Source organism: Papio anubis, chromosome 10 (assembly GCF_008728515.1).
Source record: "Papio anubis isolate 15944 chromosome 10, Panubis1.0, whole genome shotgun sequence".
Classification (NCBI taxonomy): Eukaryota; Metazoa; Chordata; class Mammalia; order Primates; family Cercopithecidae; genus Papio; species Papio anubis.
Genome location: NC_044985.1, coordinates 6950225 through 7022313, shown reverse-complemented (window position 1 = coordinate 7022313; position 72089 = coordinate 6950225). Strand labels below are relative to the sequence as shown.

At 35.2% G+C, this 72089-nt stretch overlaps 1 long non-coding RNA gene across 1 annotated transcript; it reads right to left on the bottom strand.

Annotated features, from left to right (window-relative positions):
• Positions 1–32087: 32087 nt before the first annotated feature.
• On the bottom strand, positions 32088–69349 carry LOC116269137. The gene is made up of 4 exons (XR_004176456.1): positions 66723–69349; positions 41175–41250; positions 39364–39444; positions 32088–32798 (listed from the first exon to the last, which is right to left on the bottom strand). It is a non-coding gene; the product is annotated as an uncharacterized LOC116269137 (long non-coding RNA).
• Between the last annotated feature and the right edge of the window lie 2740 nt (positions 69350–72089).

The following is a 72089-nucleotide window of genomic DNA, read 5'->3' as shown; positions in this document are numbered from 1 at the left end:
ACATACCTAAGAATTTTTAAATGTTTTGAAAGACTAGTTCTTAAACCACTAGAACATGAAAATCATCCAGTATTTTTCTTGAAATAGCAATACTTTGTATCTTACATCAGTTCAAGCTCTTACAGCAAAATACCACAGACTGGGTGGCTTAAACAATAAATATTTATTCCTCATGGATCTGGAGTTTGGGATGTCCAAGATCAAGGTGCAGCATATTATGTGTCTGGTGAGAGGCTGCTTCCCAGGTTCCAGATGGTCGTCTCACTGTGTCTTCAGTGATAGGAAGTGGAGATGGGAGGACGGAGGGCATCAGGGTAGGGAGAGACGAGACATTCTTGTGTCTCTTCTTGTGAAAACTCTATTCCCATCATGAGGGCTACGCCCTCAGTATCTCATCTAATTCTAATTACCTCCGAAAGACCTACCTCCTAATATCATTACATTGGGGCGTGGGGTGTCAACATAGGAATATTCCTGGGGACATACACTTTCAGTCTGTAATACCTGGTCATTCCTGGGCCACTTCTTCCTCATACTAAGAAGCCATAATTTTTCAGTGGGTTTCTCCAGGATGTTTTCATTAATCACTTTTGCATGCTATTCTTTGTGCTTGGAAGACTCCCCTCCTGCAATGACAGCACTTTTGCTAAAGGACCTCCCCAGACTATGAGTTAAAAATATCCTCACTTTTAGGGCCAGTAGCCTTTGTTCAAAAGTGTTATATGTCATGAAACTACACATTTACAGCCAATGGATTTTTGACAGTAGTGCCAAAACCATATAGTGGCAAAATAAGTGTCTCTTCAATAAATGTACTGGGAAAATGAGATATCCATATGCCTAAGAATGAAACTAGACCTCTCTTGCTCACCGCACACCAAAATCAATTCAAAATGGATTAGTGATTGAAAGGTAATAGTGAATACTCTGAAGCTACTAGAGGAAACATAGGGAAAACACTCGAGGACATTGGTCTGGGGAAAGATACTTCTGACTAAGACCTCAATAACACAGGCACAAAAAGCAAATGTAGAAAAATGGAATTGCATCAAACGAAAAAGCTTCTGCACAGTAAAGGAAACAACTACAGAGTGAAGAGATGAGCTACAGAATGGGATAAAATATTTGCAAACCATACATCTGACAAAGGAATAATATCCAGAAAATATTCAATTCAATATCTAATAAACCAAATAATCCAACTGAAAAATGGGCAAATGATTGGAAAGAACATTTTTCAAAAGAAGGCATACACATGGCCAATAGATATATTTTTAAAATGCCCAACATCACTAATCATCAAAAAAACTTTAAAGCAGAACCACATTGAGATATCACCTCACCCCAGTTAAAATGGCTATTATTAAAACTCAAGATAGATTAAAGACTTAAATGTAAAACCGAAAATCATAAAAGTCCTAGAAGAAAATCTGGGCAATACAATTCAGGATATAGGCATGGGCAAAGACTTCACGTCTAACACACCAAAAGCAATGGCAACAAAAGCTAAAATTGACAAATGGGATCTAACTAAACTAAAGAGCTTCTGCACAGCAAAAGAAACTATCATCAGAGTGAACAGGCAACCTACAGAATGGGAGAAAATGTTTGCAATCTATCCATCTGACAAAGGGCTAATATCCAGAATCTATAAAGAATGTAAATAAATTTACAAGAAAAAAACAACCCCAACAAAAAGTGAGCAAAGGATATGAACAGACACTTCTCAAAATAAGACATTTATGCAGTCAACAAACATATGAAAAATGTTCATCATCACTGGTTATTAGAGAAATGCAAATCAAAACCACAATGAGATAACCATCTCACGACAGTTAGAATGGTGATCATTAAAAAGTCAGGAAAAAATAGATGCTGGAGAGGATGTGGAGAAATAGGAACGCTTTTATACTGTTGGTGGGAGTGTAAATTAGTTCAACCATTGTGGAAGACAGTGTGGCAATTCCTCAAGGATCTAGAACTAGAAATACTATTTGACCCAGTGATCCCATTACTAGGTATATACCCAAAGGATTATAAATCAGGCTACTCTAAAAACTCATGCACACGTATGTGTACTGCAGCACTATTCACAATAAGAAAGACTTGGAACCAACCCAAATGTCCACCAATGAGGGACTGGATAAAGAAAATGTGGCACATATACACCATGGAATATCATGCAGCCATAAAAAAGGATGAGTTTATGTCCTTTGTGGGGACATGGATGAAGCTGGAAACCATCATTCTCAGCAAACTAACACAGGAACAGAAAATCAAACACTGCATGTTCTCACTCAAAAGTGGAAGCTGAACAATGACAACACATGGACACAGGGAGGGGAGCAACACACACCCAGGACTGTTGGAGGGTGCGGGCCTCGGGCAGAGATAGCATTAGGAGAAACACCTAATGTAGGTGATGGGTTGATGGGTGCAGCAAACCACCATGGCATTTGTATACTGATGTAATAAAACTACTTGTTCTGTACATGTACTCCAGAACTTAAAGTATAATAAAGTAAATAAATAAATGAATGAATAAATAAATAGACAAAAAGTAACAAATACTGGTGAGGAAAAGGAGAAAAGGGAGCTCTCATACACTGTTGGTGGCAATGTAAATTAGTAGAGCCATTATGAAAAACAATACAAAGATTCCTCAAAAAATGAAAATAGAAATACCGTATTATCCAGCAATCTCGTTACTGAGTATATATCATAAAGACGGGAAATAAGTATGCCAAAGAGATATCGGCATTCCTTTGTTTATTGCAGCGCTATTCACAATAGCCAAGATATGAAATTAAACTAAGGGTCCATCAACAAATGAATGGATAAAGAAAAAGAGATATACATACATAAGGGAATATTATTCACCCATCAAAAAGAATTAAATGATGTCATTTGTAGCAACATGGATGAGCTTGGAGTTCATTATGTTAAGTGAAATGAGCCAGGCACAGGAATGTTTGTTTACATTCTTTGTGGATTTATATTGGGAACTTCAAAAGTTGATGTCATAGAAGTAGAGTGGAATAGTAATTACCAGAGGCTAGGAAACAGAGGGAATAAAGGGAACAGGGATTAATGGGTACAAAATTACAGTTAGACAGGAGGAGTACGTTTTAGTGTTCTATAAAACAGTTGGTAACTAGAGTTGTATTATAATAGCTTATTTTCTTTCTATTGAACCATGCTCTCCTTAAAGATCTGCATATTTTTTAATCACTGTATCTCAAGACCCTGCTCTTCTGCCTGATGTTTGGTAGTTGACCACTAAACATTTGTTGACGGAATCAACAGTCTTGCTATGAGGCAGGGACACACACCCTACCAACACTATACATTATAAATAAAAAGTGGGGATTATTGGGAAAATGTTACAAACACAGACGTAGAAGATAACATACTATTCCCTGAGTTCTCAGCGTGCAGAGTTGTACTTAGGTCAGGAATAAAGAACCTGGCATGGCATGAAATGAGTTTATGAGAGTAACATGTCTCCTTAACATTACATATTTATATACAAATGGAAAAGTGAACTCCCGGACAACGTTGTAATACCTAGAACTTTAATTGAGAAAACAGCCTCGTTAGAAAATAAAAGGCTTCTGGCATTAGCTTTTTAAATGTGCCAATTCTTATACTGACCTCAGATTAGCAACTCAGTGTTATGTTACCAAATGAGGGGAGGAACTACATTTCCAAAACCAACCTTCGTTTCCTCCCATCAGGAAGATTCTCCATTTCAAGAATGCATCACTCTCTGTGTGTGAAACACTCTGCTTTCTTGTGGGTGTGCACTCTTGAATTTGTTTAGACTAAACTGCAGATAAATTAGGACTTAAAGGATTCATTTAAATATTCAGTAAGAAATAAGAGGAAGAGAATTTTAAGTATTAAGTCTGGCAGTGAGAACTTTTCTGGAATATTTTAAAGCATTACATTTAATTAGCTTCCTAAGTATAGGTACCAATTTTGTTTTGTTTTTTTTTTTTCTTGCAAAAATGTTGTGTTGTATACACACACACACACACACATATTTTTCTCTGTTCATTCTTTATAATAGGAAGTTCAAAAGATAGAAGTGGATAATTCCTGCGAGAAGTAATTTGGGTCAAAGATATGCATTAGAAGAGAGATAGGCAGAAAAAACCCTTTTGAGATTTGTGAAGTTTGCCTCTGGTCTTGAAATTGTCATGTGTGAGAATTAACTCTTGCTATTTGTATAAATTATTAGGTATTCAGATGAGTGATAAATGAAGTTAATACAATTTGATGTCTCTCTCAGGGTTTTGAAAAATACAAAAAGGAGAAATTTGTTTGCAAAGTATAAAACTTACTAAGAAAATTAGAATAATTGAAGGATGAGAAGTCCTGGGACCTAATGTTAGTGTCCTTCCTAGTGGTCTAGATGTCAATGTGTACATTTATCTCTCTAGTGCTGAACAAAAAGGAATATCTTTAAAATAAGATTCCTATAACCAATGACAACTTAAACTTTTCTTAACATTGTTAGTTTATCTGGTGCAACACAAACTCTTTTTATTATGTTGTCAATTTGTAGACAGAATGTGTGCGTGTTTCATTAATTAGCTAGAATTTTTCAGAACCTAAAACTTGATCAATGCAAATAAATTATAAACAAATATAAATAAATAAATATATAAGTAAATATTTATTTATAAATATGTAAGGAAATATTTATTTATATATAAAAGTAAATATTTATAAATAAATATATAAATATTTATAAATACATATATAAGTAAATATTTATTTATAAATAAATAAATATATAAGTTTAGAAGAAATTAAACAATTTTCAAACTTGTAAAGCTGATTTTTGTATATGTTTTACATTCATTCTTTTATATGTTAGTATCTTCGATCATAAGGAAAATGATTGGTATAATATTATATAAAAGCTTATATAAACTTCTATAGCATGACCTCAAAAACATTAAAATGAGATAGATAACAACACCATAAGCCTAGAAAGCCCAGCTTAATGTTGACCATGTTTATACCTGAGTTATGTGATTATGGACAATTTTTAATTTTTTTAACATATCTATGCTGTATTTTTACATCTCCACTTTAAAAATGTCAAAGTCTTTAAAATTAGCCTCTATTATTTGGGATTCAGAAAATATCTTTTTAAAAAATGCAGCATATTTCATGCATTATTTTTCAACTTGCTTTTTTTTTTCAATAAAGACAGGCCTAGGGTATATGAGTGAGAAATATGTGGGAGGAGATGCCATGTTTCTACCAATATGATACTGAACCTCTGAGATTGAATGAGCTTACTTACTTTTGCTGCCATGGAGACCCACTAGTCACATTCATATAAAATGTGAATGTTGGAAAGGCGCTGTAAGAAGATTCTTCTGCATTCCCTTGACAAAGGACAGGACAAGCAATGCTTGAAATAAAATGTTAGAAGGCAAAATTGAAATCTAGTGAATATCCTACTAACTACAAGTAACTTCTGCCTTCAGGTGGCAGTTTATCAAAGGCATCGCAGGATCACATAATGCTTTCCAAAGAGACCAAAAGATGAGGAAAAATGCCAAGCTAAGAACTGGAAAAGAAGTTTGAGAAACTGCCTCAATTTTAGTTGCAATAGAAGCAATAATGTATACTCATATTTCTATTATAATTTTTACTGTTAAATAATTAGTGTTGCTGTCAGTCAGCACTATTCAAAGGTAGAAGTGGATTTCTTCCCTATGGACAATCAGTTCCCTCTCATTATGTGTATTAAAACACCTCCAATGTCGCTTGATGGGATGTTCTGGGAGGATAAAGGTAATCAGGCAATAATTGAAACATCTCGTTGTTGGGTTTTAGGTACTGTTCACATATTTCCGTATTTCCATGCATTCTTACCTCTATTTTAAAAAATCTACTGAGATGAGAATAATTTTTTCTATTTAATAGATGAGGAAACTGGGCCTTAGTTAATTACTGGAAGAACTGAAATGCAAACATCAATTGATCAACTAAAGACCTTTATGTTATAGTTCACTATTTGGTTTGGTTGTCCATTTCCAAAATGTTGTAGCCTAGATTACTTTTATTAAATGCAATTGTACATATATGAAATATAAAACAGATAGAGGAAAGGTGTTTTAATAGACTAGGAAGTGGAGGACCTTGAATTCTTACTGCTTATTGATTTTCTCCAAATGGATAGCATCATGGATCACTGGTGGTTGCTGCAGAGTGCAGTAAGAAAAATATGCCACTTAGTGACTTCTCAGATCATTTCCAAACATCTAATTTTTTAATTTTGCGATTCCTCTTCAGATTCAATTTAGGAAATATTTTCCCTCCACCACAATATACTACCTGTATTAGTCTGTTTGGTCTTGCTATAAAGAAATACTCAGGTATTTCTTTAAATAGATATTTAAAGAAATTTAATATATTTAAATTTAATTTAGATTCTTTAGATTCTTTATATTTCTATAAAGAAATACCTGAGTATTTCTTTATAGTAATTTCTTTAACAAAAATAATTTATTTTGCTCATGGTCCTTCATGTTGTACAAGCACTGTAGCACCAGCTCGCAAGAAGCGTGCAGTCAGTGTGGAAGGTGGAGTGAAGTAGGCATGATGCAATAAGAGAAAGGGAGCAAGAGAGAAGGGAGGAGGGGCCAGGCTCTTTTTACAATCACAATCCAAAGGAGCTAATAATGTGATATCTCACTGAAAACCCTTAGGAAGGCATCAAGCCATTCATAAGGTATCTGCCCCCGCCTACTCAAACACCTGCCAGCAGGCCCCATGTCTAACATTAGGGATCAAATTTCAGCATGAGATTTGGAGGGAACAAATGTACAAACTATATCACAAGCATTTAATCTCTTTACTAAATCTCACTGAACGTTTCAAAAATGTAAAAAGGGGTAATACTATCAGCCCCAGAAGTTTTATGGTTATTACATGAAGTGATATTTTAATACATTTGATAACTTTGCCACCACATACTAATGGTAAGCATTGAAAAAAAATGGTTGATGTTATTCACAGTTATGTCAAGTAAAATGCAGATTAGAATTAAGTAAGATAAAGAGGCCATGTAAGAGTGAACTAAAGTAAGAAAACACACTCTGAAAGGCATTAACTAATAAATATATGTATAAACAAATATTCTACGAAATTTCACAAGAGAATGAGAGCAATTCAGACATAGGCAATAAGTAGTATTATGAATAAACAGATTAGAAGTGCCCCATGGGTATATTATAAATGTAATAGGTGAAACTGGTGGGAAAAGAGAGAAAGTAGGCTTTTTATGATGAATCTCATATTGAAAATATGTTATTATTGTATGTTAACTGAAAATAATTTATTTAGTCCACAAATATGAAAATTGTAGAACTCCTCTGAAGATGTTACCTGTACCTTATAGTCTCAGAAAATGTTCCCTTGAACCTCACCACACTGTTATATAAATTTGACATCTAGGCTCTGTCTTTTCTTGGGAAATAAGAGAATCCCTTTAAATCTCAACTTCCATTTCTGTAAAATGAAGAGTGCCCATCTTATAGGGTTACTAAGCAGATAAAATAAAACACCATAAGGAAAAATCATGGCACATATTACATTGTCAACAAAACAGATAAGATTATTGGCCTAAAGGCAACTTTTTGCTCTGTTCTCATGGTGGAGCTTATATTCAAGGGCCAACAAAAGAGAATTCCCTTTTTCCTCACCAGCTTATTTTGGCAGAAAGCTCACCATGTGAACAAAACCAGAATATGGGTGATGGCTGAAATGTGGCGTCACCATTATCTCCTAATGTAGTGTTAAAATATGGGCTCATGTGCAATGTTAGTCTCTCATTTTGGGACAATATTTGTCTGCCCAAGATTCGTTTAGCGAAAAAAGTTCATGTGCTGATGAGCTGCCAAGTCACGTTTATTCTTTAGGATCTAACACTACGAAAAAATTCCTCTCTGACTGCAATTGCTTTCTCTCCTCATATCAGGGGCCTTTCTTATATCGGTGGCTCAATCATTTTGACACAGATTCAGAAACAAGACGGCAGCTTTTCAACCTCTTGCTAAACTATAAGTGACCTAATTGATATTCTTAAATCAATGTGTGGTTTACTGATGTAAGATTCTTTAATAGAGATTGATGATCACTGCTACTTGAAGTGTATTATTGCTTTTGTTGTTTAAATCACTGCTATAGGCCTGAGGTATTCAGGTGAGACCCATACATCTTACATTTTAATTAGAACAGGGATAAGAGATTCATCAAAAAAATTAGGTATCTAATTAGGTCTCTAAATTAGAATATTCTTCAAATTTAAGTGAGGACTAAGAAAAGTAGACATTTTCTTTTTCATTGAGAAACATTATTTAAAATGGAAAAGTAAATTGTCTTTTTTATTTTAGGAAGAAAATAGAATAAAGGTTTTTGAGTATTTTCTCCCCCATGAGGTTATTACCATTCTACTTCTAGAAAATTTGGAAAATAGTTTTTTGTATATTTGCCCTCTTAGTAATTTACCCTGTACATTTTTCCCAATAAACATTTTTCTACACTATTCCTTTGAATGACTACCTGGTAGTTGTTGTAGAGAATACTTAGTTTAACCAATTAAGCATTTACATTGTTACAAAATTTTCCCTGCAATGCAGAGAAAATACCAATTTAAAGAGCACATTATTACATCTTCATTAGCAAAGGACACCTCTCCTCATTGTCCTGGATTTGTGGTCTGAGATGACAGCATCAATATTAGGTGTTTCTCTCTATGGTATGATTTTGGGTCTGCCACTCCCTTTAAATTTTTCCACAATGCATTCTTGAACATCACTCTACTAATATTTTATTGTTCTTGTTAAAACTTAAATTCTTTGTGAAAGTAGTGCCAAGCTCTTAACTCCTTCCACAAATAATAAGATCTGAGGAGTAATACGGCTGGGGGAAGAGGGCTTAATACAGATTTGATATCACAGTGGTTTGCAGGGATATAGTAGCCCAGAGGCATGTTTCCCCTGATAAGAGAATTTTGTAGTCAGTGGAGGGCAGTCTTGTGAAAATCAGCCCAAGTAGAATGAACACCTCAGAGCCTATAGAATGGCTTTTTCATTTTCCTATACATCAACCCCAAATCCCACCATGGCTCTGGAATTTAGGTTTGTGGTCTCAAACTCATTTTCTCATTGTGAGGTTGATACTTTGCTTCTGAACAAACTTAGCAAGAGTTTACAGATAATTTTTTTTAATTTATGTTTTTTCATTGCAAAGTAGTATTAGAAAGGAGTAGACTCTTTTCAGAAGAAAAAAACAATACAGACATTTAACAAGATTCATCTTTGCATAAAATAATGAAATCTGCTTTTTTTGGGATTAGGAAATGCAATAACTCAGCCGAGCCCTGGCACAAAAGATGTTCCCCTGTTGAATCCCCTTCTGTTTCAGGCTGACAAAGTAAAAGAATTAGAAAAGCGTTGACATATTTAATGTGTGTAAAACTGTAAAGATAATATATTTTTAATAAGCCTCTGTCTGCCCTGTCACTTTTTACAGTGATGGTGCTATATCGCTTTCATTTCAAAGCAGGAATGAAGTGGAGAGCTGACTGTGCTCAATTTATTATATATGTATATATTTTTATTTTGTCAAGCATTCCTTTATAGATATTTAATCCAACAAGCATGAAAATGGCTGGAGAGATAAAAATAGAAGGAAAATGTGATTGGGCCATTGAATCAGATTCTAAAATCAAATTCACCTTCAAAATAGCAGTAACTGAGCAGAACTGACCTTTTAATTCATGAAACTGTCTCTGTCAAAAATCTAGGTTCATAAATTCTGAATTGCCTTTTGATAGGCGAAGCAAAGTCCCTGTAAAAAATTCAAATTCTTACAGTATGCTTACTTTGTCATGGCAAATAATCATTAAAATTCTAAATAATTGAACTTCTTGGCCGGGCGCGGTGGCTCAAGCCTGTAATCCCAGCACTTTGGGAGGCCGAGACGGGCGGCTCACGAGGTCAGGAGATGGAGACCATCCTGGCTAGCACGGTGAAACCCCGTCTCTACTAAAAAATACAAAAAAAAAATAGGCCGGGCGAGGTGGCGGGCGCCTGTAGTCCCAGCTACTCAGGAGGCTGAGGCAGGAGAATGGCTAAACCCGGGAGGCGGAGCTTGCAGTGAGCTGAGATCCGGCCACTGCACTCCAGCCTGGGCGACAGAGTGAGACTCCGTCTCAAAAAAAAAAAAAAAAAAATAATAATAATAATTGAACTTCTTATTACTTATTTTGAATTTTTCATATTCTTATTAGAAGATTTGGATAACCTAACATGAAGCAAAGAATAATAGAAGACTGGGAAATAATGATACAAAGGAATATCAAATCCATTTTAAAACTGGGACTAGAACTCTAACACAATAATATGCAGGCTATAGAGAAATTCACAGTTGTTAAACCAAATCATAAATTTAACTCTGATATTTGGAAGGCCAAAGCAAAAATGGAAGCAGTGAGTTACATGATTCATAATGTCCAAAGGAAAATCCAGAAAGCTTCTCAAGGCAATAGATATTTTCTTGGCATTTAAATATGATGGTTATTTTTTTCTCTTTTTTGGTCTTTCTATAGAAGACACTAAATGAAGCAATGAATAATATTTTTATGACTTCCTGATGAATTGGAATGAAATGTTTTGTGTGAACCCCCTAACATTCAACATAAGCCAGAAGAAAGTTTTATAGTACAAGTCAAGGAGAATCATTTATTGAGAGACCAACTGGTCCTTGAAGAGAGAACTCGGTTCTCCAGAATGGTTCAATAGCACCCTGATAATGCAAAAAAGCATCAAATGTCTTCCAATTGTGCAAGTGAGCCTTATTCCAGGGAGAAAAATATGTTGAAACTTGATACAAGCCACTGTCATATTCTTACCAAAACCCAGATCTGGTACCAATCTCTAGCCTCACTGTTTTTATAACCTACAAATAATTTTGGTTTTGACCCAGGCTTGTTACATACAGATCAGAGAACCTAGGGCAAGCCATGATCTTATAGAGATAATGCATATAACATTAATTTTTAAATGATAGAAAATGCTAAAGAATTAGCATTTATTGGTCCCTCATGTATGGCTAGTAACAGTTCTTGATATGGAAAAGAAGTGAACAGTTCTTGATATGGAAAAGAACTGCTAGAGATAGCAGTTAAATGACTGAAAGGGAGCTATGTTTGTTTGGATATATATGATTTTCAAAAGATATAACCAAGGTTGAACTATACATTTTCACTGGGTGAAATCGAAGTTAGTGATATTTATAGCACATTATTGTATCCTTGCTTATACTATTCTTTTCTCATATTGGTGTTATCTACTTAATAATTCAGTGCACTGTCTTAGGCTTGGACTTTTGCTTTGTGCGTCTCAAACTTCTTATCATGTGTTAGGTATTGACTATTATTAAGAAAAGATTGAGCAAGTGAACACCTTGATCTGACTCGTGTATTTTCTCAGTTTTTCTTGAAATTTTCCTTGTATTTGGTGGTGCACCATAAGAAATTGCCTTAGTCCTAGTCACATGAGGATTTTTATGTGAAATTTAGCCATATGGAACACTAAAAAGAAAATTAGTCTTTCTGCCCTCACAGAATGAGTTCATATTTAGCTTCTGTTCTGTAGACAGAAATTCAGTTTTATGAAGCAGTTAAAGGAGAAAGTGCATGGCGTGCTTTTCGCAGCACTTAGATATTGATATATGACTTTTTTTCTTTTCCCAAGGCAAAGCAGAGAAAGCTACAGTAATATGACTTTCTAAATGTGAGTGAAACTCTCATTTGAAACCTTTTCACTACATAACTCCACTCAATTGGTTTGATGGCTCAAACACACATAGGCTGTAGGTTAAAATAGGAAGAGAGGGCTGAAAACTCTTATAATAATTATGGTAAAACTGAGGCAGAATAGCACATAAGCAGGTTTGTATTTCAGAGTTCTCCTTATGCAAACTTCACACCAGTTAGTCCCATTGCAACTCCATTACAACCAGACCCAAGACCACTGAACATTAGAGGTACTAACATTCTTCCTAGTCCATGCTTCTGGAAAGTTTACATCATTGAGCCAGTCAAGGCTTACCTGGGATGTACACTGGCCAACATCTATAGCCCCTTTAAAGAATAAAAGCTATTTGTCATATCTTTGGCTCAGTGATTGCAATAAATATACTTGATTCTTCACTACTTAAAATGGAAAAGCTACCTCTTCCAAAAAAGGTCACATAAATACATTGGTAGATGTATATTTTTTCATTTTACTTTCTATGTCAAGTTGAAATAAATTTATGTACCTACTATGTTCTGTGCACTGTGGTATATGCTGAAAAATTATATAACATTTTACATTTGATCACTTAGTTTTGTTTGCATTTTACATATACAAATCATTACATGTCTTTGTTGTTAAGATGGGTCAGTTTTCTTCTTTATTGTCACACCAGATGGGACTTCCAGATAATTATGAAGGGATGATAGCTTAGTGTAAAAGTAAACACTTTTATATTCTTACTCTAATAACTGCTTTTCTCGTTCTTGCAGGAAGAGAAGTACATAATTAATTGATGACAATCATACACCTCTTTGGACATATATCCACCTGAGGTGAGATCACTGCTTAAAAAGGTAATGCATGCCCATTATGTTTAACTTCTTTCTTTTTGAATATGCCATTATTCTTAAAGCAGCCGATAGTAATACTCAAATGGTAAGTAGAAAGGTATTAAGCAATGGGTTTTCCTTAAGGTATAGAGCTTACACTACCAATTGTAGTCATGTCTTTTTCTTTATTCTAGTTCCCATATTTGTTCTAAACTATTTTGTGAAGAAGAATGGAGAGACAACAGTTTCCAAACTCTTTATTGTATTTATTAGCCAAATGAGCAGTAAAGGATGCTAAGAAAAAAACAAAGAACTGGCCTCCAGAATGGCCAGTGTAAATCAAATAGATGCCATGCGATAATAGACTGTTAATCCAATTTCTTTTCCAATTAAATGTCCCAAATCCTAGATCCTGGTTCATCCACATTCTAAGAGAGATTAGAGGTATGGAAAGGGGAGTCTTGAGATTAACCTAACAGTAGGTTGTGTTGATTTGTAGTCAATGTAATTCTAATAGAGAACAACAAACATCACATAAAGAGTGTTTGGTATGTTGAACCATCCTTGCATCCTAGGAATAAAACTCACTTGGTCATGCTGTAAGATTCTTTTAGTGTGCCATTAAATTCCATTAGCTAGCATTCCTTGGACTATTTCTGTATCTATATTCATCAGAGATACTAGCTTGTAGTTTTCTTTTACATTTGTCTGGTTTACGTATCAGGGCAATGCTGATCTCAGAAAGTGAATTTGGAAGCATTCCCTCCTCTTCAGATATTTGGAAGAGTTTGAGAAAGATTTACATTTATTTCTTAAATATTTAGGTGAATTCAGCAGTGAAACCATCTGAACTTGGACTTTCTTTTGTTTGGAGTTTTTTGATTCAATCTCTTTATTGGACTGTTCAGGCTTTATATTTCTTCATGACACAGTCTTCATAGGCTGTATGTTTCTAGGAATTTCTTCATTTCTTCTAGATTATCTAATTTTTTGGCATTTATTTATTCACAATAGTACCATCTGATACTTTGTATTTCTATGGTTTCAGCTTAATGTCTCTTCTTTCATTTTTATTTTTTTAATACTGAGTCTTCTGTTTTATTTTCTTACTGTAGGTAACAGTTTTCCAATTTTATTGATGTCTTCAAAACAAACCTTTAGTTGCTTTTTTTAGGGTTCTTTTTATCCTCTCTTTTGGTTATTTCTGCTATAATTTTACTACTTTTTTCTATCTATTAACTTTCAGTTTAGTTTATTCTTATTTTTCTAGTTATTTGAGGTATAAAGTTAGATTTCTATTTGGGATTTTTCCATTTTAATGTAGGCATTTATTATTATACATTTCCCTCTTAGTACTGCTTTTGCTGCATCCTATTAATTTTGGTATGTTGTATTTTAATTTTGTTTGTCTCAGGATACTTTCTAATTTCACTTTTAATTTCTTCTTGACCTACTGTTTATTCAAGAAAGTGCTGTTTAATTTTTACATATTTGTAGCTTTTGGTTTTTCTTTTGCTATTAATTTCTAGTTTTATTCCATTGCAGTAAGAAAATATATTTGATATCAAGTAAATTTAATTTTTTAAGATTTGTTTTCTAACTTAACCTGTGATCCATCCTGGAGAATGTTCCATGTGTACTTGAGAAGAATGTGAATTCTGCAAACTACTATTGGGTGGAATGTTCTATACACATGTTTTAGGTTCATTTGATCTACAGTGTTGTTCAAGTTTTCCACTTTCTTATTAATCTTCTGTCTGGATGTTCTATCCATTATCGAATATGCATTATTGAAATTTCCTACTCTTATTGTGTTGCTGTCTATTCCTCTCTTTAGTTCTGCCAATATTTCCTTCATTTATTTAGATCAGTGCAAAATGAATCACTGTAATACACTACATTAACATAACAAAGGATAAAAATATGATCACCTTAATAGATGCAAAAAATACATTTGACTAAATTTAACACAATTTCATGATAAAAACACTCAACCAACTGGCAGCAGAAGAAAATTACCTCAACATAAAAGGGCCATATATGAAAAGCCCAGAGTTAACATTTTACTTAGTGGTAAAAAACTGAAAGCCTTTCCTCTTAAATCATGAGCAAAAAAATAAGGCTCGTTCTTACCATTTCTATTTCATATTCTAGGCAGGATGGCTATTAGGCAAGAAAAAAAATGAATTCAAATTTAAAGACAAAAGTAAAATTATCCATGCATGTAGAAGAAATGACCTTATATAGAAGAACTCTTTAAGATTAAAATTTTTTAAAAAACCTTAAAACTAATAAAGTCAATAAAGTGTCAGTATTCAAAATCAACATACAAGAATTTAGTTGTGCATTTGCATTTATAACCATTAACAATTTGAGATGAAAATTAATAAACCAATTTAATTATACACTAATAACAAAAATTTTAAAAATACTTAAACTTATCCAAAGAGGTGAAAAACTAAAACAATGAAAACTACAAAATGTTGACAAAAGAATTTAAGAAAAAAATAAAAGACACTGCATGTTCATAAACTGGAAGCCTTAATATTGTTAAAATGTCCATATACCAAGAGTAATCTACAGATTCAATGCAATCCCTATCAAAATCAAAATCATAATGGCATATTTTATAGAAATAGAAAAAAGCAGTTCTAAAATTCATATGGCTACACAAAGGATGCCGACAAGCCAAAAGAGTTTTGTAGAAAAACAAACTTGGAAGCCTCACATTTCTTGATTTAAAATATATTACAAAGCTAAAATAATCAAAACAGTGTGGTAGTGTCATAAAAATGGAAGTAGAGGCCTTCCTCTACAGAATGAAGAGCCCCAAAGTGAACCCACTTATATATCCTTCAAGCCTTGTTTTTCACAATGGTTCCAAGAATACACAATGGGGATGGAATGATCTCTTCAAATACTATCAGGAAAACTGAATATTCACAAATGAAAGAATAAAAGTGGACCCTGACCTTAAATGTAACAACTGAAATATGAAATTTCTGGAAGAAAAGAAATTTCTAGAAGAAAAACTTTTCAGGTGAAAAGTTTCATGACATTAATCTTGGCATTTTTTTATATGACAATGAAAAGTCAGGCAATAAATACAAGAATACACAAGTGGAGCTGCTAAAAAGCTTCTGCAGAGCAAAGAAAAAATCAACAGATTGAAAATACAACATACAGAATAGGGAAAATATTTGCAAACCATATATCCAATAAGGGGTTAGTATTCAAAATATATAAAAACTACAATTCAATAGCAAAAAACTAAAAATAAAAAAAAAAGCAAATAAAAACCAAGCAAAGAAATATAAGCAAATATAAAACAAATAACCTGATTTTTAAAATGGGCAAAGAACATTGCTATAGTTTGAATGTTTGTCTCTGCCCAAGCACATGTTGAAATTTAATTCACACTGCAACAGTACTGAGATATGGAATCTTTAAGATTTAATTAGGCCATGAGGGATCTGTCCTGATGAATAGATTAATGCTGTTATTGAAGCAGTGTGTTTGTTATCATGAGAGTGGGTTCCTTATAAAAGGATAAGTTCAACTTCCTTTGGTCTCTCTTTCTCTCTCATGCTCTCTTTGCCCTTCCACCATGAGATGATGGGCAAGAAATCTCTTGGTAGATACCAGCCCCTCAATATTAGACTTCCCAGCTTCCAGAACTGTGAGCCAATAAATTTCTGTTCATTATAACTTACCCAGTCTCAGATATCCATTATCTCAGCACAAAATCAGCTAAGAGATGTGGATGGACATTTATTTAACAGAGAATACAAATGACCGATAGGTATATGAAAAGATGATTGGCATCATTAAGCATTAGGGAAATGCAAATTAAACCCACAGTGAGATATTACTTCACACATATATATCACGGCTTTTGCAAAAATAAAAGAAATAAATAGGTAGGCAATATGTTGGCAAGGATATTTAGAAAAGGAAACCCTAGTAAATTAGTATAGACATCATGGAAAACAATAGGGAGGCTTCTCAAAAAATTAAAAATAGAATTATCATATGATCCAGCAGTTTTAGTACTGGATATTTGGCCAAAAGAATTGAAATCAAGATATCTAAGAGGTATTTATTTACACAGCTGTGTTCATTATAACATTATTTACAACAGCCAAGATGTAGAAGAAACCTAAAAGCCCACTGGCAGATGAATGGATAGAGAAAATATGATATATATGATATATATGATATGTATATTATATAAATGAGATGTATATGATCTATATGGTATGCATTTTATATACATATATGTACGTACATGTATATCCATGTGTGTAGAAGAAATGACCTTATATAGAAGAACTCTTTAAGATTCAAATTTTTATTTGAATCATATATAATATAATATGATACATATATATATCTCCTATCTATCTATCTATCTATCTATCTATCTATCTATCTATCTATAATTAAGCCTTTAAAACATGGATCCCTAAACCCTGGCCTCAGATCGGTATCAGTGTGTGGCTCATTAAGAACCAAAGAGGAGGTGAGCGGCTGGCTGGTGAGAGAGCAGTACCTCCTGAGATCAGCTTCCTATCAGTTCAGGTGCATCATTAGATTCTCACAGGAACATGAACCCTATCATGAAGTGCACATGTGAGGGATCTAGGTTGCAAGGGATTTAGGTTGTGGGCTCCTTATGAGAATCTGATGCCTGATGATCTGAGGTGAAACAGTTTTGTCCTGAAACCACCCCACACCTACCTCATCCATGAAAAAAATTGTCTTCCAGGAAACTGGTCCCTCATGCCAAAATCGTTGGGGACCCCTGCTTTAAAAGAAGGACATCTTATCATATGCCATAACATGGATGAGCCTTGAGAATATTGTGCTAAGTTAAAAAAAAAAAAAATCTCAGTCACACAGCAGGATAAATACTGCAATTATATGAAGTATATAAAATAGTCAAATACACAGAAGTGGAAATTATAATGATGGATGGTTGCCAGGGTAGGGGAAGAGGAAAAATGAGTTATTGTTTAATGAGTGTAAAGTATTAATTATAAAAGATAAAATAATTCTAGAGATCTACTGTACAACATCATGATCATAGTTAACCACAATGGACTGCATATTTAAATATGTGTTAAAAAGGTAGATCTAAGGGTAGATCTAATGTCACATGTATGTGTGTGTATGTTTTACCAAAAAATACATTTCTAATTACTAGAAAAATGCAAATCAAAATCAAAATGACACACTATTTACATGAATTAGAATATCTACTATGAAAATAGAAAATAATAAGTTTTGGTAATGATGTAGAACTATTGAAACCTTCATGCATTACTGATGGGAGTGTAAAACACTGCAACTAGCATGAAGAATATTATCAATATGCCATTAAATAAATAAATAAATAAATAAATAATAGAATTACCATACAATCCAGAAATTCCACTTGTAGATAAGGTATAAAAGACAACTGGGACTCAAAGAAATATTTGTACACTCATGTTCATAGCAGCATTACGGATGTAGACAAAGGAAACACTAGAATGTATTTTACATATTAAAATGCCTATATTAATGAAGAAGAAATGTTTAAAGTCAATGCCATATGCTACCATATTTTTAAAAATTGAAAATGTGGAGAAATAGAGAAAAGCTAAAATTCACACATCTCCAATATGTGAAAAAGAAGATTTTTACAAATTTTGCTGACATTTAAAAAAATTAGGGATGCCTTGAAAAGTACTACTTAAAATGGACACACCATGAATAATAAAATACATAACTTTACACTCCTTAAAGAAATAAATATTGGATTATTAAACACATGCACATATACAAACATTTAACTTACATAAATGAGATGTCTTTGCTGTTGAGTTTCATCAAATATTTAGTGATAAAACAATACTATCTTATACCAACTCTTTCAGAAAAATAGAGAAAAAGTAGCTTTTCAAAACTCACTTTAAAGATTTACACCATCTTTATGTAGAAAGCAGAAAATTTGAATGACATAACAGATGATAGCAAAGTGGGAAGCTACAGAACTCAGTCCCTTTACCAAAACAGTTACTGAACTGACAAGAAGTATCTAGAGAAACTAGTTTGGAATTCTCGAGTCTATTTGGACATTTGTAGTCATCAGATGATAGCTCTATGAAGAAAGAGTCAGGGTCTATTACACTGAATTTCATTGTTTTCTATAATGGCCCCCATTCTCTACCCTTCAGTCCCACAGTAAACAACCACGTGGATGGGGGCTGACAATTCCAGCGTGGCTTGCTGGTGCTCATATCATCCATGGGTGGATGATAGGTACATTGTACTTCAAAAATTATGGTAGTATGTTTTGACAATTGCTTTTGATTGCTAAGCGTCTGGCACAGAGACTGGCCACTGTTTCAAGACTTCAGACTGAAGCAGCTTTACCAGTAATATCAGTCTGAGAAGATATGAAAAGATAAACACATTTTTAAAAAAATTTACATTGGATCCAAATAATATAGGAAATCTCTGTTAAAGCACTGCTCGCCATGAAGTGATGGAAGAGAGTCATCATTGACTATATATCCAATAAGAAAAATAGGTTTTGTGAAAATAATTTGGAAAAGTCCCTAAATAAAAAGATGATTGCAGGTACATCAAGTAACATCACCAATCCGTGGGAAGGAAAAGAATTTGAATTTTGAGAGGCATATCATTACAGTCAAAAGATCCAGTTCTCAATGAAAAATACAAAGCATACCCAGAAACAATGAAATATGGCCCAGTAAAAGAATAAATTGACAGGAAACCATTCTAAGAAACACAGACATCAATTTAATTGATACAAATATTTAAATTACCTATTTAAAATATGCTCAAAAGCTGAAAGAAACCTGGACAAAGAACTAAAGGGAAATGGGAGAACTGTGTGTGAATAAATAGATAATATCAATATGTAAAGAGATAGACATTAAAAAAGTATTCAGGAGCAGAAAATATAATAAATGAACAATTTACTAAAGGATGCCCAAAGCATAGTTGAGCAGTCAGAAGAATGAATATAACTAAAGCAAGGGCAATTCAAACTACTCATTCTGAGGAGCAAAAGAAAAAAACAATAAAGAAAAGTGAACAAATTCTAAGGGAGCTAGGAGACACCATCACACATACCAATATATGCATAATCGTAATCCCCGGAGAACAGAAAAGTGGAAAGAGATACATGAAAAAATAGTAGCTTAAAACTTTATAAATACAAAAGACATTTATGCCCAAATTCAAGCTTCTCAATGACCTCCAAGCAGAACAAACAGTAAGAAAGCAACATTGAGACTTTCTATAATCAAGTTGTCAAAAGTCAAGGACAAAGATAACTTGTAAGCAGCAAGACAAAAGAGTCTTAGCCTACAGCATATATGAGGGATTCCTTTTTTTTTAAAATTATACTTTAAGTTCTAGGGTACATGTGCACAACATGCAGGTTTGTTACATATGTATACTTGTGCCACGTTGGTGTGCTGCAACCATTAACTTGTCATTTACATTAGGTATATCTCCTAATGCTACCCCTCCCCCCTCCCCCCACTCCACAACAGCCCCCAGTGTGTGATGTTCCCCTTCCTGCGTCCAAGTGATCTCATTGTTCAATTCCCACCTATGAGTGAGAACATGCGGTGTTTGGTTTTTTGTCCTTGCGATAGTTTGCTGAGAGTGATGGTTTCCAGCTTCATCCATGTCCCTACAAAGGACACAAACTCATCATTTTCTCATTAGTAACCATGAATTCCAGAAGGCAGGAAGAGGATATATTTAGAGTGCCGAAAGAAGGGGAAAACAAGGGAACTGTCAACCAAAACTTTGTACCAAGCAAAACTATTCTGAAAAAATGAAAGGGAAATTAAGATGTTACCTGGTAAACAAAAGCTGAAAGCATTTATTGCTGGCAGACTTTTTCTACAAGACATACTAAGGAAATTTCATTAAGCAAAAACAAAGAGATACTAGATAGTACCTCCAAGTCATATGAAGAATAAAGATCTCTTTAAATATATAGATTAATATAAAACCTAGGATTGTATTTTTGCTACATAACACTATTGGTTTCATACACGAATTAAAAGACAAAACTTAAAAAAAGTAAGTATAAGTCTACATTATCAGACACTTAATGTATGTGGTTATAATTTGTGATAATAACTTAAAAAGAAGAGCTGTATTTAGACAAAAGCATAGTTAATACATGCTATTGAAGTGAACTTGATGTCAACTTAAACTAGGTGTTGTAAACTTAGGATGTTAATTATGAATACTATAAAAATAACTGAAAATAGACATAAAAAGGAGTTTGGAAGTCATCACTCCACTCTGATAACAAGTAAAAAGCTGAACAAACTGAAAAATCAGTAACAGATGTGTTCTCTTAGATACATCAGAGAAGTGAGTTCACAGATTAAACCACTGCCTCCAAACATTGATGAAACAAAGATTCATGATTGACTGATGCAAAACTCATCCGAAAACTCTGTGGGAACAAACAACCAGTATAGGAAAACCTAAACTGTAACAGAAAAATGACCGTAGGCTTAGCGTAGACAAGTCTGAGGGTTACAAACTCCAGTGGAGGCCAGGCAAAGGGGGGCACCCACGCTTTTTTGACTTTTCCTTTTAGGAGCTGTATTTGGTTCTCATCGTGAAGATTAGAACAGAATATCCTCCCGATTTTAGTAAGAAGAGGGGAAAAGTAACCAGTTTGAAAAACATCAGAGAATTCTATTATTAAAAACTCTTCCTTCCAGCAAGAGAAACTTTTGCTGGTGTGGCCAAGATGGCCAGCGAGGAGCAGCGGCTAGTGTGTGTGGTTCTCCGGAAAGGAACAGCAGGGGCGAATAAATACAGCACCTTCAACTGAAACATGCAGGTACTGGCATTGGGTCTAATCAAGGAAATAACTCTACCCCTGAGAATGCAGAAAAGCAAGGCAGGACAATGGCCCACCCAGGAGTGACATGGAGCCAAGTAAACCTCTCCGACCCAGGGAAGTGGTGAGTGAAGGTGTGACTCTAGGAACTCATGCTTCTCCCACAGATCTGGCAACCCTTGGGTCATGAACCCACTCTAGCAGAGCCTTCAGTCTGACGCACAGAGCTACATGGAATCTTGGCAGAGCAGCCACTCAGGCACATGCAAAGACACAGGAGCCTTAGACACTGGGGTTTTCTGAGCTTCCCAGAAAAAGTACTTGCAACTGCAAAGTAGAAGGTTAGACCCGTGTACGTACCCCCTAGGAAAGAGGCTGAAGCCAGCAGGGTGAGCAGCAACAGTGTGCAGGCCCCACTCCCATAGCACGTCACAGCATAAGACCCACTGACTTGGAATTTCAACCAGCCACTGATAGCAGCATTGCATCTCCCTGAGAGGAAGCTTCCAGGAGAGCTAGGCTACCATCATTGCTATTCAGGGAGCTTAGCTGTTGCAACCTTCTGGCTTTGGAGAGTCCAAGCCGACTAGGGGTAGAAGGAATGTCCCAGCATAGCAAAGCTGCTCTACAAAACTGTGCCCAGATTGCTTTTTAAAGCAGGCCCTCAATCCGTTTCTCCTTCATCAGGCGGGACCTCCCAAATGGGGACTTCAGTCACCCCTGCCAGTGTTCTTCAGCCAACAGAGTTTTGAAACCTCCCTGCGACAGAGCTACCAAAGGGAGGAGTGGGCTGCCATTTTTGCTGTTCGTGTGACTTAGCCATTCCAACCTTCAGGCCTTGGAGGATCCAAGTCAACCAGAGCAGGAGGCAGTCCTCTTGCAGAGCACAGATGCCCTACAAAAACGTTGCCAGACTACTTTTTTAAGTGAGACCCATATGCCGTTCCTGCTCAGTGGGTGAGAGCTCACAACTGGTGTCTCCAGTCCCCTCCTACAGGTGCATTCAGATCAGCAACAGGTTTGTACCTCACTGGGACAGAGCACCCAGAGAGACGGGAAGGCTGCCACCTTTGGTGTTTCACAGCCTTCACTGGTGATACCTCTAGGTACTGGACAATCCAGGCTAGGGACAGGGGCAGACCTAGCATACTGCAACAGCCCTACAGAAAAGTGGTCAGACTGATAAATGGATGCCCATTCCCGTATCTCCTAACTAGGCAGGTCCTCTAGGCCTGGGCCTCTAACCACCCCCTGCCTGAGCTATTGAACCAGTAGCAACTCAGTAACTCCCTGCACAGAGCCTCCAGGGACAATGGAAAGCCTCCCCACCACTGTCACTGTAGTGGTACTCTCCTCACTAGCTTAAGTCTAATGACAGAACAAAGACCCGAAGAGCCTTATCCATACCTCCAACAAGCTGTGGTTGACCCAAGGAGAAGAGGCCAGTCTGCCTCCCACGGGTCCCACACATCCTGCACTGCTTATCACCAGACAGGGAACCCCTGACTTGGGTCCAGAGCACAGATTCTTCATCCTGGGCTGATTGCTTTGAGCAATGGCTGACTCACATCTTTCTGGGGTGAGGCCCCCAGGAGACAGATAAAGTGGTGGGGGCAGTAAGCCAGTTGATGTGGAGCCCAGAGGGATTGGTGTGGGAGCATGTATAGTGGAACATAGCCATGGATGGCCATCTCTCTAGGGTTGACTTTGTCCCAAAAGAGTCTTTAGCCCTAGGGGAACTGTCAGACCTAATCTCTGCAGGGTGGTCTTGCACATCAGATGGGGCTGGTCTGATCTGAGCACTCCTTGGTCTACTGACTCTCCCAGGACCCCAGCCTGGCCTAGCCTGCTTACAGAACAGACTTAGTTGCCCTAGGGGTACACCTTATAGCTTCTGTGCTGGTGGACCATGCATGAATGGTGCAGAGCTCCATCAAGGGATCCCATAAAGCTGTGTATCAGCCCACATGGTCCCTCCCCACACTGCAGCTTCCCCAGAGTCCATGGCAACTCCCTACATCGCTTTGCTGGCATGTGTCTGTCCAGTCAGGTTTTGCTTTAGTTGTCCCACCAGTATGCAGGAGTGCAGTAAGCCTCTACCATCCCCACTGACCACCTTAAAGATGGATCCTTGGCAGGCAGAGCCTAAAAGCCCCTCCTTTGCCAGCACCCTGTCCTCGCACTAACTCTAGGAAGAGAACAGGAGATTCTCTCACACCCTGAGCAATCACTCCTGCTTGTGGGGCACAGAGCAGTTACCCAGACCTGTGCTGGCCAGAACCCCATCCCAATCCAATACCACCTCCAGCGCAACAGTCTCCAGCAGGGGCCCTCCACCTCCTCCAAGCTTCATCGCCTGCACCACAATCAAACCCTCAATGTCATCAAATAGGATAAAAGAAAATAAAAACTATGCAAAGGTGAGCAACCTCAAAGACTGAAGGTAGATAACTCCACAAAGGAGAAAGAATCAGTGCAAGAACCCTGAAAACTCAAAATGTTACAGTGCCCTCTTTCCTCCAAATGACCGCATCACCTCTCCAGTAAGGATCTCAAATTTGGTTGAGGCTGAGATGGCTGACATGATAGAAATGTAATTCAGAATATGGATAGAAATGAAACCCATTGAGCTACAACAGTATGTTACAACACAACACAAGGAAGCTAAAAATCATGATAAAACAATGCAGAAGCTGACAGACAAAATAGCCAGTGTAGAAAAGAATGTAACCAAACTGATAGAGCTGAAAAACACTACAAGAATTTCATAATGCAATCACAAGTATTAATAGCAAAAGAGACCAAGAGGAGAAAAGAATCTTAGAGCTTGAAGACTGTCTTTCTGAAATAAGATGAACAGACAAAAATAGAGGACAAAGAATAAAAAGGAATGAACCAAACTTCCAAGAAATATGGAATTATGTAGAGACCAAATCTCTAACTGACCAGTGTGCCTGAAAGAGATGGGGAGAATGAAATCAAGTTGGAAAACATATTTCAGTATCTCTTGCATGAGAACTTCCCCAACCTAGCTACAGAAGCCAAAATTCAAATTTAGGAAATGCAGAGAACACCAGTATGGTACTTCTTCAGAATATCATTCACAAGACAAGCAGTCATCAGACTCTCCAAGGCCTTAATAAAAAAAAAAAGAAATGTTAAAGGGAGATAGAGAGAAAGGTCAGATCACCCACAAAGGGAAGCCCATCAGACTAACAGCATACATCTCACCTGAAACATTACAAGCCAGGAGAGAATGGGGGACAATATTCAACATTCTTTTTTTTATATATACTTTATGTTCTAGGGTACATGTGCACAACATGCAGGATTGTTACATATATATACATGTGCCATGTTGGTGTGCTTCACCCATTAACTTGTCATTTACATTAGGTATATCTCCTAATGCTATTTCTCCCTCCTCCCCCAAACCCACAACAGGCCCCAGTGTGTGATGTTCCCATTCCTGTGTCCAAGTGTTCTCATTGTTCAATTCCCACCTATGAGTGAGACATGCAGTGTTTGGTTTTCTGTTCTTGCGATAGTTTGCTGAGAATGATGGTTTCCAGCTTCATCCATGTCACTACAAAGGACATGAACTCATCCTTTTTTATGGCTGCATGGTGTTCCATGGTGTATTTTCCACATTTTCTTAATCCAGTCTGTCATTGATGGACAGTTGGGTTGTTTCCAAGTCTTTGCTATTGTGAATAGTGCTGCAATAAACATACATGTGCATGTGTCGTTATAGCAGCATGATTTATAATCCTTTGGGTACATACCCAGTAATGGGATGGCTGGGTCAAATGGTATTTCTAGTTCTAGATCCTTGAGGAATCGCCACACTGTCTTCCACAATAGTTGAGATAGCTTACAGTCCCACCAACAGTGTAAAAGTGTTCCTATTTCTCCACATCCTCTCCAGCACCTGTTGTTTCCTGACTTTTTAATGATGGCCATTCTAACTGGTGTGAGATGGTATCTCATTGTGGTTTTGATTTGCATTTCTCTGATGGCCAGTGATGATGAGCATTTTTTCATATGTCTGTTGGCTGTACAAATGTCTTCTTTTGAGAAATGTCGGTTCATATCCTTTGCCCACTTTTTGTTGGGGTTGTTTGTTTCTTTCTTGTAAATTTGTTTGAGTTCTTTGTAAATTCTGGATATTAGCCCTTTGTCAGATGAGTAGATTGCAAAAATATTCTCCCATTCTATAGGTTGCCTGTTCACTCTGATGGTAGTTTCTTTTGCTGTGCAGAAGTTCTTTAGTTTAATTAGATCCCATTTGTCAATTTAGACTTTTGTTGCCATTGCTTTTGGTGTTTTAGACATGAAGTCCTTGCCCATGCCTATGTCCTGAATGGTATTGCCTAGGTTTTCTTCTAGGGTTTTTATCATTTTAGGTCTAACATTTAAGTCTCTAATCCATCTTGAATTAATTTTTGTGTAAGGTGTAAAGAAAGGTTCCAGTTTCAGCTTTCTACTTATGGCTAGCCAATTTTCCCAGCACCATTTATTATTAAATAGGGAATCCTTTCCCCATTTCTTGTTTTTGTCAGGTTTGTCAAAGATCAGATGGTTGTACATGTGTAGTATTATTTCTGAGGGCTCTGTTCTGTTCCATCGGTCTATATGTCTGTTTTGGTACCAGTACCATGCTGTTTTGGTTACTGTAGCCTTGTAGTAGAGTTTCAAGTCAGGTAGCATGATGCCTCCAGCTTTGTTCTTTTGGCTTAGGACTGTCTTGGCAATGTGGGCTCTTTTTTGGTTCCATATGAACTTTAAATTAGTTTTTTCCAATTCTGTGAAGAAAGTCATTGGTAGCTTAATGGGGATGGCATTGAATCTATAAATTACCTTGGACAGTATGGTCATTTTCATGATATTGATTCTTCCTATCCATGAGTATGGAATATTCTTCAATTTGTTTGTGTCCTCTTTAATTTCATCGAGCAGTGTTTTGTGGTTCTCCTTGAAGAAGTCCTTCACATCCCTTGTAAGTTGGATTCCTAGGTATTTTATTGTCTTTGAAGCAATTGTAAATGGGAGTTCACTTATGATTTGGCTCTCTGTTTGTCTGTTTGTTATTGGTGTATAAGAATGCTAGTGATTTTTGCACATTGATTTTGTATCCTGAGACTTTGCTGAAGTTGCTTATCAGCTTAAGGAGATTTGGGGCTGAGACAATGTGGTTTTCTAAATATACAATCATGTCTTCTGCAAACAGGGACAATTTGACCTCTTCTTTTCGTAATTGAATACCCTTTATTTCTTTCTCTTGCCTGATTTCCCTGGCCAGAACTTCCAACGCTACGTTGAATAGGAATGGTGAGAGAGGGCATCCCTGTCTTGTGCCAGTTTTCAAGGGCAATGCTTCTGGTTTTTGCCTATTCAGTATGATATTGGCTGTGGGTTTGTCATAAATAGCTCTTATTATTTTAAGATACATTCCATCAATATTGAATTTATTGAGAGTTTTTAGGAAGAAGGGCTGTTGAATTTTGTCAAAGGCCTTTTCTGCATCTATTGAGATAATCATGTGGTTTTTGTCTTTGGTTCTGTTAATATGTTGGATTACATTTATTGATTTGCGTATGTTGAACCAGCCTTGCATCACAGGGATGAAGCCCACTTGATCATGGTGGATAAGCTTTTTGATGTGCTGCTGGATTTGGTTTGCCAGTATTTTATTGAGGATATTTGCATTGTTGTTCATTAGGGAAAATGGTCTAAAATTCTCTTTTTTTGTTGTTGTTGTGTCTCTGCCAGGCTTTGGTATCAGGATAATGTTGGCTTCATAAAATGAGTTGGAGAGAATTCCCTCTTTTTCTCTTGATTGGAATAATTTCAGAAGGAATGGTACCAGCTCCTCCTTGTACCTCTGGTAGAATTCGACTGTGAGTCTGTCTGGTCCTGGACTGTTTTTGATTGGTAGGATATTAATTATTGCCTCAATTTCAGAGCCTGTTATTGGTCTATTCAGGGATTCAACTGCTTCCTGGTTTAGTCTTGGGAGAGTGCATGTGTCCAGGAATTTATCCGTTACTTCTAGGTTTTCTAGTTTATTTGCGTAGAAGTATTTATAGTATTCTCTGATGGTAGTTTGTATTTCTGTGGGGTCGGTGGTGATATCCCCTTTATCATTTTTTATTGTGTCTATTTCATTCTTTTCTCTTTTCTTCTTTGTTAGTCTTGCTAGCAGTCTATCAATTTTGTTGATCTTTTCAAAAAACCAGCTTGTGGATTCATTGATTTTTTGAAGGGTTTTTTGTGTCTCTATCTCCTTCAGTTCTGCTCTGATCTTAGTTATTTCTTGCCTTCTGCTAACTTTTGAATGTGTTTGCTCTTGTTTCTCTAGTTCTTTTAATTGTGATGCTAGGGTGTCAATTTTAGATCTTTCCTGCTTTCTCTTGTGGGCATTTAGTGCTATAAATTTTCCTCTAGACACAGCTTTAAATTTGTCCCAGACATTCTGGTATGTTGTGTCTTTGTTCTCATTGGTTTCAAAGAACATCTTTATTTCTGCCTTCATTTCGTTATGTACCCAATAGTCATTCAGGAGCAAGTTGTTTAGTTTCCATGTAGTTGAGTGGTTTTGATTGAGTTTCTTAATTCTGAGGTCTAGTTTGATTGCATTGTGGTCTGAGAGACAGTTTGTTATAATTTCTGTTCTTTTACATTTGCTGAGGAGTGCTTTACTTCCAACTATTTGGTCAATTTTTGAATAAGTGTGATGTGGTGCTGAAAAGAATGTATATTCTGTTGATTTGGGGTGGAGAGTTCTGTAGATGGCTATTAGGTCCGCTTGATGCAGAGCTGAGTTCAATTCCTGGATATCTTTGCTAACTTTCTGTCTCGTTGATCTATCTAATGCTGACAGTGGGGTGTTAAAGTCTCCCATTATTGTTGTGTGGGAATCTAAGTCTCTTTGTAAGTCTGTTAGGACTTGGTTTATGAATCTGGGTGCTCCTGTATTGGGTGCAAATATTTTTAGGATAGTTAGCTCTTCTTGTTGAATTGATCCTTTTACCATTATGTAATGGCCTTGTTTGTTTTTTTTTGACCTTTATTGGTTTAACATCTGTTTTATCAGAGACTAGGATTGCAACCCCTGCCTTTTTTTGTTTTCCATTTGCTTCATAGATCTTCCTCCATCTCTTTATTTTGAGCCTATAAAGAAAAGCAATTCCAACCCAGAATTTCATATCCTGCCAAACTAAACTTCATAAGCAAAAGAGATATAAGATTTTTTTTTCAGACAAATGCTAAGGGAATTTTTACCACCAGACTTGTGTTACAACAGCTCCCAAAGGGAGCACTAAATATGAAAAGTAAAGACCATTACCACCCACTACAAAAACACACTGAGGTACACAAACCTGTAACACTATAAAGCAACACATAAACAAGTCTGCATAATAACCAGCTAACATCATGATGGCAAGATCAAATCCACACATAACAATAATAACCATAACTATAAATAAGCTAAATGCACCACTTAAAAGACACACAGTGGCAAGCTGGATAAAGAAACAAGACCAATTGGTATGCTGTCTTCAAGAGACATATCTTACATGTAATGACACATGTAGGCTCAAAACAAAGGGATGAAGAAAAATCTATCAAGCAAGTGGAAAACAGGACAAAGCAGAGATTGAAATTCTAGTTTCTGATAAAACAGACTTTAAACCAATAAAGATCAAAGAGGCAAAGAAGGGCATTACATAATGTTAAAACATTCCATTCAACAAGAAGATCTAACTATTCTAAACATGTATGCAGCCAAGAAAGGAGCACCCAGATTCATAAAGCAAGTTCTTAAAGGCCATCAAAGATACTTAGACTCCCATCCAATAACAGTGCGAGACCTTAACATCCCATTTGCAATATTAAACAGATCATGGAGGCAGAAAATTAACAAAGATATTCAGGATCTGAACTCAGCACTGTTCAAATGGACCTGATATCTACAGAACTCTGTGTCTAGAAACAACAGAATATATATTCTTCTCATTGCCACTTGGCACATACTCTAAAATTTGATCGCATCATCAGAAGCAAAACACTTTTCAGCAAGTGCAAAAGCACTGAAATTATAACAAACAATCTCTCAGACCACACAGCACAATCAAATTAGAAATTTAGACTAATAAAATCACTCAAGACCATAAAATTAGGTGGAAATTGAATAACCTGCTCCTGAATGACTTTTGGGTAAATAATGAAATTAAGGCAGAAATCAGTATTTTCTTTGAAACTAATGAGAACAAAGATATAACACACCAGAATCTCTAGGACAGAGCTAAGGAGCTGTTAAAAGGTAAATTTATAGCATTAAATGCCCACATAAAAAGTTAGGAAGATATCAGGTTAAGAACCTAACATCGCAACTAGAAGAACCAGAGAATCAGGAGGAAACAAATCCCAAAGTTAGCAGAAGAAGAGAAAAAAATCAAAATTAAAGCTGAACTGAAGGATACAGACATGAAAAACCATTCAAAAAATCAATATATCCAGGAACTGGTTTATTAAAAAATAATAATAAAATAGACTGTTAGCTAGACTAATAAAGAATAAAAGACAGGAGGTTCAAATAAACACAACCAGAAAAGAGAAGCAGGATATTACCACCAAACCACAGAAATACAAGAAACCATCAGAGGATATTATGAGCAGATCTATGCATGTAAACTAGAAAATCTATAAAATTGTATAAATTCCTGGACACATTCATCCTCCCAAGACTGAACCAGAAAGATACTAAATACCTGAACAGATCAATAATGAGCTCTGAAACTGAGGGAGTCATAAAGAGGCTACCAGCCAAAAAATGCCCCAGACCAGATGGATTCAAATTCTACCAGATGTACAAAGAAGAGTTGGAGCCATTTCTACTGAAACTATTACAAAAAAAAAAATAGGAGCAGTGGCTCCCCCTCAACCCATTCTATAAGGCTAGCATCATCTTGATACCAAAACCTGGCAGCATGGTACTGGTCCAAAAACAGACACATAGACTAATGGAACAGAATAGAAAACCCAGAAATAAGGCTACACACCTATAACTATCTGATCTTCAGCACACCTGGCAAAAACGAGCAATGGGGAAATGATTTCCTACTCAATATAGGGTGCTTGGATAACTGGCAAGCAAAATATTGAAGCTGGACTCTTTTTTTATGCCATATACAAAAATTAACACAAGATGGATTAAATACTTCAATGTAAAGCCCCAAACTGTAAAACCCCTGGAAAAGAAACATAGGCAATACCATTTAGGACTTAGGCACTGGCAAAGATTTTATGACAAAGACACCAAAAGCAACTGCAACAAAAGCAAAAATGGGCAAGTTGGATCTAATTAAACTAAAGAGCTTCTGCACAGCAATAGAAACCATCAACAGAGTAAAAAGGCAACCTACAGAATGGGAGAAAAATTTTTCAAACTATGCATCCAACAAAGGTCTAATATCTGACATCTATGAGGAACTTAAACAAATTTACAAGAAAAAAATAAACAGCCCCATAGCAAAGTGGGCAAAGGACATGAACAGACACTTTTCAAAAGAAGCCAACAGTCATATGAAAAAAAGCTCAACATCATTGATCATTAGAGCAATGAAAATCAAAACCAAAATGAGATACCACCTCATACCAGTCAGAATTGCTATGACTTAAAAGTCAAAAAAATAACAAATGCTGGCAAGGTTGTGGAGAAAAAGGAATGCTTATACACTGTTGGTGGGAGAGTAAATTAGCTCAACTATTGTGGAAGAAAGTGTGATGATTCCTCAAAGACATAGAGGTAGAAATATCACTTGACCCAGCAATCCCATTACTGGGTATATAACAAAAGGAATAAAAATTGTAGGTTATTTTGGAATATATGGTTGAGTTGATTCTAAAGTTGTAATGGATATGCAAATGACAGAATAATTAAGCTATCCTGAAAAAGAAGGGCAAGGTTGGGAGATTTACTCTGTTTGACTTTTAAGGTATAAAATGAAACTACAACATAGTAATCAACACAGTATAATATAGGTGACAGGATAAATAAGTAAGTCAATAGAATACAGTAGAGTAGAAGTAAATCCACACATAAATTTTGGTACACAAGGACAGCACCAATATAAATTAAGGCGGGAGTGGTGGGGGGGAGGAAAACATTTCCACAAATGGTGCTGCAACTACTGAGTATCTGTTTTGAAGGAAAAATGACAATAAGCAAACCTTGACCCTTACCTCACATGATATACATATATAATGCAAGAGAGAACAATTAACTAAACTTTCGACCCTAAACTATTATGTTCCTAGGTGTAAAGAATAGGATATATTTGTATAAGTTTTGGTAGGCAAATATTTATTAAATAACACATTGAAAGCATTAGTTATTAAAATGGATAAATTCACTGCATCCTCATTTAAACAGTCTTGCTCATCAAAATATATAGTTAAGAAAAATTTGCAGGTGAGCCATGGACTAGGAGAAAATATTCACAATACAATAGAATATAAAATATTAAATATAAAGAATTTGTATCAAAAATGTATAAAGCACTATTATCATTCAATAATAGAAAGACAAACATTGATAAAATACTTGAATAGAAACTTCTTGAAAAAAGATATATGTATGGCCAATGAGTTACAGGCATTATTCATCAAGAAAATACCAACTAAAACCATGATGGGATACTGCAACACACCTACTAAAATGACTGAAATTTAAAGTCTGACAGCAGAAATTATTAGTGAGGGTAGAGAACAGCTAAAACTCTCATACATTGCTTATAGAAGTGTAAAATGGAAGCATCGATTCAGAAAATAATTTGTTACCTTAAAAAATTTCAAACAAATACCTATTTAGCTTATGACCCAACAATACCCCTCAGGATTTTGAGAATGAGAAATACATGCATACGTCTGTCCACAAAACTTCCTGTACATGAATGTTTACAGCAACTTTATTCAAAAAAGCCAAAATTATCAGTCAATAGGTAAAATGATAAATGTACTGTAGCAGGTTCAAACATTGGGATACTATTAAATATAAAAGAGAGAAAAATAACTTACATGAGACACAACATGGAAGAATCTGAAAAACATTACATTTAGTGAAAGAAGCCAGATCCAAAAAAGTACATACTGTTTAATTGCATGAATTTCTAGAACAGACAAAAGTCATCCATGGTGATTTTAATCAGAATAGTAGTTGTTTCGGGAGTGGCTGATTGCCTATAGAGGGGGAAAAGCGAATGTTCTGTGGTTATGAAAATGTTCCGTACAATTAAATAGCATGCGTTTGAACTGCAAGGGTCCACTTAAAATTTTTTTCTGTCTCTGCCAGCCTTCAGATAGCCAGACCAACCCCTCCACATCCCCCTCCTCCTCAGCCTACATTATGTGAAGACCGTGAAGATGAAGATCTTCATGATGAGCCATTTCTACTTAATAGTAAATACATTTTATCTTTCTTATGATTTTCTTAATCACATTTTCTTTCCCATTTTCTTTCTTTCTTTCTTTATTATAGGAATCTAGTGTACAATTCATATAACATAAAAAACATTTGCTAATCAATTGTTTACATTTTCAGTAAGGCTTCTGGTCAACAGTAGGTTATTTGTATTTAAGGTTTTGGGGGGTTAAAAGTTGCATCAAGAATTTTCTACTGCATGGGGGTGAGTCAACTGTATTTTGAAAAAGGTGTGGGTAAACTCATTTACACATATGTCAAATGATCAAATTCTAACTTGGCATCGTGGCTCACTTCTGTAGTCCCAGTGACTCAGGAGACTGAGACAGGAGGGTCTGTTGAACCCAGGAATTTGAGAAAAGAAGAGAAAGAGAAAAGGAAGGTACGGAGAGAGGGAGGGAGGGAGGGAGGAAGGAGGGAAGGAAGGAAGGAAGGAAGGAAGGAAGGAAGGAAGGAAGGAAGGAAGGAAGGAAGGAAGGAAAAGATAGATCAAATTATAGGCATACCTGTTAATTTTGCTTTATGTAAAGCATACTGTAAAAAAACTATTACCCTTTGTTAATTTCATTTACTCCTAAAAACTCCTCCAATTACTACTATAATGCTTTCTCTTGGTGCCTATCAAAACTTCTCTTTGGGGATAGAATTGGAAGAAGAAAGAAAGTTTAATCTTCTCCTAAAGATAAAGATGTTTGAGTAAAACATGAAACAAGATAAAAGTATGAATGACAGGATTCAGATTGAAATAATATAAAATGCATAAAAGAACATAAGACTAGATGTTAAATTACTGACTTTAACCTACTACAAGTCATAAGCAATTGCTATAAATGGGCTGTGAATTTGAAATTAGATGTTTTTTTTTTGTTTGTTTTTCTTCATAATGTGGACATTGATGGAATGCTAATAAAGATTTTTGGTGATTCAGAGCCAAAGAATATTTAATATGTTAGCCTTTTATGTTCTTTATCTTACTTGGGTGACATCAGTTCACTTATTTTAACTAAAAAATCCTAGGATTCCTTCTTAATTCCTCTCTTCCTTGCTTCTCATATCCGATCCATAGTCAGTTTTCCTTTTGCTACCTCTAAAGCATGTCCTCTTCATTCCTATGACTATGCCTCCTCTTCTAAACTCTCATCCCTCTTGCCTTGGCTGAGGCCACAATTCTGGCTTGCACTTACGAATTTAAGACTCAATACTAAGCAAATATATTTTCTACCACCAGAGTAATGGATAACATTAATAATAACCTGATCATGTTAAGCAATACCACATAAGGTTAAGAGTGGGGGCTTTGGAGCTTGACTTTCTGAATCTTATTGTGACCTACAGTAAATTAAATAAACTCACTGTTGTTGCATTTTCTCATCTCAAAATGAGATAATATTCATGGCTAACTCACAGAGTTGGTATGAATATTTAATAAGTAAGTTTAATTAAAGTGCTTAGAAGACTGTCTGGCACAAAGTAAGAAGACCATAAGCATTACCTCTCATTATTATCTATTGTCAGACATAACAAACTGGAATCCTATAATAACTACTTAACATATTTTACAAGATCTTCCATAATCTAGAGCCTCCCTTATCTCTCTAGTTTTAACTCTGCCACCCTCTACCAATTACAATTTACTCCAGCAAATAAATACATTACAACTTTCTATGTATGGCATGTTGTTTTAACATATCCCTTTGCTTATATTCTATCTCTTCCACTACAATCTCTTATATGCGTATTTTCATATGTCTGTGTTTTTGGTAGATAAACTTGAGGGTAGGTACATGTGTGACTCTTCCTATGTATTATAATTATTTTACATATATTCCACATTCATGAATGGTCTAATTGAATAAATTATTTTTAAAATGCTAGATTACAAAAAAAGGCAAATCAAGCAACCAAAACAATGATTTAGTAGTTAACTACAGGGTATAAAATTGTTTCTAAAATAACATCCAGAAGATAAATCATAAACCCATTACTAGAAAAAATATTAATCTACGAAACATTTGAATTTTGCACAGAGTTTGTAAACAAGATAAATAGCAAATGTGTCATTTGGATTATCAGGAAAATGAGAATTATTTTTCAATGGTATGCTACAAGTGACTTTCTAAAATAAAGGATCTGTTTGTTCTCTGATCTCCTAATCAGGTGACCAAGGAGTTCTAGCTACATAGCACAGTGATGAAGAATATAGGTTGTAGAGCCACATAGCAGGGGTTTGAGTCCTGGATATAGTGTTCACTAGATGTATGACCTTAGAAAAATTACCTAAAGACTCTGTGCCACTATTTCTTCACCTGGAAAACTGGGATAATAATAACATCTACTTCATATAGAAGTTATAATGATTTAATGAATTAAAATTCCTAAAGCACTTAAAAGACTATTTGACATGCATGAAGCATGTATATAAATGTTTAATAAAATAGAATCTCAATCATTTGGATCTTATATTAATATATATTATTATAAATATATTAATATAAATGTTTACTTATAAATTAACACATTGGCTCTTTTGCATTTTTATTGTAGTAAATTACACATAACATAAAATTACCATTTTAGCCATTTTAAGTGTCCAATTCAGTGCCATTAAGTACCTTCACAATATTCTGCAATTATTACCACTATGTACTTCTGGAATTTTTTTTCTTTTTTTTTTTTTTGGAAATGGAGTTTTGCTCTTGTCACCCAGCCTGGAGTGCAATGGCATAACCTCAGCTCACTGCAACCTCCACCTCCTGTGTGCAAGTGATTCTCCCACCTCAGCCTCCTGAGTAGCTGGGATTGCAGGTACCCACCACCACACCCGGCTAAGTTTTGTATTTTTAGTAGAGACAGGGTTTCACAATGTTGTTCAGGCCGGTCTTGACTTTCTGACCTCAGGTGACCCGCCTGCCTTGGCCTCCCAAAGTGCTGGGATTACAGGCATGAGCCACCATGCCCGACCAATTTCCATAATTTTTTTTATTATCCCAAATAGAAACTCTATCCATTAAACAATAACTTCCCATTTTTCATTCCCATGTGCCATGTAAATTATGTTATAATCACATCTTTATATGATTATCTATTCTAGGTACCTCGTATTAATGGATTCATACAATATTCGCTCTTTCATGTTTGGCTTATTTCACTTAGCATAGTGTTTTCAACTTTCATTCATGTTGTAGAATTTATCGGAATTTTGTTTTGGGGCTAAGTAATATTTTATTATAAATATATATCACATTTGTTTATCCGATCATCTCTTGATGAACATTTGGCACCTTTGGCTATTGTGAATAATGCTGATATGAATATGGGTGTACAAATACCTGTTTGATCCTGGATTTCAGTGCTTTTGAACACAGAATACAATAAACCTCCTCTATTTTAACCTTCTATTTTTGTAATATTCAGTCCATTAGGACTGAGTCTAACTCAGACAGGTTAGAGCAGGCATACACAATATTTTGCGAGTAAGATCTGTTCATTTCCCATTGTGTGAGGAAACTAGAGACCAAACTGTTATTGCTCAAAACCAAGACTACTGCCCCACCAGCGACATAACGGGCGCAAAGGTGAGTAAAAATGTAAAATTTCCTACCAGGAGAAGAAATAGCTCTTTTTTTTTTCTCTGATTTTATTCAAATTGGTGAATCGCAAATTTCTTGGAGCATGTTATTAAGCTTTAATTATTAACAAAATAAGTATGATTTAACCATGTCTAATGCCTCAGCCTTTGCCTCTTTTATGTGAAAATATTTGGGATCCTTTTCCCACTTTTACTGAAATTATGTGAGAAAGAGTAGAGTGAGCAGCTTTGATTTCACTCCAAATTTTATTGCTTGCCTAATGGGGCCCATTTAGGAAATATTAATATGTTATAAGCTAACTCAACTTGTCCCATTAACGAATTAATCAAGTACTAAAAATGCATTATAAAATAATCCTGTAATAATAAATAATGTGGTGAAACAATTTTTCCTAAAAAGCTGCAAGTCCTTTCACATTCAAGTCACTAAGAATTTAAAAGCAAAAACTGGTGATAAAAATTAATATTTCTGCTCCATATGCGCAAATCAGAACCTGCCAGATGTGAAATCTTACGACTTGATGAAATTCAGCCACCTCTCTCCCTTAAAATCATTCCAGATTCTGACCTGTATGTTCTTTTCTGCTGCTTTAAACATTTTTGGTTGAGAATTTCATAACCCATTCCCAGGTGTCTTCTACTTCCTGCATTGCATTTGAGTCCGGAATTAGATTTCATATTTATGAAAGACACTGAGTTGAAAGGGGTCAATCAGAATTCCTTATTGTGGAAGAATTATGAGCTAGAGTCAACACTAAGTTATCCACCTCTGACATTTTGGGAGATTGCTCTTATATCACACCTGAGAAAAGGGGCTGTAAACTGCATTTTGCCAAGCTCCTTGCATTACCTCATAATAACCATCAGATTAAGATTCAATAAAGAAGGCCTCTAAAAGACGACATTAAGTTTGTCTGTGATAAATGTGTTCATGTGTAGCTTTAGTTGTTTCCTATTGGAAAAGTCAATGAAATTTCAGTTTTTATCTAACTGTTGGATTTTATCTATCTCTAGGGAGCTTCAGGTAATGCATTGTGATCAGCTGAATTTGCCATTAAGTAGACCAAGTCTTGCTTAGGATCCTAGGAATTCTCAGTCAAGTCTGCGTAGAAGTGTCATGATCCGTTGACAAGCCTGGATAGAACCTCTTCCTCATCATCTTTCCCTGGTGACAAGACCTCTATATGGAGCCTTCTGCTCTGTGAAAAGGGAGCCTTTACAAATGGCATTTAGCAAATATCAAGTACTATTTTATTGTCCATTTTGAATAGGAAATCCTGTAAGTATATATAAAAACACATTTTGATGTTTTTAGCAGATTCAGCATTAAAGTAACATTCATGAAATGTTGTATTTCTTTAATAATATTTTAACCCAAATGTGAGAAAGGTATAACAGTCGCATTACAGAATGAATGAAGAAATACAATATTTCATGAATGTTATAGGAGTGAATGAATGGGTATTCAAAAGTAAGACTACTCGATGCCCATAAACCCAGGGAATGCTATAGGAATTAGCAACAATATAAACTGCATTGGAAAGAGAGGTTAAGGTTCAGTTAAATCTTAAGATGAGGGAAGAGCTTGTAGGTTAAGGAATGACATGGTGTGAACATAAGAATGTGCATGGTGTTTTTCATAAATCAATGAAATGAGCAGTTCCTCTGGAGTAGATGTTTGACAGATGAAATAAACAAATATAATATTGAAGGTAGGTAGAAACCTATCTATTACATAGAGTTTTTCCTATCGAAGAATTCATGTTGCTTTTCACTTAGAACCATGATTAGATTAACATAAAATGTAGGAGTTAACATAAGCTGGAATTATCACTTGCAAAGAAAAGAGACCGAAAATATGAATTTACTTAGGTAAATGAATCCATCTAAATGAGTACGGATCTGTGTGTGTGTGTGAGTGAGTGTGTGTGTGTGTCTTTAAAGTTTTATTGCACTTTCATAACTTTAAAATATTATTGGGACTAGGTTATTCTTTTTTTATTATTATACTTTAAGTTCTAGGGTACATGTGCACAAAGTGCAGGTTTGTTACATATATATACATGTGCCATGTTGGTGTGCTAAACCCATTAACTTGTCATTTACATTAGGTATATCTCCTAATGCTATCCCTCCCCCCTCCCCCCTCTCCACAATAGGACCCGGTGTGTGATGCTTCCCTTCCTGTGTCCAAGTGATCTCATTAACACTTAGCAAAGTTGCAAAAATAGCATAAAATGATTTTCTTTAGATGAAATATTAAGGTTTCCTTTTTTTTGAAGGTTAGGTTTCAAATCCCCTGGGGTTTATACAAAATTGAAAGTGAACTTGCAGAATAAAGTTCATGCTCAGGTTCTTGCTTTAAGAAATGAGCATCATCCAGTACTAAGTAATAAGCTCAAATAATAAATGAACATCCAATGTTATTAATTTTACAGTTTGGAGTAATGAGTGAAAATACCTCAGAACCTCACTCTAAGTTGTATGAACAATGAATTACCATATAATAAGTTCTGCTTTTCCAGTGTAAAGGAATGCTTTCAAGCTAAGCTTTCTTCAGCTTTCTGGGAACTGAAAAACTGCTTGGACTCTAAGGTATTTATTATAGTCAGATAATGGAATGCAGCTGGTGCCCAAACCCAAACCCAGCCTGCTGGCACAAAACAAACAGCATCCATAATCTTTATGCTTATATTTTAAGAAGGTAGTGAGTCCCTCAAGAAGGAGTTGCTCACCTGGAATGAAATCCACACCATGTTCAAGTGTCACTAAATTCTGCTGAAGGTCTCCATGGATGGATCAAGAGTGAAGAACAGCTTGAGCAATTAGACACCAAGAAAAGAAATAAAAAGAATTCAAATTTGATAGAAAGAAGTGAAACTATCTCTATTTTACAGATAACATAATCTTGGTATGTTATCTGTAACATACCCTACAGATTCACTAAAAATTTATTTGAACTTATAAATGAATTCAGCAAAGATGTAGGATACAAGGTTAATATACAAAGGTCAATTGTTTTCCTATACATTTACAATGAAAAACGAGAAAATGAAATTAATAAAACAATTATATTTACCGTATTATTAAGAATAATAAAATACTTAGGAATAAATTCAACACAAAAGTGCAAAAATTATACTCTGAAAGCTATAGAACTTAAGAAGAACTAAATAAATAGGAAGCAGTTCACAATTATGGAGAAGAAAACTTAATATTGTTCAGATGGCATAAAATCCAAATTAATCTACAGAGTCAATGCAATCTCTATCAGAATTCTGCCTGACTTCTTTTAAAAATGGTCAAAGTGATTCTAAAATATATATGTAACTACAAGGAACTCAGAATAGATCGAATAATCTTGAAAAGAAAAAAATGGATTTATTTTTATATGAGTTTATAGAAAAATTGGAACCTTCAAACACTGTTGGTGGGAATATCAAGCAGTGTGACCAGTTTGAAAAGCAGACTGTCAGCACATGAAGTTATTAAATATAGCATTATCATATGACCCAGGATTCCCACTCCTAGTTATGTAAACAAGAGAAATGAAAACCTATGTTTGCATATATTTTACATAAATATTTATAGCACTGTTTATAATATTCAAAAGGAGGAAATATTGCAAATGTCCATCAAGTGATGAATCAATAAACAAAGTGTGGTATAACCATCCAATGGAATATTATCCAGCAATAAAAAGAAATAAGTACTGATACATGTCACCACATGGATGAACCTTGAAGCAATTTGCTTAGTGAAAAAGCTGGTCAAAAAAGGTCACATATTGTAAGAATCCATTTATATTAAATGTCCAAATGGGGGAAGCTATGGAGATAGAAAGTAGATTAGTGGTTTCTTAAGGCTGTGTTGGGTGGATAACTAGGGGGATGGTAGCTAAAGGGTAGAGGGTTTGCTCTTGAGGCACAGAAATGTTCTAAAATTGTGGTGAGGATTACACTTATATGTGAATGTACTAAAAGCTCATGAATTGTACACTAGGTGAATTTTATGGTATGTGTGTGTGACATGTGGATTTGATTTCAATAAAGTTTGAGGATAATATGACATTTATTTTTGCCGATCTGGCTTTCTGAGATTTCCTCTTGCACAATAAAGCCCAATTGTTAGACCACAGCTTGTAAGGTTGTGGAATCCATTTTGACCACTTGCAGAGGAGATGATATCCCAGAAGGCATTTACTGGACACAACGCATAGATAATTTGGAGTCTTCAAAATTCGACCCCAAACACATTTTTTTAATGCTGAAGTTACAATTTATGCACTTGTAACCAACATTATTAATGGTCTTTCAAAATAGCAAAAAAAGACACACAAATATATCTTTTTCTGCCTAAACCATTTACTTATTACAGAGAAATACATTATTTGATTGCAAGCAAATGCACGAACACAAACTCACAAATGGAAACAGAGAGGAACCTCTTGCACAAAAGAGAATCAATACATATATGAAAGATTTGTTAAAAGATGGAAGAGACTTGGCACATGACTCAGAGCAAAGAAATGGCAGCCTTTATATACCTGTGGGGGTGTATCTTTGATGGTGATGGTGTCTGCTTCTGGCAAAACCCTCACAAGGCTCTGGGCTTTAGGAAGTCTGGAAAGATGGATGGAATATCCAATAAAGAAATGTCCAAAAATGTGGATATTAATTTAATCATTCTCTATGAAACAGTAAACATCATGCCCTTTATCCACCTCCATCCACAAAACCCAACACCCAGACGTTAAACCCTACACAAATACAACACAAGTTTGTTCTTTAAAAATGTATAAAGCTGAAGCAAACTGGGACAGCTAGTGGTTGTTAGCGTCCAAGAGCTCTGTCTTCCATCCTGCACGGCTGAGGGGAAGCTTACTGACTGGCTCCCTAAAGATTCATTCAAAAAAGGAATTTATTAATTGACAAGAACATAGAACTCTCAGTCTGCATTTCAATTTTTCTAGTCTTGAATGTGAACAGAAATTTAAGAATTATCAGGCATTTGATAAAGCATGCAGCATGAGAGACAGATGGGGAGAGAAACAAAGAGAAAATCTTGTCTGGAAGAAACAGGTTTGGCAAGAAGAGAAATTAATGGCAGAATAACAGGAAATTATGCTTATTATAAATCATATATGATTATTAAAAAGTCTTTATGTTTCCACTATTTATTATTTCAGTTATTTGGTGTGCAAAGAACACTCATTGCCTATTTTAAACACAAACACACATGCCCACAAACAAATTTTTTTGTTACTTCCTGCAATCATCTTAGCTCAAGGCTAGTATGGAACTACATAAACCCAGCTAGCTTGGAATACGTGATTGTATATTCTTTCCTCTCTCACTGAAAATAACATACTAATTATCTTACCAAAGACTACTGAATTACCTAGGGTTTTTGGAGCCCTTCTATTTTCTTCCAGAAACATTCAGCATTTGAACATTTAATTCACACTGCATATTTTACATGCTAACATAGTTAATCTGATACTGTTTCAATGTTTTGCATGTATTTTATTCTCTCAATAACCCAAAGACATATATTCTACGCTCCATACAGATACAACAACAAAAGCAAAGTAAGGACAAGTAATGTTACCTTAGGCAGAGCCAGATTCTGATCCCTGATATACTGGTGCCAGAGAGCTTGGTCTCTAGCTGCTTTAATGACCTGCCTCTAATGTAGAACCCAATACACGTTAAGGAGTTGACTCAAGATCCTCAGATAATCTGCATTGTTGTCTTTTACCAGAATGCCTAAATAACTAAGTATCAGAACTGCATTCAATTTCTAGGTTATGAATACGTATTATTGCTCCTAGGTGCAACTATGAAATGGTTCGGATGTGTGTGCCTGCCCAAATCTCATGTTGAATTGTAATCTTTGATGTTGGAGTTGGAGCCTGGTGGGAGGTTATTGATTCATGGGGATGGTTTCTAATGGCTTAGTATCATCCTCCTAGTGTTGTCTCATGATAGAGTTCTCACAAGATCTGGTTGTTTAAAAGTGTGTGGCACCTTCCTCCTCACCTTCTTCCTCCTGCTCTGGCCATGTAAGACATACCTGCTTCTTTTTCAGCCATGATTGAAAGTTTCCTGGGTCCTCCCCAGAAGCCACTATGCTTCCCATATAGCCTGTGGAACCAGAGCCAGCTAAACCTCTTTTCTTTATAAATTACCCAGTCTCGGGTATTTCTTTATAGCAATGTGAGAATGGACCTTCTAGCAATGTTACATGTTAGTGTTCATTTTTCTCTGAATAATTTGCTATAGGGAACATTTAATGACCTATGTAGTTTTGCTCTGTAAGGCAATAAAGTATTGTGATAACAGTCTCCAAAGTGTATTAGCTTAGTTCTTAACCTGTAATCATTTAGTGGAAACTCTTTCATCATGGGGAAAATCACCTAAATTTTTTTGTAAATTAGTTAAGTCAAGCAAAGAAATGTCATTCAAATTTTAGCCACTCATGAACTTCGTTGGTAATTAAATTATATAATTCATACAAAGCCATGAGAAAAAACGTCTGGCACATGATAATCCTTCATTAAATATTAACTATGTTTCCTACTATTTTTATTGTTATAATTCCAAGCAATACACTTCTATGTAACTTCGGGAAAAGCCATATAAACAATTTGGATTTCAAGGATTAAGTGCTGGGAATGAGCCAGTTTGAATATCTTCTAGGCAGTCTGAATATATCTAACAGCAAAGACACACATAGCAGATTTGCCTGGCCGACATCACAGTCATGACTCCTATACACTGTTTTGTTCCACGCGGCTAAGGGAGATCAGTTGCTCTTATCTTCCTTGGGTGTTGCATATCACGACTAGATTCCCTGGCCCACATGATTCACTATGAATTATGGTTTCTTGTTGCAGTGTACAATTAGCCAGGAAACATTCACTTAATGTCAACCTCAATTGAGAAAGAGCATGGGAAGACTGCCTTGTGTTCTATTTTCTAAATTAAAGTTTTTATTTTGACTTACATGAAGTTAAAATAAATAATACAAAGAGAAACTTTGTACCCTTTACTGACTTTCCCCAAATGGTAACATCTTACAAAACTACAGGACAGTACTACAACCTGGGTATCAACATTAATACAATTTAGATACTGAATAGTTCCTCACCACAAATCCCTAGTACAGCTGCACCCACTACCTGCCCTGTCATTGATCCAGGGCAATGATAACCTGTTCATCACTTAAGTATTCCTCTTGATTAATGAATTATGTATACATGGAATCATACAGTACTTGACCTTTCAGGATTGATTTTTTTTTTTTTTACTCAGCATCATCATAAAAGTTATTAGGTATATTTTTCATTTCTTTTGTTGTGAAGCAATGGTATGGATTTACCACAGTTTGTTTAACCATTTATCCACTGAAAGACACCAGAGCTGTTTCTGAGTTTGGCTATTATGAACCAAATTTTATGAATATTCATGCAGAAATGTTTGTGTACAAAACTATTTTTTTCCGCTAAAATATATGCCAAAGAGTAAAATTGATGGGTCATATGGTAGCTGCATGTTTGGTAATTGAAACAGTTGACAAGTTGCCTTTCAGAGTGGCTGTATGATTTTACATAGCCACCAACAATAAAAGAGATCTTGTTGTTTCAGATCCCTTCCAACATTTGGCATTGTCATTGTGTGGGTGTGCATGTGTGTGTGTGTGTGTGCAGCCATCTTATTAGGTGGGCAGTGATATCTCATTATTGTTTTAAATTATAATTTTCTATTGATACATGATGCCAGGTGTCTTTTCACATGCCTATTTGCCAATGGTATATTTTTAGTGTGATACCTATTCAGAGCTTTTGCTCATTTAAAAAAATGCAGTTGTTCATTTTCTTATTGTGAAGATTTAAGTTATTTGTTTATTTTTGGTAATAGTGCTTTACTATAGGGATGTTTTAAAATATTTTCTTTAGTCTTCCGTTTTTATTTTCATTCTCTTAAGTCACTTTCACAAAGCTATTTTAATTATAATAAATCCAACTTGTTGATTTTGTTATAGATTGTACTTTCAGCATTGCCTAAAAACTCATCACCAAAATAAAAAATAAGATTTTCATTTATGTTACACTATAGATGTTTTATCGTTTTGAATTTTAATTTAGGTCAGTAATTCATTATGCATTAATTTTGTGAAAGATGTAAGGTTTATATCTGGATTCATTTTTTTTTTTCAATGTTGATGCCAGTTGTTCCAGCATCATTTGTAGAAAAGTTTACTCTTTCAGTATTGAATTGCCTTGGCTCCTTTGTCAAATACCAGTTGATTGTCATTATGCAACTGTAGTTGATTATTTCTGGGCTCTCCATTTTGCTTCATTGATTACTTGTCTTTTATTTTGCCTTGATAGTTGTAGCTTTTTAGTAAGTCTCAAAGTCTCGAAGTTGAATAACAACTCTTTTTTTTCTTCTTTTTCTCCTTTTCCTCCATTTTCTTGTTTTTTAGTATTATGTTGGTTATTCTGTGTCTTTTGCCTTTTCACATAAAACTTAGCAACACTCTGTTCATATATACAAAATAAATTGCAGTAAGTTTATCTGAGATTGCAATAAATCTATAGAAAAAGATAAGAAAGAATGACGTTTTAACAGTATTGATTCTGCCTATCCAAGTACATGAAATATCTTTCCATTTATTTGGTGACTCTTTGATTTTTAATCATTTGTAATTTTCGTTAAATAAATTTTAGACATATTTTGCTTAAGTATTCGTCTCTTTGTAGTTGCCCTATACTTTTCAGTAAACATTTACAACTAATTTAAGTCCACTTTCATAAAATGCTATAATAATTCACGGGGAGTACACTGACCTTATAAAAGGATATTCCAAATTCCCTCCTTTTTCCATTATAACACTCATGCTATTAATTTCATTTATCCATAGGGTATACTCACCCAACACAGTCTTGCTATTACTATTTTAAAGGAAAATACGTTATCTATTAGATCAGTTAAGGATAAGGATGAATAAAACAAAAGGTACATGTTACCTTCATTTTTTTCTTCTCCAACGCTTCCATAAACCCAGAAATCCATGTATTTGGTATGAACTATTTTCCTCTTCTCTAAAGAACTACTTATAACATTTTTTTTTCAAAACAGGAAAAAATACAAATAAATTGATACAAAATAAATTGCAGTAAGTTTTTTCAGTTTTTGTCTAAGAATATTTTTTATTTCTCTTTCACATTTTGTGGATAATTTTACTGGATATAAAATTCTGGGTTGGTGTTTTGTTTTTTATTGTTTTGTTTCTACACTTTAAATACTTTACTCTTGCTTGCATGATTTCTGAAGATGAGTTTAATATAATGTTTATCTCTTTTTCTCCCTAGGTAAGGTGACTCTGACTTATTTCAATGTTTTTTCTTTGTCTTTGATTTTCTACTGTTCGAGTATATTGTACTTGGGTTATAGATTTTTGAAATATTTTTCTCAGTTGTTGCTTTCTGAGCTTCCCAGATCTACAGTTTGATATCTGTTTTTAATATTAGAAAATTATCTTTTATTAGTACTTAAAGTTGTTATTTGTATCATCCCTCTCTTTTTTCTCTTTTATGTAGTCTCATTATGTATATGTTACACCATTGTAATTTTTCCAAAGCTTCTTGGACATTACATACACTTTAATTTATATTATGTTATTTTATCTTTGTATTTCAGTCTATGAATTTTTCTATTGGCATATCTTCATGTTTATTGGTTCAGTTCTTGGTGGCATCAGGTATACTGATGAGTCCCTCAAAGGCCTTCCTCATTCCTATGAAAATGTTTTTGATTTTTAACATTTTTTTTTTTTTTTGAGACGGAGTTTCACTCTTGTCACCTGTGCTGAAGTGCAATAGTGTGGTATCAGTCATCGCAACCTCCCCTCCCAGGTTCAAGTGATTCTCCTGCCTCAGCCTCCCACGTGGCTGGGATTACAGGCATCCACCAACATGCCTGACTAATTTTGTATTTTTAGTAGAGACAGGGTTTCTCCATGTTGGCCAGGCTGGTCTCAAACTCCCAACCTCAGGTGATCCGCCCACCTCATCCTCCCAAAGTGCTGAGATTACAGGCATGAGCCACTGCACCTGACCAACATTTCTGTTTTATTCTTTGAGTTTCTCTCTTTCTGCTTATAGTACCTTTCTGTTCTTATGTGTTGTCCACGTTCAAAAGTGAAGATCTCCAGCATATTAAACATAATTATTTTAAATTATCCAGTCTGATGTTTTCCAAATCTCAGTCATGTCTGAATCTGGTTGTGATGTTTGCTTTACATATTCAGACTGTGTTTATCCTTGCCTTTTAGCATGCCTTATAACATTTTGTCAAAAATTAGACATGACATATCAAATAATAGGATGAGACAAATAGATCTTTCATGTGAAGTTTTATTTAAACTGGAAAGAAACTGGGCAGCATTTAATGTTTGTTATAGCTGTAGGTGTCAGAGACATAAACTTCCTTTTGTTTATGTTGTTCCCTTTGGGTTTCCCTAGAAACTCCTTCTTAAATAGTACATGTCCTTTGCAAATTTCTCAGTTTCAGTCAACTATTATTATACTAGATCAGTGTTGCTATGGTGATGAGGTATTGGAGAGGGAAAGCATTATATAATATTTTGATTAAATCTATATTCTTTTAATAAGCCAAAGTCTCTAGCTGTGACCTCCAGAAGAGTTTCTTAACATTTTTGTCCCCTTATGGGTTTTGGTAAGACATGTGGTTGGAGTGATTGACTAACTTTCCTTCCCCTGATTTAAATAAGGCTTTGTTAAAGTAGTTTCCCTTGATAGCTAGCCTTTATTATGTAGAACAGAATGCTCTTGGCAATTTTCAAAATGACCACTTTTCCTCTGTAAGTGTTTCAGAATGGTTACTTTCTTTTAGTCCCACTCAAATTCAAATCACTGGAGATTATTCTCTTATCTTCACCAGAAAGTAGTGTAATGCCTGGAAATAAAAGCCGTAAAACTGTCAGTATCCCTCTAAGATTAGGCTGCTAGGAGTTTTTAAGCTGTTCCACACACAGCCTTCAGTAATTTATTAATAGCTATTGAAGTGTTTCTACCATTTACTGACTCCAGCAGCTTTTGCTGGAAGTAAGCTGTGATTCTCTGTATTTCCCTATCTTTCTATTTTTCTAGGGAAGGAGACAGTTTTTTTAATGAACTCAATTATCTAATGGAGCTAAGAAAAGTCATTTATTTTCTGGTTCTTTAGCTTTTGTTATTCTTGTGAGAATAGGAGTGATGACTTCCAAGTTCTTTACTTATTGAAGCAGAACCTGGAACATTGTCAACACATACACACACACACACACACACAGACACACACACACACTCTCTCTCTCTCTCTCTATATATATATAAATTATATAATATATTATACATATGCAATATTTTATATATAATTTTAACCATTTATTTTAAATGTGTCTTAATATCTCCCTGGACTTTTGATTTTCTTTTATACAATAGCTAATGATGTTGAGCATCTTTTTCTGTGGTTGTGTGCTCTGTGTATATCTTCAGGGAAATGTGTAATCTTGTCATTTTCTCAATTTCCAATTGGATTGTTGTTTTCTGTATTTTTTTACTATTGAGTTTTGGGAATTTTTTTATAGTATAGATATTGTATCTTTGTGGAAAATGTAGTGTGAAAATACACTTCCCAGTCATTGTTTTTAATCCTTTTCAAACAGGCTTTTACAGAATAATTTTTTTTATATATTGAGGTTGACTTTATATATTTTTAATGGATTTTGTTTTTAGTGCCAAGTTCAATCTAACCGTTGATCTCAAAGGTTTTCTCATATTTTTTAACAAAAGTATTATAGTTTTATGTTTTACATTTAAGTGCATAATTTATTTTGACATAATTTTATGCAGTATAAGTCTTAGGTTGAGGTTGATGTTTATGCCTCTGGAATTTCAATTATTACAGCACCATTAGTTAAACAGTTTCTATTTCCTTTCCTGAATTTCTTTTGTTCTTTTCAGAAAAATTACTTCAGCATACACGTGTAGAACTTCCTGTGCTCTTTGGCCCTCTATTCCGCTCTATTGATCTATTTGTTTACGTTTCCACCAATACCATACTGTCTTAATTTTTGTTGCCATAAAATTAGTTTTTATCCTTTTCATCTTTTGTTCTATTGTTCTTTTCTGAAAAATTACTTCAGCATAGATGTGTAGAACTTCCTGTGCTCCTTGGCCCTCTATTCTGCTCTATTGATTTGTATGTCTACTCTTCCACCAATACCATACTGTCTTAATTTTTTGTTGCCATAAAATGAGTTTTTATCCTAACTGAACTATTCTTTCCACTTTATTTTTCTTTGTTAATATTCTTTTAGCAATTCTAAGGCCTTAATCTTACCATACAAAAAAAAAAAAAACCTTACTGAGGTTTTGATAGAAATTCTTTAACCTATTGATCAATATGAGAGGTCTCAAAGATTTTCTCATATTTTTAACAAAAGTATTATAGTTATATGTTTACATGTAAGTGCATAACTTATTTTGACTTAATTTTTATATGGTATAAGGTTTAGGTTGATATTTTTAGTATTTTGAGGCTTCCAATCTATGAACGAGTCATGCATCTCTGTCATAATCAATACCTTCATTGATTTCTTTTATTCATATATGTAATTTTCAACACATAGATTCTGTACATGGTTTTATAAGCACATTCAAGTATTTTATTTACCTTTAATGAATTAATTAAATTACCTTTAATTGATTGTGCTTTTCTTTTGGTTTCTATATGTTCACTGTTAGTATACAGAAATGCCTTGATTCTAATACGTTGATCAGGTATCCTATAATTTGCTAATATCACTTGTTTGATTTAGAAGACTTATTTGGGCTTTTTTTCTTTTGTTTTATAGATTCCTAGGGACTTTCTATGCAGAGTCATGCTATCTTCAATAAAAACAGTTGTATTATTTCCTTTCCCATCTTCATAACTTTGTTTTTCCCCTTACTGAACTGGATAGAACTTCCAGTACTTATTTCAACAACATTGGTGAGAGTACATAGTCTTGTCTTATTATCAGTCTTATAAGGAAAGCATTTGAGTTTTCACCCTTATCCTGGCTCTAGGTTTTGCTTACTTGTTTGTTTATTGTTTCTATAAATAGTCTTTATCAATTTGAAGGCTTTCTCTTCTATTTGTAAGAGCTTTATATCATGAATAGCTATGGGATTTTACTAAAAAATATAGATGTTTCATCTTCAATTGATATGAGCACATGATATTTCCTTTTTAACTTGTTGATATGGTGGGTTACATTGATTTTTAAACACTGAAACAGTTTTGCCTACGTGGAATAAATATCACTTGGTCATGTAGTATAATGATTTATACACAGTTGGATTGAAATTGTTAATATGTTGTTGAAAATTTTTGTATGTAATTTTATAAAATCTATTTGTCTATAATTTTCTTTTTTCATGCTCTCTTTGTCTAGTTTTAGTATCAGAGTAATACTGGCATCATACAGAAAAGTTGAGACATTTCCTCTCCTTTTCTATTTTTTGGAAGAAATTTTTAAAATGAGAAATATCGGTTAGAGTTAATAGAACTCATTGGCCTAAAGTTAAAGTGTTGCAGGACTGTGTTTCTTTCTGGAGAATCTAGGAAATAATATGTTTCTATGCCCTTTCCAATTTCTACAGGCCAACCACAATCCTTGGTACATTCATTCTTCCCTTATCTTTAAAGGCAGCAATTTTTGATTATATTTTGTTTTATTTTTTTTCAGGATTCCACTTGTCTGGTTGCCTTCGTCTTCCACTTTTAAGAAATTTCCTAATTATATTGAGCTCATTTGTATGCTGTGGAATACACTCCAAGCTGGCATTGTTTCCGCTATTACAAAATTCTCAAGAACTATGTGGGTCTCCTGTGTATGTCACTGGGATTCATTCCATTAGATAAGACTCTTCTCCATGGAAATTTCCTCCTCAATTTTTTGACCTCTGATTATATGGTTGGGAGTATCCATGAGTCACATGCTTAATTTGTTCGAAGAGACTTTTGAATCACTGCATACTCTGGCATTTTCATCTTTTTGAGGTATTAGCAAAAGGTTCTGTAGCTTTATCCCAGGCTTTTTCCATAAAGCATGCTTTCTGATATTGAATCTCTTAATTTTAGTGCCTTCTGGAACTGGATAGGCTGAAAACTTTCCAAATCACCAATTTCTGGTTCCATTTTGCTTAACAATTTGTATCCCAATTTATCTTTCTTCTCACATTTTACTATAAGCAGCAAGAAGTAACTAGACTACAAGGCTTTGCTGGAAAAATCTCAGCTGAATGTCCAATCTCACCCTTTTTATAAAGTTGGCTTTATACATTTTTGCTAAACTTTCTGCCATTATACCACAAAGGTAATATTTTCTTCAATTTCTAATAACGTTTTCTTTATTTTATTCTGAGCCTTCACCAGCAATGCCATTAATGTACCTCTTTCTACCAATAATTCATAATAATTTCAGTATTCATGAAGGGAATATGATTTAAAAGCTTTGTTTCCTGAAATGTTATTCTTCTCTAATTTTTTTTTAGTCGTCACCAACAGAGCCTTTAACATCTATATTTTGACTTACATCAGAAATGTTAAGTCAATCTCAACTTTTTCTATCATGCTCCTGAACATTTTCCCAGCCTCTTTCCACTGCCAAATTCCAAAGCCACAACCACATTTTTATGTATTTCTTACAGCAGTATTCAACTTCAGTTAAAAACTATGTATTTGATTCTTATTGCTCCTGTTAACGAATTACTATAAGCTTAGTGACTGAAAACAAAATAGATGTATGAGGTCACGGTTCTTTAAGTCAGGGGTTTGACTCTGGTTTCACAAGGCTAAAATCAAGGTGTTGCAAGCCTGTTTCTTTAAGAGGCTCTGAGAAAATCTGTTTCCTTGCTCTTTTCTGTTTTTTGAGGCCACCCACCTTTCTTGACACTTGCCCTTCTTCTCCCATTTTCATCAGCAACTTTAGACTGTCTTTCTCATGCTGCGATGTCTGGTTCTCGCTCTCTTTCTTTCTCTCTTCATTCCCTTCTTCAAATTTAATGACCATTTTGATGTCATTGGAACGACCTGGACAAGCCTAGATCATCTCTCAAGCTTTAAGTCAGTTTAGTAACTAAGGATTACTAATCTCACTTCCATCTTTCAAGCCTTTTTGCCATGCAGACTAGCATATTCACAGGTTCCGGGGATTAGGATGTTGACTTCTTTGGAGTGCTATTAATATGAGTACACAAATACTAAAGACAATAATAAATATGTGTACATAGCCTCTCATTATAGTTCCGCTTCCCACAGAAGCTTCCTTGGGGACACTTAAGGGCAAATTGGGCTGAAAATATGAAAATTAAAGTTGACAACGGTTTTCTCTGTCTCTCTCTAAGAACATACACATCTGCAGAGGATGATTTCTGGTTAACTAGTCTGGAAATTTTATTTATTTATTATTTATTTATTGTTTATTTATTTTTAACCAAGCTTTAAACTTTGACGCATGCTAATTCAAGAACTGCAGAAGTCATAGCCATGGGTTTTAGCTTCGGTGTTTCTCTCTTTTGGCAGTAAGTCTGCATCAGCTGGTTTTATTTTATTTTAAACAATCTCACGCTCCCACACTCATTTTATCTTTTTAAATTGAGAGGAGCTTTATTTAAGCCATTTTTTCCCAAGGTCTTTGATATCTATCTAGTCTTATATAAATCTTAAATTTACATGACACAATTAAAGTAAAATTATGCAGACCAAACAAAACATATTTGCTGGTTGAAGTTAAGCTACAGGCCACACTACAACCTCTACCTTAAAAACACTTGAACGTGTTCTAAATCTTTGATACAACCACATGGAGAAGCAGCATTCTTGTAAGCTGGTGTGATTTTTATATGAGAATTTTATCCATGTTTTATGATTCTTATATTTCAATAGCTATAGAGATGAAAAATAAATACATAATATTATCCTCATGATTTTCTAAAATTTCAATTTTCTTTTCAAGTTACCAATGTTGGAAAAATAAGCCTTATCAAAGTACTTTCTACCCATTTCCCATTTCCCATCCACGCTGTCTTTTCTCAGAGCATTTCTAAGTAGATCAGAGATAAAGCATAAGGCAGGAGTTATGTAAATCGCCGAGTTTACATTCTTTCTTCCCAAGTTTCCATTACCTGAACATGATTGCATTTTATTATGGAAACTATTGCAAGTAACTTTTAATTCACTGAGATTTTTTTTTAACATATAAATAACTTGCCAATCAAATAAGAGAATAGAAACCACACATTATGGTAATAAATGAGAAACCTTGAGCTAGTCAATGAAAATATAATCTTTTCTGAAATACAAGGAAGACGATAGACTATGGAATTCCGTCATACTGAATTCTCTCATATTACAGATTATTAGAGAAAGGATCAATAAAAAGAGTCCTGTTAATGTCATCAGAATTGCATGCTTTGATTTCCTTTAATTTTGACACTTTTCCAGCAAAATTAGGAAAAGTTATCACAAAAACATGCTCAAAGAAATATATGTTGGACAGATTTTTATCTGTTTAATGTGGCTTTCTATACAGCATCTTCATCTCTTTGCCACTCCAAACTAATTTATCATTTACGAGCTCATATTATCACTCTAGCCAAACTAACTCAGATCAACTGCTCATGGTCTCTTAATTAAATTTCCCATAAAACATGTTAAAATTTACCCTTTTTTATTTCAGAAAATGCCCTCATTCTAATCTTATCAACTGCCCTCTCCATGTGGGGCACTAACAGTTTTGTGGGGAGAGTGAAGCTCATGGGTTTTGAGCAACTTAATGCTAATTCTAACTGCAATTTACCAGCCTATGAGTGTAGCACTGATCTTGTGTAAAATAACAATGACAGTGGTGCCTTGTGGGGTTATTAAGAGATTAAATAGATCACATGTGGGCATGTTTAACATTCCTGGCATGACGCCTGGATGAGAGCAATGTTCAAAAAATGTTAGTTTCTCTTCTTTCTTCTTCTAACATCTGACTCTAGATTTAGCTACTCCCAGTTGTAATGACTGGTTGACTTTATTCCTCTTTCATCACCACTTTATATAATACTGTTTCAGTGCCTACGTATTTATTGGTCACTGGATTATACACATTTTCTAGTTACTGTTTTTAGTGTTTCTTGATATACACTTTTGTACAATTTTTGTAATTCAAATGTCCTTATACAATAGTCCTTCTTTCACTTTTCATGGTTTCAGTTACCCACAGTCCACTGGGGTCTGAAAATATAAAATGGAAAATTCCAGAAATAAGCTATTCATAAGCTTTAAGTTATTAGCTGTTCTGAGCAGTGTGACAAAATCCCCCATGGCCTCACATCCTTCCACTCAGGACACAAATCACTCCTTTGTCTGCCATATCCAAGCTGTGTGGGTTCCCCATGCGTTAATACCTTAGTAGCCTTCTCAGTTACCACATTCTGTCAGTATTGCAATGCTTGTGTTCAAGTAACCCTTATTTTTACTGAATAAGGACCCCAAAATGCTAGGGTAGTAAAGCATATTCAGATATGTCAAAGAGAAGCTGTAAAGTGCTTCCTTTAAGTGAAAAGATGGAAGTTTGGACTTAAGAAAATAAAAATTTTAAAAACCTTTATTTCAGTATTTTGTTATATATCCTATTTTATTATGAGATGTCGTTGATCTGTCACTGTGACTATTTTATAAATTAAACTCTTTAATAGGTATGTATGAATAGGAATAACCATAGTATATACAGGGATTGGTACTCTCTGTTTTAAGTATCCACTGGGGTCTTAGAACCTATCCTCCGTGCATAGAGGGACAGTGTGTTACTTCCACTGCTCTGAGACAGAAAAGTGCTACATCAGATGGTCGTGAGTTATGACAAGAATTAACAACATTAGAAAGCAACACATTTGGCCTTATAATTTTAAGAATTATATTCTTAAAAACGTTCACCAAGTAAAGAATACTTAAATAAGACATGTGTGGCCTTTCTCACTTGGTAGAATAAAAATTAGTAGTATACCTCACCACTTACTTCCAATAAGCTGTTGGCATGCATTTATGACAAGAGACATAAATGAACTGAGACACAAATGAGACATAAATGAACTCCCTTAGGGTCAGCAGTCAAAACATTCCTTCCTCCATTGCAATTACTTGTTTTGTCTAAGATTCCAGGACATAAGATTTTGCTGCTTCTTACCTTTAGGGACTTCTCAAATAACTATAACAGCAATAATGACTTACACTTAAAAGTAAACATAGGCTGTTGAGGAAATCTCCTTTGCTTGAGATAGGTACTATTTTCTGAGTTACAAAAATGAGAGAACTGAGACTCAGAATAGTGAAATAAAATTGCAAAGTCAAAGGCAAGAAAATGTGAGAGCTAGGCTTTCCATCCAAATCTATTAAGTTCCAAAACGCATGCCCTTGTCCCCGCCAAACACAGATTCTTCCCTGTGGATCCAGATTTTCCTCTCGGCTTTAGGGTCCTTTATGTGTCTCTGCTTAAAATGACCCTCCATCTAGATTGTTACTCTCTGCCACATATCTCAAACTTAGGTAAATTTCTAGATTATTCCTCTCCAGGCTTGCGTTTTGGAACTTAACTTGTGCTTTTGCTGCCAGTGTTTCAGCTCATGAAGCAAGATCCCATGGGAACAACCAAAAAAAAAAAAAAAAAAAAAAATCAGAAACAGATTCTAAGAAACCATGGCAAGGGGTGTTTGTAACCGCTGAGATATATATCCCCATTGCTAGGGAATTGCTATTTGACTGCCAGTCACACATTGAAACAGATTTTAGTTAAATCAAGCTCTGACATGATTGTAACAGAAACTAAATGAAACATCTGCCAAAACAGAAATTGTGTCAAATTCCTAAACAAGGAAGAATGTCTATAACGGGTGCCACATCTGAATAGCAGTTAAACTCGTTTTGGTAAACTTTACAAAATTCTCAATGGATTTTTTGGTGTAACTGGACAATGTTTTTGCTATTTATTTTAACTCATCTTGGAAATTGTTTCTTCAAATATACAAGAAAGAAGTAAGTTGGATCATCAAAATATGGGATAAAGTTAAATTCAGTTTAATTCGTTGACTATGTAGTGTCATTCAAGAAGAAATGGAATGCAACTCTTTGGTATCTGACCCCACACTCTGCATTAGTTAAGTTGTGTCTAGGTGGCATCATCTTTCAGGAAGAAAATAAGTGAACCTCACATATGTCCAATAGCCTGCAGACTTACTGGATTTTTCCAATTTTCTCTTAAAGTCTGTGTTTATATAGGCAGATCCCATGACAGCAATAGCCGAGTGAGTCTTAGTTGGCAATACTGAGCATTTCTCTTGTGAATAGAGTGCATTTTGTACAACAGAACAGTAATATCACATAATAGGAAATCTATAAGAAGTTTTCATTGTGATGGACATTGCCCTTACAACAGTTTTACTAATATGGTTGTATGATAGCTTTCAAATTTTTAGGTGCAGTATGCAGACACAGCAACATCTATAAGGTAAAGAGGGTCCATCTGTTTTTATGTCTCTATGTTTAGGAGAAAAGACAACCTCCTCAGTGGCTTTGATGTTGTGTCATGTTGGACCTGTTGGCCATCTGAAGCTAAGCACTAATAAAGGGAATGGGATTATTGGGTTGTGTTAGATTAATGATCCAAGGAGCCAGGATGTGGGGAATCAACCAGCATGACCATCATAGGCATGAAACTGCAGATCTCCTATGTCTTGGGAATCAGCACTGGGAGGCTTAAGAAGCAGCAGCAGCTGAAAGCAGCAGGCATGGTTGACAAAACCAAGAGTAAGAACAAATGCTCTAAGCAAGAACTTTCCTTTTTCTAGGTTGATTTCCTAAGCAATCAATTAAGAATGCGATTAGGAATCACTAGAGTATTTACCTCTACAAAATACATCTAGTTAGCATAATCTCATCTCTAAATTTGAGCAAAATAATTAATTATCTGTGCCTCAGTTTCCTTGTCTGAGAATGAGACCTTTAATTGTTCTAACTATGCCATAGCCATTTACACAATTTTATGAGTTACATGAGCCATTATTCTGAATTCAGTGAGTTTTTATCAAGTTCTTCCTATATACCTGAATTTAAAAATGAAGAAATGCAGACTATTTTATACTTTTGCACAGTATTATTTTTTTTATTATATTAACATTAGTTTTTATTGAATTCCATAATCAGTTCAATTTTAAACACCAAAATAAATATGTGGACACATTATTTTTAATGCTCTTCAATTTGTATCTGGGTATTCCTGAAAATTAAAAAATAATAATTTGGATTCTTTCCAAATAATATACCTCACCTTCAATAAAAAAAAAGAGCAAAAATGGGGGAAGAAAAACAAAAAAAAAGTTTTGAAGCAATCAAGCAAGATATTACGTTAAAGTAAGCTTTAGTTTCTTCCTTTCTTATTTCACTTTACACAGTTTCCTTTTGTACACAAGTCTGCTTCCTCAACTGCAAATTTCAAGGATCAGCAGTCAATGTTTACAACTCCTTTTTGTGGACTCAAGAAGCTACAAAGAGCATATTAAGTACTGAAGTTTTGGACAGTTCATCACTACTATTATTGTGGAGGTATTTTGTTATTAGAAGAGCTTAATAACTCATAAAATTCCTGTATAGTTATATTCATTTGGATTATAGACATGTACACTCTATTCAACAAGGCTAATGCTTGAAAGCACTACTCTTCACACTGAACAACGATTTACCCACAGAAGTGGTTAACACATTTCACTTTCTAACACAACCTTATCTGAATAGCTTTAGAATATAAACAAAATATGCCAAGAGGAAGTTTACTATTGCACTATATATTTCCATCACATAACAAAATATACACTTGGAAAGAAATGAGAGAAACTGACTATAAAGAATTTGATTTTACTTTTTTTCAGTAGATACTATTGACACCCTTTTTGGAGTATTCCTAAGCAGTACCCTGAGAAGTAAGTAATTCAGCATTTATCTTTTTAGAAGGCAGGTGGATATTGTTAATTCTTACCCCATATCGTTTCCCATTACCATGAAGAGTATTGTCAATATACACATCATCATGTGAATAGCTTGCAGTGAGCTAAATACATAAGTCCTTCTCCTTTCAAATGTTAATCACTAGGAAATGTTGGTAATTAATTTCATGAAATATCTCAAATTTGTTGTCTTTTCATCTTCTCATTGTCACTGAATTATAGTCTCTTAGTATTCTTTCTACATCCAATATCCCTCCTCCCTAATTTATTCTGGTTTTCGGCAAATTAATCTTCAACTATTTATTATCACTATAGTCTTCTTCATAGTCATCATTTACATTAAGCATCCACTCTCTGCTCATTGTTATATAGGTGTTGTACATATGAGAATCCACTACACTAACAATAAATGACAGGTATTATTACCCCATTTACCATACCATTAATTAAAGGATCAGAGAAGGAGACTAACTACCCCAATATCACACAATTAAAAGGTGGCCAAGTCACGATGAAAACCTAGATCAATGTGAACCCAAAGTCTTCATCTTAGCCATGACAACAAGAATAGCACATATAAATCAAAAAGAGGAACTTGTTTATTTTAGGGAAGCTCTCATGGTTGAACACAGCCATGATATTTGCCTACCTTCCAAAACTGATTCAGATGTCCTTTCATGTCAATTCCCACAGGGGAGTGATTTTTATTTATAACTTTATATTAGTCACAAAGGATAAAGTGAAAAGAAGCAAACAGATGCTCTAGATTGGTCAATATACTTTACATGTATGAAAATAACATACTAGCATGTGTGCTTTGTGATTGCTCTTTCTGTCTTTTCTTCTGGCACATGGTATGAGCATAATGTATGTGAACTTATTAAAATAAAAATAAGTATTGGTGAATTCCCTAACCAGGATGATGAAAGTTACTTTAGTACGTTTCAACTTCTGGTGGTTCCTTTCATACTTCATATTGATCAGTACTCCATATTGATCAGATATAAGAAAAGCAGTTTATGTTGGAATTATGATGTTCTCAGTTATCCTTCCCCAAATTAACATTATATAGAACATAAGCAAGAAAAGGTGTTCTAGGTAAGAAGGATTTGGTACTCAAATATGCTTTGCAAAATTATCCCTATCTTGGAGATACACAACAAATAACAGTGTTTCATAGGCTTTTAAAGAAAATTGCTTAAATTTTTAAAACTATAGCTTCTAAAATATATTTGATCACATTTCTGTAGTTGCTGTTGATATTGTTTCTTTTTTCTTTTTTTAAAATATTGGCCAGACTACTCTCAAACTCCCAATCTCAAGTGATCTGCCCATCTCAGCCTCCCAAAGTGCTGGGATTACAGGCATGAGCCACCATGCCTGGCCGATTATTATTTTTTTCTTCTCATATTTCTTTAACATCTCATGATTTTTATTTTAGGAGGTATAATTCTATGCATTTATTTAAATACAAATGTCCTTCTCAAATGTGTTCTTTCTGTAGTACATACACGTATGTGTGTGTGTATAAATGTGTGTGTGTGAACAGGATGTGTTCAGTCCTCTCAAGAAAAGAAAAAATAATATATTTTAGCATGAAATCTCTTCCCCATTTTTCAAATGTTTATTTTCCATTTTATCCTTGTAGCTTTTTTTTTTTTTTTTTATCAATTGTACTTTAACTGCAATATCTCAGGTTGAAGTGTCCTTTGGCATCAAGTAATGCATCCGAAATGTTCTGGTGTTAAACTATTTCTTTCTAACAAATCAGTTACTTCTGTTTAATGTCACTGTTCCAAATAAAACTTTAAAATGCTGTTCACTGCAGTTCATGATATGTCCATATCTGCTGGAGTTTGAGGCCCTTCATCAGTTTACCCTACCCTATCTATAATCTTATTTCCCATTGGTCTCCAATGAATGTACTCTATGTTATGTGGGTCTGAATGATTAAGTAGCACCACTACCAAGAACTATTTCTAAAATGAAAAGATAGTAATCTTAAATGAAGGAGTTATGATAGCCATGTTTCTACCCAATATGGTTAAATTTTCACTTCAGATTCCAATTACAAAGTAACACTTATCACCAAGGGGAGTAAAATATTGTCTATATACCCAGAGCTGCAGAGAATAGAGAAGGTGAAATGGAACAGACATAAATAAACTCCAGTTAAAGTAGAGAGGGAATATTGTCTCAAGTTTACATAAAAAGGTGACTGACCTCTCCCACGTTCCCCCAGAACTCTTTGAACTAACTCTGCCTAACATGTTTAACACTGAGTAGAGTCTGAGACTAAAAATTCCACTTGTTTTATTTACTAGAAGAAATCGTATTGGACAAATAAAAGCAAAAATTAAAAAAAAATAAATAAAAAGGAAACTAGAACATAAATCTGTTGAGGAACAATCTCAAAAATTTTTCCTGGCTAAGGGGTTTTACAATTTTATATATTCCTTGTAAGTTTAAATTCAGATTAAGCCATTTTTTACCAGTACCCAGTGTATATATACAGTAGTCCTCCCTTATTCACAGTTCCACTTCCCATGACTTTCGTTACCCACAGTCAACGGTGGTCTGAAAATGTTAAATGAAATATTTTAGACTAATCACAAGTTTTAAATTGGCCACGATTCTAGGTAGCATAATGAAATATCATGCCATTCCACTCCATATCACCCAGGATGTGATCCTCCGTTTGTCCCCATTATCCATGCTGTGTACAGGACCCGCCCATTTGTCACTTAGCACCCACCTCAATGATCAGGTCCACTGTCATAGTGTCATAGTACTTGGATCCACATCACCCTTATTTCACTTTTTAATGGCCCCAAAGTGCAAGAGTATTGTTTGTAATTTGTAAATTAAACTTTGTCACAGGCATGATATTGTTAAAATCTTACCTACGATAAAGGTATTGTGGAGACATTGTTTAAAAAAATACACAGTACATGTATATAGCAATGATCCTCCATTTTCAGTGGGATTATATCCTTAGAACCCCAACCTAAGTAAAATGTTGTGTCAAAAATGCTTCTGATGCTCAACATCACTAATCATTAGAAAAATACAAAGCAGAACAATAGTGAGATGCCATTCCATACTAGTCAGAATGTCTTTCATTAAAACGTTAAAAATAACAGATGATGATGAGGTTGTGGAGAAAAGCAAATGCTTATACACTGCTAGTGGGAATGTAAGTTAGTTCAGCAATTGTGGAAAGCAGTGTGGCAATTTCTCAAAGAACTTGCAATAGAAATGCTGTTGAACCCAGCAGTGCCATTATTGGGTATATACCCCCCCCAAATTTTAAATTATTCTAACACATGGACACTTGCACATGTATGTTTATCATAGCACTTTTCACAATATCAAAGACATCAAATCAACCTAAATGCCTATCAACGGTAGACTGGATAAAGAACATGTGGTACATACACAACATGGAATACTACATGACCATTAAAAAATAATAAGATCATGTCTTTTGCAGCAACATGGATAGAACTGAAGGCCATTATCCTAAACAAATTAATGCAGCAAGAGAAAACCAAATACCACATGTTTTCACATATAAGTGGAAGCTAAACAATGAGAATACATGAACATAAAGAGGCAAACAAAAAAGACAAAAAGAACAAAAGAGGTATCTGTTGTTTGCCTCTTTATGTTCGTGTGTTCTCATTGGACGCCAAGTCCTACTTGAGAGTGGTGGATGGGATGAGGGGGAGGATAAAAAGAAAAAAATTACCTATGGGGTACCATGCATATTGCTCGAGTGATAAAATCATGTGTACACAAAGCCCCAGTTACCTATATAACAAACCTGCACATGTACTCCAAACCTAAAATAAAAGAGTTAAAAAATTTTAAAAATGCATTTTGTACTCCAATAAACCCATCATAAAGTTGTGAAATTTTAAGTTAAACCATCATAACTTCAGATACTTCTAGATTTACAATGGGATTATGTCTCAAAAAAACCCATCATACAGTTAAAAATTAAAAGGTAAATCGTCATTCGATGGGGACCATCTTTATAATGTTTGGTACTGTTTATGGTTTTAGGCATCCACTGGGGGACTTGGGACATATGCCCTGAAGTTAAGAATTACTATATGTGTGTTTGTGTATTCATTCTAAGATTTTACTTGGCATGTATAAAAATGCCCTAATTTACATACATTTCCATACACACACACACACACACACACAGAGTGATGCAGCCATTTTTAATACATAGGTTTATCACTTGTAGTAATTAGGGTTCTCCAGAGAAACGGAGAGAGAGGGAGAAAAGCTGGAGTCCCAAGAGGGCCAGTCCAAGTCCAAAGGCCTGAGATCCAGGAGAACTGACAACATTAGTTCCAGTATAAAATCCAGCCGGCATGAGCCCCAGGAAAAATCAATGTTTCAGTCCATGTCTTAAGACTGAAAAGTTCATAATCCAGATTAAGGCAATCATGCAGGAGGAGTTCCTTCTTAACTCAGTCTTTTGTTCTATTCATGAAGTCAGTTGATTAGATGAGCCCGCCTATACTGAGAGCAGTGTACTTTACTCAATCTGCACATTCATGTGTTAATCTCATGCAGAGCACTGTCAGACACACCCAGAATATACGGTCATGAATAGGGGCACCCTGTGGCCCCGTGAAGTTGACACATAAAGGGAACCAGAACATCACCTTTGTAAAATACAGAGTAAAATAACTCTTCAGAATCTCATTATAAACTGGTTACTGGGTGCACTACTCTTGAATAGGGAAGGTAGGATTCTGAGGGCAATGTTAGGTAAGCAGCGTCCTTGGAGAATATCACTGATACCATTTGGCAGTCCCAGGAATCCTGAAAAGGTGAGTACAGGAGCAGAAAGAAGAGGCAAGGATTCCGTCCTCCTCCACTTAATATCCCTGCCTCTTAGAATAGAGCCTGAGCATAGTGCTTGCTTAGCACATGCTTTCTATATGAATCAATGTGTCAACCATTAAGTGAATAAATAAATGATGGTAAAATTAAATAAGCAAATGTATAAAGTAAAACGTTCTGACTATCAAAGTGGCCAAGCACTTTTTATTTCTTCCCTAGAGTATTCCATCTTCCTGTGTTTTTTGTTAAGCTTATGGATGAACTTAAATTACCCTCACAAGATAATTGAATATTTATTCTTTTTAAATATTTCCATTATAAATTCTGTGAGATTAATTATATACCTGTATTCAGTGCCATATTACTCATTTTAATATTGAGGAATTTATTAGGGTCAAACTAGTGCGAGTAAATTATTCACTAGCTGATGTGGATTTCAAGTTAAAACATTAGTTATTATGCATGTTAAAATTATTAATAATATTCACAGGTAGCCTTATTTCTTTAAAGGTTATTCTTAGTTTGCTTCTTTCAAGTCTTGGTTTGATAAAATGGTAATGAGGCATTTGACAGGCAAAATGAATGTTTGCCACAATGTAATACTTAAAGCAATTACCCAAAATTAGTCACTGTTCCATTTTCTCCTCAAAGGTCCATGAAGACTTTCATAGTTGTCTGGTTCATGTCACTCTTTGCATTTGATGAAAGTTGGTTTATTTTAAAATATCTGTATCACTAATTCTATAGCTCATATGTATAGCTCTGTATTGCTAGTAAATTAGTGTCTTCTTTTCATCTTTTAAAGAAAGAAATTAATAATCTTGTAAAAATATATAGTTTAGATGCTATTATATAGCATAATTAGGAATTATAACAGCATAGTTAGTAACTATAATAGCATAATTACTAATTATGTTATATAATAGCATCTATGAGGCACTCAGCTCTTTTCTGGACTCGAGGAGTACTATGGCAAAATGAAATTCTAACACCGACGGCATGAGATATCAGGCCAGCATCGTATAGCATCTCAATTTATCTAGTCATAGGTAATGTAAGGTGAGATTCTTAATGGTTAGAAAACAATTGTACTATTACATCTCAATATATTTATAAGTTCCTCAGAGGAAAATGTTCCCTTGAGGAAAGACTGAACCATATTCCCTAGTAGAAGCTTTTCCTTAAAATAGGTTCTTACGCTATTGTATCCAAAGGTGCAATTTGTCACATGCTGCTAATCTGAGTATCTAAGGAGGAAAACGTTAATACTTATGAGTGTGTATGCGCAGGGCCAGGAGGCAGGGAGGCTACATATAATCTTGCTCTTCAAGCAGTGTGGGAACCAAGCATCTTAAAACTTGGATGAGGAAGGATGACTTGCTGCGATGGTATCACCGGGCTAAGGGGAATGGAATTGTGGACAGTAAATTCTGCATTTAGATAGAGCGGGAACATCTTCCTGACTCTGCAATATCGAAGCGGCCTATGTCTGAGTTGTTACCATTGATCATCTTCCACCTACGTCAGGCTCGGTGGGTGGAAGCTTGGGGTTGATAGTGCTGGAATTTTGGAGACTTAGTTGGGAAACTGATGGGAAATCACATGAAGATAAACCCTAGTCTTGACATTAAAACAGCTGGGCAGTCAGGACTATGAGGCAGGGAATAGCAAAGGTCCTGGCACACACCAGCGAGTAAAACAGAGACATCAACTATTTCCAAACGACAACATAGTATATGCTAGCACGTGGCCCAAATGGATACTTTATAATTTACTTGAGGTGAGCTCAGGTGCTCAGTTTTATCTTTTTATACAATAACACCAAGTTACCTTAAAAACGCAGGAGAGTTTCTCTAAATGTCTAGGGAGAGAATCCCTACTAACAAGAGATTCCATCAATCCCATAGATATTTAAAAATAGAAAAACAACTGTGGTGAGATATGGAAGGACTGCATGAGAAATACACATTGAAACATAAACTAGTCAAATGAACTGCAGGTAAATAAGTTTGTGTATTATAAACCTATACTTAAGTATAATAAAATTTACATATGATTCTGTTTTTTTTTTAAGGAAAAATATTTCAACTGAACCAAGAAACCTGGTAAGAAACAGGGCCATTGGGTGCGTGTGTATAACACATGATTTTTGGAAAACAGAAAACTGAGGTTTACAGGTGGGCCAGCAAGCTTGTTGGTAGGCATAGGGCGCACTCTATGCACCAAAGTGGAGGCCATTCTACTCTAATTCAGTTACAACGTTACCTTTTTGACTTTATTAAGAACAGTCTTGGAGAGCTACATTCCATAAAGTATTAAGACCCACTAATGAATCATCTTTAGTTCTGTAAAATCTGATAAAGGTCAATAAGCAGCAAACTATGAGGATGATTTGAAAGATGCCATGAAGCAACCCCGGTTCAAACCGTTTTCTGTTTTAGTGACTGATTTTTTTTTTAATGTATTTATTTATGCCTTGAATATTTTTTAAATTAATAAGAGACCAACCGTTACCCACTACCAATTTTGAGAGCTTAATACTGAAAACAACAGGAGCCCAAAAGCAGAGGGCACAAGCAAGAGAGTTGCAGTCTCTTTGCTTGACTGCAAAGAGAACTTTCACAAATGTTTAAATTGGTGTTGGGACTGACTCTTAGGCAGAGCTAGTTAGGTATAAAACTGGGAGTGGTAGAATATGAAACAGAGGAGCATATCACTCTTGTTCTTTTGAATAACCTTGGCTGATTTCCTATCTCCAGTCCTGAGAGTGTGGCTCATGGATTTGACATGTAATTATACTATATTCAATTCCTTTGAGGTGCTGAGTTTTGAATTATCTCCCCACATTGATCTCTCTGTCATTTGGTTTTTTAAAATTTTCATTTGCAAAGCAAGAAATGGACAAGTTCGGCTTTGGAACTTGTTTGCCTTTTTAATGAAGCCTGATCTAAATTTGAATTTCAAATTTTTTTCTTTATCAAACTGATTTTCAAATATATTATTCTTCATTCTATTTGATGATGCCTAAAAATGTAATGACCCAGTATTATGTGAAACCCATTATATTAGAGGTTAGTGATGACATTGAGAATGAGGTTAATTCAAAAACTCATAGGAAAGCTACTTTTTAATTCATTTCTATTCCCTCTTTTTCCTTCCTAGATTACTTAAAGGAAAACAGATTTTTTGTTATCTTATTGTTGTTGCTCCTGTCCCTACTGCCCAGATCAAAAGCTCATTATACTTTTAATAAATCTTTGGAATAGTTTCATAATTGGTTTGTAAACAAATGAAGCACTACCTTGTTAAATTGTAACAGTAAACTATCACCCTCTATATCATGTCTATCATTACTGAGCATAAAGTATTAGAAAAAACAGTGATTTGGGGAATGAAAGACAATATTTTAAATTCCAGATCTACTACTTTCCTGTACTTAGACAAATTATTTCACTTGACAAATCATTTTATTTAACAGAGTTTTGTTTTTTGATGTATCAAATGAGAAAAAGAATATGTATTTTCCAAGGTTGTCGTGAGGATTAAACAAGATTACATATAAAGAGTCTGATAGATGGAAACGCTATTTGCCAACAAACATATCAACAGTTATGCAAATTTATTAGTGATCGTGGAAAAGCATACGAAATACAAATTAAATGCAAATGTCACAAGGTAGTACAAAAAAAGGAACTATACAAATGAAGGAAGACTATCAGCTCGGGCCTAATAAAAAGAGAAACCACAAGCAACTTAAATCATAAAGTATTAAAATAAAGAATGTAAAATTATAACAGGGAATTGGAGGGATGCGATATGATCTAATAAGAAGTAAAGAGAACTTTTTTTAAAAAAGCAGTCACTACCTGTAGGGCTGAGAGAATGCAGCCATGTTAGAATCACCTCCCAGGGCTGAATAGGCCTTGTTGGGAAGGAGGTGGTAGGTCATAGCCTCTGAACGCAGAGAAGTCACTGTGGTGCCATGCACAGAACTTTCTCGAAATCTACAATTCAGGACTTGATAGGAATCTGTCTTCTAATTTGTAAGTTAAAATTGTACTTACAAAAGAGACTATATGCTACAAAACCACCTGGGACTGGGAGGTGTCAGGGGAAGCAGAAACTTACTTGTGTTCCTGTTGACTTCCATGAACTTTTGCTGGTTATTAAAGAAGTTGTGCCTGCTGCAGAAACCAGGAAACAAAAACCCTTTCTTCTTGCAGTGTCTCTCCAGTAACCCCTATTGACAAAGCTTAGCACTGTGCCAGCTGACAGAGAAAAATAGTAAAGAGCCCAGATTTAGTTTCACAGAACATAAAAAAAAGGATGAATATAAAACTAAAGGCAAGGAATAAATAACTGGCAGACTGAGTAACATCACATTGAGTAAAATAATAAAATAATTAATGATAAGTGACAGATAAATAACTATAGTCAGTTCCATTTATATAAATTGAAACAGCCAAAAGAATAAAACAAATATATGCATATATGGTAAAAATGTGAAAAAGAAAAATAGACACACAATTTTCGTTTCTGAGAGAAAGGATATATGTGAGGACATATAACCTCTAAGGGGCTACCAAGTTATTAATCGCAAGTTTTTCCTTAAGTTAGCTGGCGAATGAAGAAGCATTCATATTTTTATGATTCTTCATAATTATATAACTACATATGTGTGTGTATATATAGGTACAAACAAACCTATATGGCTTTAAGCTATATAAATTAGTTGATACCTTTGTAACTCTCCATGTATTTTGTATACACATTTTTAAACACATTTATATATTTTATATACATCTAGCATGTAATTATTACTCAATAACATGCTCACCACATTACAGGAACATGATAACTGCTTTATCCTTTCTCTTTTCTGTATTTCTCACTGACTATAAGCCCTTTCCCAGGAACACAGGCAAGCAGAACCTGTGTATTAGGTGTGTTGGGCACATGGATGGGCTCATGCCTTATCTTCATGGTCACGTCACAATAATCACCTTTATTATAACTGGGACAATAACCTTTGTTAATTTGTGTACTATTAATCATTTGGTCACCTATTATGTGCTAGACATTGTCTCACAAAGTTCATGTTTACAGTATATTCAATATGAAAATTAAAATATGGTAGCAATAGATATTTTCATTTTGTAGGTATAGAAATTGAAGTAAAAATGAAACCAGTCCACACCAGAGTTAATAAATATCGAGAATGATTTCCTGTAAAAAAAAAAAAAAAAAAAAGAAAGAAAGAAAGAAAGAAAAAGTCTAGTTAATAAAACCCTTGTGCTTTTTTTATCCCTCTTACTGTGGTTATGCAATTTTTTAGGATATAGTCAAGTTCAAATCACCAAGAGGTCTTTTCTGTGGCTTCCATCCCACTTTTTCTTCTCATCTCTGAGTGTCACAGTAGCTATTGCCAATATCACACAATGTAACCCCCGATTATCTCGTGCGAGTAACTTTCAGCTCTGCTTTGATATTAGAAACTCAAATAAGAAATACTGCTGCTTTTTATGTTTAGTCACTATCATCGTATCTCATTTAAACTAGGCTGCTCCAGTACGTTTTAATAATTATTAGTAAGATGTGATGGTATTGATTTCTTCATTGAAGATGTAGGATAACTCTCTTTTTATCTACTTTGCTTTTGGATAATAAAAACATATAATACTGAGAAGACCAAGGCAATCGAAGAAGAGATATCAACAGAGAAGAGATTCCAGCAAAAGTTAGGAAACCAGAAACTACATGGGGATATGGCACCTCTGTAGTGGAAGTTGCCCCACAAGAGTATGTAAAAGAAATGATGATAAGAAGTGAACTGATTTACCTTGTAAAACCCAAGGGAGCCAGAAGATATATTGGCACGAATTAAGAAGAGATCATAAGGAAAGCATAAATCACAGCACACATTTAGGTGAATATAGTTTGAAAGTGGATATATGAGAATTTTTGACTCTCCTTTTATCCTTCTCATTGAGAAAAACATTCAAACACAAGCACCTACCTCCAAGGCAGAACACCAAATAGTTATTTGCTAGAAAAAGTGACCGAGGTGCTGTGGATTCAGGACACCAGGTATAGTGAAAGGCAGAAGTGAGATGTAGGGCTTCAACATGAAAGTGAATTGCAGTTGGCAAATAGATAAAATGAACACAAAACAGAGTTCATAGCCTGGTTTTCACATTGTCTCAGCTGTTGTCTTCTTTCTTCCTTGAGGAAAAGTTTCAGACAATGCTACTCTGGAAAATCTAACATTCTGAAGGGAAAGACCTTTACATATCAGCAGTTTTTCTAGTGAAAAGGACAGCAATCAGACAAAAGAAACAAGTGAGAGTCAACCTAATTGTCCATGAGGGGATGAGGAGTGTATATACACAATGGAGTAATAGCCGTTAAAAAAAAAAAAGAAAGAAAGAAAAGAAGAAAATTATGTCATTTGGGACAACATGGTTGAACCAGAAACACGTAACACTTAACAAAATGAGCCAGGGTGGGTAGAACCTAAAAAAGTTTAAATAAAGGAATCAGAAGGTAGAATAATCGTTACCAGAGGATAGGGGTAAGAAAGGAGATTGGAGAGATACTGGTCAGTGGATACAAAATTTCAGTTAGATAGGAGAAATAAATTAAAGAGATCTCTTGTACATCATGGCGACTATAGTTAATAGCAATCTATTGTGTTTTTGTTTTTGTTTTTGAGAGGGAGTCTTGGCTCTGTCGCCCAGGCTGGAGTGCAGTGGCCAGATCCCAGCTCACTGCAAGCTCCGCCTCCCGGGTTCCCGCCATTCTCCTGCCTCAGCCTCCAGAGTAGCTGGGACTACAAGCACCCGCCACCACACTCGGCTAATTTTTTGTATTTTTAGTAGAGACGGGGTTTCACCATGTTAGCCAGGATGGTCTCCATCTCCTGACCTCATGATCTGCCCACCTCGGCCTTCCAAAGTGCTGGGATTACAGGCGTGAGTCACTGCGCCCAGTCAATCTATTGTATTTTGAAAACCTCTAAGAGAGAAGATTTTTTAAATATTCTCATCACCAAAAAAAAAAAATAGTAAATATGTAAGATAATGCAAATGTTAATTAGCTCAAGTTAAACATTTCACAATGTTATGTGTACTTCAAAACATTATGATGTACACCATAAAATACAAAATTTTTATTTTTCAATTAAATATTTTCAGAATAAAAACAGAAAACAGAAATGACATACAGAAATAAAAACTGATGGGATTGGGATGACTTTTTAAATATAAATGTATCAGACTCACAAAAGTTACGACATTGCATCATTAAAGCAAAAAATTTATACCAGTCCCCAACACTAGAAAGCATAAGAAAATGAAAAAATAAAAGTATTTTAATAACCAAACCAAAAACATGATGTTTAAATTAGAAATGGAGTATAAAGTCAACAAAATAACTAAGAAAATATAATAAAAATATCAAGAAAAGAAAAAATATTCAAACAAAAATGAAATCTCAAAGAATTAATCCTAACATTATGCTTTTCAAATAAAAATCTGACATTAGGGATTATAGAAAATAGGGGCTAGATAATGAGTAATTAATTGGATTTTTTTTTTTTTTTGAGACAGAGTTTCACTGTGTTGCCCAGGCTGGAGTGCAGTGGTGCGATCACAGCTCACTGTAATCTCTGCCTCCTGGGTTCAAGTGATTCTCCCACCTCAGCTTCCTGAGTAGCTGGGACTACAGGCATGTGCCACAACGTTTGGATAATTTTTTTCATTTTTTTTGGTAGAGACAGAGTTTCACCATGTTGGCCAAGCTGGTCTCAAACTCCTAACCTCCAGTGATCCACCCACCTTGGGCTCCCAAAGTGCTGGAATTAAAGGCAGGAGCCACCAAGCCCAGCCATGCATTGGATTTTTCAAAGGTGGTCACAATGTCTCTTTTCCTTCACGCGCTTCTACAACATGAACTAGACACTGTCCCCACTCAGAAGTTAGATCTGTGGTCCTCCCGTTGCCTCTAGGTGGGCTTGTGACTTGCTAACAACTAATGGACTTTGGCAGAAGTGATGCAATGGATCAGAACTACTGTTATCAATTAAAAGGTTCTTCATAAAGCTAATTCAACATCCATAACACAGAAAGAAGATGGCAGATAGGAGGCAAGACTAGCTTGCAGCTCCAGCTCGGGTGAAGGGAGCAGTGTGTGGAGACTCACATGGTGAACTTTTGTTCCAGACTTACTGCAAGAATTTACCAGGGAAGCCAAGAGAATCCACAGACCCTCTGAAGGAAGCAGATTGCCCCTACAGGACCTGGGAGACAGTCCAAATCCTGTGAGTGCCCAAGCTGTGACAGTAGGAAAGGGGGATCGTCCACCCCCAAACACACACTCTCCCTGGGAAACCTGAAGGTCTAGATCAAGGGAAAAGAATTTGACTTTATCTGGAGCTGAGTCAATTTTAAGAGCTGAGCAAAATACAGAGGTAGAGGAAGCAGCAAGAAAAGCTCTGTGGGCTCTCTGGGTCCCCAGGAAGTCACTTGTGAATTGTCTCACGGGGACCTTGGGGAGGACTGCCAAAGGAACTGGGGAAAGAGCACAGGGAAAAGGAAACCTCCAGCTGAACTTTCTAACAATGCCAACGGAATGCAAAGCCTCCTGGCCAGAACTCAGGGGAGGACAGGAATCTGGTGTGCAGACTCAACAGGTAGGGAGGCCTGAAAGTCCTGCTTGTTTTCTCTGCTGGGAGACTGGTAGCCTGGGACAAGTTCCAGGCCTGCTCGCCAACTGCCAGGAAACAAAATTTGGTACTGTTGCCGGTGTGGGGGCACGGTGGGAGTCATATCAGCCTTTCGATATGTGTAGAAGTTAAGTGAGGCCTGTAACTGCTGACTTTTCTCTACTTCCCTGACAACCTCTATGGCACAACAGAGGCAGCCATGATTATCCTGGGAACATAACTCCAGTGACCGGGAAACCATACCCTTATCTCTCACAGCAGCCATAGGAAGCCCCACCCAAGGAGAGTCTGAACTTAGACATGCCTAACCCTGTCCACACCTGATGATCATTTCCTACCCACCCTGGTAGCTGAAGACAAAGGGAATATTCTCTTGGAAGCTCTAGGGCCTTGCCCATTACCTGATCCTTCCTATACTACCTCAGCTGATGCTCTCTTGACAGCACCACCTCCTGGCAGGAGGCCAGACAGCATGAAAATAGTGCATTAAACAATCGAAACTAAGGACCCTCACAGAGTCCATTTTACTCCCCTGCCACCGCCACTGGATCAGGTGCTGGTCTCCATGGCAAAGAGTCCTAAAGATGGTTCACATCACAGGACTCTGTGCAGACAACTCTCAGTACGAGCCCAGAGCCTGGTAACCCTGCTGGGTGGCTAGATCCAGAAGATAAATAACAATCACTATAGTTAAGCTCTCAGGAAGCCACATTCCCAGGACAACGCAGGGAGTACTACATCAAGAAAACATCCCATGGGACAAAGGAATCTGA